Source organism: Balaenoptera acutorostrata, chromosome 2 (assembly GCF_949987535.1).
Source record: "Balaenoptera acutorostrata chromosome 2, mBalAcu1.1, whole genome shotgun sequence".
In the NCBI taxonomy this organism is placed as follows: domain Eukaryota; kingdom Metazoa; phylum Chordata; class Mammalia; order Artiodactyla; family Balaenopteridae; genus Balaenoptera; species Balaenoptera acutorostrata.
This window is the reverse complement of record NC_080065.1, coordinates 168,494,439-168,560,940: the sequence shown is the minus strand read 5'-3', so window position 1 is coordinate 168,560,940 and position 66,502 is coordinate 168,494,439. Positions and strand designations below refer to the sequence as shown.

General features: G+C 42.2%; 1 protein-coding gene across 1 annotated transcript; it reads right to left on the bottom strand.

The window, feature by feature from the left end:
* Positions 1-20,151: 20,151 nt before the first annotated feature.
* On the bottom strand, positions 20,152-31,313 carry GRM6 (glutamate metabotropic receptor 6). Its single transcript, XM_007169940.2, has 10 exons — positions 30,831-31,313; positions 29,669-29,885; positions 29,305-29,440; positions 28,498-28,652; positions 26,836-26,976; positions 26,533-26,733; positions 24,596-24,741; positions 23,880-24,503; positions 21,099-21,410; positions 20,152-20,349 (listed from the first exon to the last, which is right to left on the bottom strand). Exons 1-10 carry the CDS (start codon positions 31,311-31,313, stop codon positions 20,152-20,154), a joined length of 2,613 nt encoding a protein of 870 aa, XP_007170002.2.
* Positions 31,314-66,502: the final 35,189 nt, after the last annotated feature.

Here is a 66,502-nt window from a genome sequence, read left to right as displayed (position 1 = left end):
CTAAGACATGGCCAGAAATCGGCTTCTGAGTGTGTTTACCTTTTTATGGCCAATCTGGTCCTAGCTCCCCACAATGACTATCCAAACCTACCTGACCCCAGAAACCATAGCGTTCAGGCTGTGGAATATAAAGAGCTGTGTCCCCAGTCGCTGGGGATAACAGTTAACATTTGAGGGCATACCCTGTGCCAGGTAGTGTCGTAAGCACTCTGCATATATTAACTCACTTAATCCTCATAATTATGTGAGACCATTTCTACCATCTCCACTTGAATGTTGAAGAGAGAGGACTGAAAACTTGTCAGAAGTCACACAACAACTGGTAAATGGTGAATCTAGGACTTGACCCAGGCCTGTGTAGCTCCAGGACACACATGCTTGCTTACTGCACTGGGCCACCTCCTTGATGGCACGTTCTAGGCCACCCTAGAGAGCCACTTGGCTTGAGGTGTCAGGGTGGGACTGATGTGGCCGTAGGTGGGAGGCGGTGTGGCATAACAACATGGCTTTGGGACATCTCATGAGGGCAGCCTGTGATAACCATAGCAGGTCTTCCACCCAGGCCAAATGAGAGAGTTATTACTAGGAATGCCCATTCTAGAGGTGTTCCAAAAGGAGAATGCTGAGGTGGCCAAAAAAACAGAAGGGGGGCAATAATCATTCATTTACTAATTTCTGCCAAGCATAGTATACAATGTCTATACATGCATATAGTTACCACTTTCATGAACATTAAATGGTGAAGATGGGTATTATAAAAATAAATATAAATATTTAGCAAGTAATTATAATATGTGGAATGAGTAAATAGCTTGGGATACTATGAAAAATAGTGTCAGGGGCCCAGCTTTAGATTGTGTGGTTGCAGCAGACCTCAGTGAAGAATTAATTTATGACAAGAGCCGCAAAGGATAGATGAGTAAGACAGGCAAAGGGGTTTGGGTGTTCTAGATAGAGTGAATGTATGAGCAAATGGGAAAGCTCAGAGGCAGAAACTATCATGGGCTGGTTAGGAGCCTTTAAAAAGGTGTGGGTAGGGACTTAACTGGTGGCGCAGTGGTTAAGAATCCACCTGCCAATGCAAGGGACACGGATTCGAGCCCTAGTCCAGGAAGATCCCACATGCCTTGGAGCAACTAAGCTCGTGTGCCACAACTACTGAGCCCATGTGCCACAACTACTGAGTCCGCACGCCTAGAGCCCGTGCTCTGCAACAAGAGAAGCCACCGCAATGAGGAGCCCGTGCACTGCAAGGAAGAGTAGCCCCTGCTTGCCGCAACTAGAGAAAGCCCACGCAGCAACGAAGACCCAATGCAGCCAAAAATAAATAAAAAATAAATAATTTTTTTTTAAAAGGGGTGGTGTGAGTAGAGAGAGTTGGGAACCATGTGAGCAAGATGAGGTTGGATGGGAAGAGGCGAGACCACACAGCGGGACCAGCCTGTGCAATGAGCTTTGGCAGTTTAACACAAAGGAAGCTACTGCCAGGTTTTAGCTTTTGCATTTCAAACTTCTAAGCTACAGAGAGTTGCCACTGATATATAAATTTTACTGGAGCATAAAAGATTGTAAATTTTTCTGATTTTTTTTTCTTTCCCAATTAATTTTCCTTGTAATGAATAAGAAATTCCGAAGTTGGAAAAACTATGTAACCACCTAAAGTTCAGTTGCTAATTTATTTCAACAGTATACCTTAACCAACGTACAGGGTTGCTCTCTGACACAACCCTGATTATTACCTGATGTTATTTTATAATTTCTAGCTCTTGGATACAACAAAATAAAGGAATTATAAATATATTTTCAGGCAGGCATATGCCGGATTCCCCCTGATAAGTTGCCCCAGCCTCCTGACCAATCTTTCTGGTGTGCTCCAGTCCATCTTCCACTCCAGCAACCAGTGACGTGTCCCCCCTACAGATGGTGAGGTCTCACCTGCTTAAAAGCAAGACCTTCAAGACCCTTCACAACCAGATCCATGTAGACTCTCCAGCCTCATCTCCCCAACTTACCCTGCAAAAATGGAACTGCCAGTAGCTCCTGGCATGCCAGATTAGGTTATCATCATCTCTTTGTCTAGTTCCCCAAGAAGGCTGTGAGCTAATGTTAAGAACTTGGCCCAGCATCCAACTCAAGTTGAGCACATAGTGGTGTCAACAGATGTGTATTAAATTAGTAAACAGGTGATCCTCACTATTTCCAACAAATAATTCGCTGAGGTCTGTAGGGTTTATGACACATCTCTTTAAAGTAAAATGCCTTTAGTTGGCTTATGGGTTATAAAATGCACTTCTATTCCCAGGGCTACATTATAAGGGAAAATTCTGTACTCAGCCAGTTACCCTGTGTATAAATGTTGGGGAGGAGAAAGGAAGTGGGAGGAGTGGCTGCATTATCCTCTGAGTGTTATTCAGTAGATATATCACTGTTTTTTAAGTGATTTAATGTGGTTTCTTTTTTTCCTTTTTGATAGCACGTGGTACAAATTCAAAACTTGTACAGTGAAAAGCAACTGCCTCTCTCCCATTCCTCTACCTTCCCAGTTTCCCTCCCTAGAGGCAACAGCAGTTACCAGATTCTATGTGTCCTTCCAGAGATAGTCTATACATATACAACCCCCAACTTTTTTATAACACAGATACAAGATATGTTGTCCTGTGTTTTGCTTTTATTTAACAACATATCTCAAAGATCTTTTCGTTGCAGTACATATAGAACTTCCTCATTCTTTCTGGTGGCTGCAAAATATTCCATTTCTTGTGATAAAGGAAATATTCACATATTGAAGTATGGGGAAGTCATTCTGGCTTATACATGTGTTAACTTGAATTTGATGCTAACTAAAACAGCCTGTTTGTGGCCTATCAAACATACATTGTACATCTGCTTTAATTATTAAAGAAAAGGACACATTGGCCAACAGTAATGTCCATATTAAAAATAAAGATTAAATGCCTCCCTTCCTGGGACATCAATGCTGGTACTCCTTCTATGATAAGCCTGCTTCCCAGGTGCCAAGGCCATACTGACTTACTGTGTATGTGCTGATATGTTTTTTGAAAACTTGAAGGAATGTATCCCTGACTTGTTTAACGTTCTTTGTTCTAACAAGATATAAAACTGTGCTGAAAGCCATGCTTCTCCGGAGCAGTTCCTCAGAGTTATCTGAGAAGCTGTCTTCTGGGCTATGGTCCTCAGTTTGGCTCAAATAAAACTGTTTTCTATTCCTATTATAGATTATTTATTGGTTGGCCTCATCGACACATGGATGCACCATAATACACTTAAATCAGTGCTCAGAACTGAGGTGCAATGAGGTTGTTTTCAATCTTTCATTATTGCAAACAATGCTGCAATTAATGTTCTTAGATATGTGCCATTTCATGGCTTGGCAAATATTTCTGGTGGAAAAACTCCCTGAAGTGGGCTGCTAGGTTCAAAGGGTGTGTGCATTTTTAAATTTAGCAAAACAGTGCCATCTAGCCCCCCTTAGAGGCTGTACTGTGTGTATTCCACTGGCCATGGGAGGTGGGGGCCATGCCCCACAACTTGCCAGCACAGAACATTAGCTAACTCTTTGATCTTTGCCAATCTGATAAAAAGGTGTCTCAAGGTGGGTTTTTGTTCCAGCTTGATTGAGATATAATCAATATACAGCATTGTGTAAGTTTATGATGTACAATGTGATGATTTTTTTGTTGGTGGTGTATAATTGCTTTACAATGTTGTGTTAGTTTCTGCTGTACAGTGAAGTGAATCAGCTATGCGTATACCTATATCTCCTCCCTCTTGGACCTCCCTCCTACCCCGCCCCCAATCCCACCCATATAGGTCATCACAGAGCACTGAGCTGAGCTTCCTGTGCTTTATAGCATGTTCCCACTAGCTATTTTACGCATGGTAGTGTATATATGTCAATCTTAATCTCCCAATTCACCCCACCCTCCCCTTCCCCCCCGTGTCCACATGTCCATTCTCTACGTCTACATCTCTATTCCTGCCCTGCAAATAGGTTCATCTGTACCATTTTTCTAGATTCTACATATATATGCATTAACATGCAATATTTTTTTTCTCTTTCTGGCTTACTTCACTCTGTATGACAGACACTAGGTCTATCCACATCTCTACAAATGACCCAATTTCCTTCCTTTTTATGGCTGAGTAATATTCCATTGTATATATGTACCACAACTTCTTTATCCATTCGTCTGTCATTGGACATTTAGGTTGTTTCCATGTCATGGCTATTGTAAATAGTGCTGCAATGAACATTGGGGTACATGTGTCCTTTTGAATTATGGTTTTCTCAGGGTATATGCCCAGTAGTGGGATTGCTGAGTCATATGGTAGCTCTATTTTTAGTTTTTTAAGGAACCTCTATACTGTTCTCCATAGTGGCTGTATCAATTTACATTCCCATCAACAGTGCAAAAGGGTTCCTTTTTCTCCACACCCTCTCCAACATTTATTGTTTGTAGATTTTTTGATGATGGTCATTCTTACTGGTGTGAGGTGATACCTCATTGTAGTTTTGATTTGCATTTCTCTAATAATTAGTGATGTTGAGCATCTTTTTATGTGCCTCTTGGCCATCTGTACCAATGACATTCTTCACAGAATTAGAACAAAAATTTTTGTTCTAATTTTCTAATTCCATACAATTTGTATGGAAAAGATCCTGAGTAGCCAAAGCAATCTTGAGAAAGAAAAACGAAGCTGGAGGAATCAGGCTCCCTGACTTCAAACTATATTACAAAGCTATAGTAATCAAGACAGTATGGTACTGGCACAAAAACAGAAATATAGATCAATGGAACAGGACAGAAAGCCCAGAGATAAACCCACACACATATGGTCACCTAATTTATGACAAAGGAAGCAAGAATATACAATAGTGAAAAGACAGCCTCTTCAATAAGTGGTGCTGGGAAAACTGGACAGCTACATGTTAAAGAATGAAATTAGAACACTCCGTAACACCATACACAAAAATAAGCTCAGAATGGATTAAAGATCTAATGTGCTTTTGGCACATTTAAGGGTGTCCATGTGTCTTTGTTTCTATGTGGTTTTAGCCCTTTATCTTTTCTTGCTTTATTTTTAACTTGAGTCATTGGACAAAAAGTCAGTATGATACAAAAAATCATGGTTAACAAACTTGACCTTATGGGACTATATACAGAATGCATCATTGATCCCTGCAGAAAACTGATGGTAACGAAATGTTACATATCAAAATTAATGTAGATATTTTATTCTACTCAAAATGCTAGATTGTGTGTGATCCCCTTCATGGATGATATTTTCAAGCTTGTCTTCATAGTAAGCAGGTTATTTTATTATTTTTTCTTGAAAATGCAGTCTTTTTTTTTCATGTGAATACTTCAAGGGAAGTCATCACTAGCTTTTGTTTAGTATAAAAAAGGAAAAAAGAAAGCTACAAAAAATAACCTTGGACTTAAAGGAAACCTAAGTCTGTCACTAGGAGCCTGGTTGAAGAATTCATATTTTTATAAAGGAAATAGAGTTCAGATTTCTCTACATAGCAGTTTTTAAAGAAGCAATGCTAGTGGAGGGGTTGACGGGCTTATTTCCCAGGCTCAAAGTGATTTTGGGAAGGTGTAGCAGGTTATTTTTTAATTTGTGTCTGATAATTTCAATATCTGGAGTCTGCTCCAGATAGTTTTCTGCTGATTGCTTATCATGGTGCTTTATTTCCCTCTTTGATTGATTACTTTTTGAAGCTATGCTATTCCTTGTCTTTGAATAACTATATTGGAGGAATTCTGAAGCCTAGTTGAAGGTGCATTCTTCCAGAGAAGATTTGCATTTGCCTATGTGAAGCACCTCATGATCTGGGATATTTTAGAACACTCAAGGGAGGTAATGGCTCTCTTCACTAATTCCTTGGATTGGATCCATTGTTTCTTGGATCCCATGTATCCTTCTCTCTTGGTTTACCCCGTAGGTTTTGTTTGTTTGGTTTTTTTTTTATACATTTATTTATTTATTTTTGGCCACATTGGGTCTTTGTTGCCATGTGCGGACTTTCTCTAGTTGGGGTGAGCAGGGGCTACTCTTTGTTGCAGTGCACAGGCTTCTCATTGCAGTGGCTTCTCTTGTTGCAGAGCATGGGCTCTAGGTGCTAGGGCTTCAGTAGTTGTGGCATGTGGTCTCAGTAGTTGTGTCTCACGGGCTCTAGAGTGCAGGCTCAGTAGTTGTGGCGCACGGGCTTAGTTTCTCTGTGGCATGTAGGATCTTCCCGGACCAGGGCTCGAACCCGTGTCCCCTGCATTGGCAGGTGGATTCTTAACCACTGCGCCACCAGGGAAGTCCCTACTCTGTAGTTTTTGTTGGAGGATATCCTCCAAAAGCATTATAAGGAAGCATGAGAGATGAACTTCATGTCCTTGCATGTCTGAATATGTCTTCATTCTGCCTTTGTTTCAGATTGGTAGTTGATTGATTATCGAATTCTAAGGGTGGGTGAGGGGCAGATGAATTTTTCTGTAATTAGGTTTGTAAATAATACCCTTGTTTCTAGTCCCATGCCTCACCCCTGTACCCTGCCATGCCCTGCCCCTGTATCTAAGACCTCAGTCTTTCCCAGTCAATGTGTCTAAGAAAAAAACTATCTTCTCCTCTCATCCCTGGTGGGTAGGTGTCTGCTGATGGCTCTCTGCATCTGGTGTGAGTGTAGAGGTGTATTGTGTCATAGATGGACTTTCAAAATAACTTCTTGTTTTCTCTGCCCCTGCCGAGGCGCACTTCCCCTCTTTTCTTTACCTACTACTTTTAAGCATTCAGTCTTTATGGGAGACTCCTGTGCAAATTAGCCCTCTCTGCTTTCCATTTTCCATACTACTGTTGCCTACTTTGTCCCTTTTTATACTCTCTTTGTTCATCTGAATTTATATAATTTTTATACTTGTCATTTGAGTGGGGCCTTAAGTAGGTGAGAAGACAGGTGTGTGTTTAATTGGCCACTTAAACCAAAAGGCTATATATCAGTTTATTGAGGTGAAGACAAAAGAAAAGTAGGCCTTTGGCATAGCTTTGTGTTATGCTATTTAGAACTGAAATTTGTTCTGTATGCACATGTCCACCCTCATTCTTTTCATGACATTATGTTAAAAGTTGAAATGGGCATTAATATCCAGGGATCAACATTGAAACCTAACAGTATAGCAAATCAGAAGCTTTCCATAGGTCAATACATTACATGGAAATTATCTTTTAGGCAAAGAATGTCTAAAGTTGGAGTAGAATAGTTGTAAGTAGAGTCTGGCTTTCATGTAAACAAGGATATTCAGTAACCTGTTTCTGGAAAATATGTGTTTCCAGAAAACTAAGGTACATCATTTGGGAGAAATTGTGTAATAAGGTTTGAACATAAGGTGAAGTTAAATTTCGAGCAATTCTAACGGGGCCAACCTTGATTAGTTAATCATATTGTCTCTGATGTTACTGTATTATTATGAAGCGTTTGTATGAAAAAAATTCTGAGACGAATAAATACTGAATGAAAATTACTGGGCCTTAGTGTCAGCAGAAGTAAGTCCTCCACCTTAATGTTATTGTTCACACAGTTCTGTTATTTGTCCTAATACTAAGTTTTACACACTTTGTTTTTTAGAGATGAGAATTGTTAAAAAATTAAGGGTTTAAATTTAATATATTTGCAAGTATTTTTCCCCTGAGATTTGATTATGAATGTTCAGAATCACGGGGGTTAAAAAAGATGAATGAGCCATGAACTATTAGAAGTCATTTGGTTTGATGGTCACAAGCAGCCACAATGCATGAGGTGCCATGAGGAGATAAGAACAAATTGTTGTTGGAATTCACAGAAATGACAGAAGTCTTGGCAAAGCCTTCATGAAACTTGGTTACATATAGTAAGATCTTTAAAACTGAAATCAAGTGGTAAGCAATGTGGAAGAAGCTATGTGTGGGTACTTTTGAAAGAGTCATGCTGTTTTTGTAGGGGTGATGCACTCAGAGACACAGACTTGCCTTTCATTTCTGGCATTTCCCAGGTGTGTTACTTGGGGCAAATCTTATATCTTCTAGTATTTAGTTTCTTGACTGATTTAAAAAAAGGAGCAAACCAGAAAATTTTAAATATCCTATCCACTTATATTATTTCTGCCATTCTTTGTCAATGAGGATGTAGTCTGAGAATGGATCTTAAAGGGCTTTTGTTACCAATGTTATGTGTTTGATCTTATTAAGTAGGCAGTGGGGATGGACTGGGATGATAAGAAAAGAGAAGGTCATGATTACACATTTTCATTAGGAAAGTGATTTGTTAGCAAGGATGGGTATCAGGATTACCTGTGGAGGTGTTAAAAAATGCAGCTATTTATATCTTTGGTCCTACTCCAACAGATTCTGTGGTAGGAAAATATTGTGGATACCTGAAGTTAGGGGGAGACTGGATCTTGAGAGTCCAGTTATGCAGCTGTTACAATAATTTGTGTGAGTTAAATGATAATATCAGTAAAGAAAGTGTCTATGGCTATTCTTTGAGAAGTAAGTTGTGATCCTCATCTTCATCCTCATCTTTTAGGTTTTCTTTAAGCATCAACTTTTCTTACCCTTTCTAGTTGATTTTATTCATACCATCATAGAGTCATAGATATGTTCACATCATAGGTAATATTCACTAAGCACGTACTATCGGTCAGGCTCTGTACACTTTACCTACATTATGCCAAGAAATTTATACAAAACCCCCAGGTTTGTGGGGGCAGATGATTATCTATCAGCTAGATATGATTATCGTACTCACTTTATAGATGAGGCATCTGTGAGTTGTCCAAACTCACAGTGTTAGAGTAACAGAAGTGTTTAAACGTGAAGTCTTTTTGAGTCTAGAAACCAAACCCTTAAACATTAAGCTGCACTGCCATGAATTGGAGACTTTGTCACTCTGGTTGCCAGAGTCCTCCACTCACCTCTTCTCTCTCTTCCTTTCTATACCCTTCCCAAAATATAAGGCGACATCAAAAGGTGTTTCTAAGAATGCTAGTGCATACATGATTGAGAACAGTGTTATTTCAATGAAGGAATGTGTCCACCACACTAGTCTGCATGTAATATACTCTGAAAAGACACATGCACAGAAGATGTTTCTCTCTCTCTCTTTTTTTAAAAATATCTTTATTGGAGTATAATTGCTTTACAATGGTGTGTTAGTTTCTGTTTTATAACAAAGTGAATCAGCTGTACATATACATATATCCCCATATCTCTTCCCTCTTGCATCTCCCTCCCTCTCATCCTCCCTATCCCACCCCTCTAGGTGGTCACAAAGCACCGAGCTGATCTCCCTGTGCTTTGCGGCTGCTTCCCACTGGCTATCGGTTTTACCTTTGGTAGTGTATACATGTCCATGCCACTCTCTCACTTTGTCCCAGCTTACCTTCTCCCTCCCCGTGTCCTCAAGTCCATTCTCTACTAGGTCTTTATTCCCTTCCTGCCCCTACATCTTCATGTCCTTTTTTTTTTTTTTTTTTTTTAGATTCCATATATATGTGTTAGCATGCAGTATTTGTTTTTCTCTTTTTGACTTACTTCACTCTGTATGACAGTCTCTAGGTCCATCCACGTCTCAACAAATGACCCAATTTCATTCCTTTTTATGGCTGAGTAATATTCCATTGTATATATGTACCACAACTTCTTTATCCATTCATCTGTCGATGGGCATTTAGGTTGCTTCCATGACCTGGCTATTGTAAATAGTGCTGAAATGACATTGGGGTGCATGTGTCTTTTTGAATTATGGTTTTCTCAGGGTATATGCCCAGTAGTGGGATTGCTGGATCAAATGGTAATTCTATTTTAAGTTTTTTAAGGAAACTCCATACTGTTCTCCATAGTGGCTGTATCAGTTTACATTCCCACCAACAGTGCAAGAGGGTTCCCTTTTCTCCACACCCTCCCCAGCATTTATTGTTTGTAGATTTTTTGATGATGGCCATTCTGATTGGTGTGAGATGATATCTCATTGTAGTTTTGATTTGCATTTCTCTAATGTTTAATGATGTTGAGCATTCTTTCATGTGTTTGTTGGCAATCTGTATATCTTCTTTGGAGAAATGTCTCTTTAGGTCTTCTGCCCATTTTTGGATTGGGTTGTTTGTTTTTTTGATATTCAGCTGCATGAGCTGCATGACCTGCCTGTAAATTTTGGAGATTAGTCCTTTGTCAGTTGCTTCATTGGCAAATATTTTCTCCCATTCTGAGGGTTGTGTTTTCATCTTGTTTATGGTTTCCTTTGCTGTGCAAAAGCTTTGAAGTTTCATTAGGTCCCATTTGTTTATTTTTGATATTATTTCCATTTCTCTAGGAGGTGGGTCAAAAAGGATCTTGCTGTGATTTATGTCATAGAGCGTTCTGCCTATGTTTACCTCTAAGAGTCTTATAGTGCCTTGCCTTACATTTAGGTCTTTTTTTTTTTTAAAGATTTATTTATTGATTGATTGATTCATTGATTGCTATGTTGGGTCTTCGTTTCCGTGCTAGGGCTTTCTCTAGTTGCGGCAAGCGGGGGCCACTCTTCATCGCGGTGCGAGGGCCTCTCACTATCGTGGCCTCTCTTGTTGCGGAGCACAGGCTCCAGACGCGCATGCTCAGTTGTGGCTCACGGGCCCAGCCGCTCCGTGGCATGCGGGATCTTCCCAGACCAGGGCTCGAACCCGTGTCCCCTGCATTAGCAGGCAGACTCTCAACCACTGCGCCACCAGGGAAGCCCTACATTTAGGTCTTTAATCCATTTTGCGTTTATTTTTGTGTATGGTGTTAGGGAGTGTTCTAATTTCATTCTTTTACATGTAGCTGTCCAGTTTTCCCAGCACCACTTATTGAACAAGCTGTCTTTTCTCCATTGTATATTCCTGCCTCCTTTATCAAAAATAAGGTGACCATATGTGCATGGGTTTATCTCTGGGCTTTCTACCCTGTTCCATTGATCTATATTTCTGCTTTTCTGCCAGTACCATACTGTCTTGATTTCCGTAGCTTTGTAGTATAGTCTGAAGTCAGGGAGTCTGATTCCCCCAGCTCCGTTTTTTTTCCCTCAAGACTGCTTTGGTTATTCGGGGTCTTTTGTGTCTCCATACAAATTTTAATATTTTTTTGTTCTAGTTGCATAAAAAATGCCATTGGTAATTTGATAGGGATTGCATTGAATCTGTAGATTGCTTTGGGTAATATAGTCATTTTCACAATATTGATTCTTCCAATCCAAGAACGTGGTATATCTCTCCATCTGTTGGTAATCTTTAATTTCTTTCATCAGTGTCTTATAGTTTTCTGCATACAGGTCTTTTATCTCCCTAGGTAGGTTTATTCCTAGGTATTTTATTCTTTTTGTTGCAATGGTAAATGGGAGTGTTTCCATAATTTCTCTTTCAGATTGTTCATCATTAGTGTGTAGGAATGCAAGAGATTTCTGTGCATTAATTTTATATCCTGAAACTTTACCAAATTCATTGATTAGCTCTAGTAGTTTTCTGGTGGCATCTTTAGGATTCTCTAGGTATAGTATCATGTCATCTGCAAACAGTGACAGCTTTACTTCTTCTTTTCCAATTTGTATTCCTTTTATTTCTTTTTCTTCTCTGATTGCCGTGGCTAGGACTTCCAAAACTATGTGGAATAATAGTGGTGAGAGTGGACATCCTTGTCTTGTTCCTGATCTTAGAGGAAATGCTTTCAATTTTTCACCATTGAGAACAATATTTGCTGTGCGTTTGTTGTATATGACCTTCATTATGTTGAGGTAGGTTCCCTCTCTGCCCACTTTCTGGAGAGTTTTTATCATAAATGGGTGTTGAATTTTGTCAAAAGCTTTTCCTGCATCTATTAAGATGATCATATTGTTTTCTTCTTCAATTTGTTAATATGGTGTATCACACTGATTGATTTGTGTATATTGAAGAATCCATGCATCCCTGGGATAAATCCCACTTGACTATGGTGTATGAACCTTTTAATGTGTTGTTGGATTCTGTTTGCTAGTATTTCGTTGAGGATTTTTGCATCTATATTCATCAGTGATATTGGTCTGTAATTTTCTTTTTTTGTAGTATCTTAGTCTGGTTTTGGTATCAGGGTGATGGTGGCTTCATAGAATGAGTTTGGGAGTGTTCCTTCCTCTGCAATTTTTTGGAAGAGTTTGAGAAGGATGGGTGTTAGCTCGTCTCTAAATGTTTGTTAGAATTCACCTGTGAAGCCATCTGGTCCTGGACTTTGTTTGTTGGAAGATTTTCATTGCAGTTTCAATTTCATTACTTGTGATTTGTCTGTTCATATTTTCTATTTCTTCCTGGTTCAGTCTGGGAAGGTTATACCTTTCTAAGAATTTGTCCATTTCTTCCAGGTTGTCCATTTTATTGGCATAGGGTTGCTTGTAGTAGTCTCTTAGGATGCTTTGTATTTCTGCAGTGTCTGTTGTAACTTCTCCTTTTTCATTTCTAATTTTATTGATTTGAGTCCTCTCCCTCTTTTTTTTGATGAGTCTGGCTAAAGGTTTATCAATTTTGTTTATCTTCTCAACGAACCAGCTTTTAGTTTTATTGATCCTTGCTATTGTTTTCTTTGTTTCTATTTCATTTGTTTCTGTTCTGATCTTTATGTTTTCTTTCCTCCTGCTATCTTTGGGTTTTGTTTGTTCTTCTTTCTCTAGTTGCTTTAGGTGTACGGTTAGATTGTTTATTTGAGATTTTTCTTGTTTCCTGAGTTAGACTTGTATAGCTATAAACTTCCCTCTTAGAACTGCTTTTGCTGCATCCCATAGGTTACGGATCATGGTGTTTTCATTGTCATGTGTCTCTAGGTATTTTTTGATTTCCTCTTTGATTTCATCAGTGATCTCTTGGTTATTTAGTAATGTATTGTTTAGCCTCCATGTGTTTGTGTTTTTTATTCCCTGTAATTGATTTCTAATCTCATAGTGTTGTGGTCAGAAAAGATGCTTGATATGATTTCAATTTTCTTAAATTTACTGAAGTTTGATTTGTGACCCAAGATGTGATCAATCCTGGAGAATGTTCCATGTGCACTTGAGAAGAAAGTGTAATCTGCTGTTTTTGGACAGAATGTCCTATAAATATCAATTAAATCTATCTGGTCTATTGTGTCATTTAAAGCTTGTGTTTCCTTATTAATTTTCTGTTTGGATGATCTGTCCATTGGTGTAAGTGAGGTGTTAATGTCCCCAACTATATTTGTGTTACTGTTGATTTCCTCTTTTATAGCTGTTAGCAGTTGCCTTATGTATTGAGGTGCTCCTATGTTGGGTGCATATATATTTATAATTGTTATATCTTTCTTGGATTGATCCCTTGATCATTATGTAGTGTCCTCCTTTGTCTCTTGTAATATTCTTTATTTTAAAGTCTATTTTTTCTGATATGAGTATAGCTACTCCAGCTTTCTTTTGATTTCCATTTGCATGGAATATCTTTTTCCATCCCCTCACTTTCAGTCTGTATGTGTCCCTAGGTCTGAAGTGGGTCTCTTATAGACAGCATATATATGGGTCTTGTGTTTGTATCCATTCTGCAAGCCTGTGTCTTTTGGTTGGAGCATTTAATCCATTCACGTTTAAGGTAATTATCAATATGTATGTTCCTATTACCATTTTCTTAATTGTTTTGGGTTTGTTTTTGTAGGTCCTTTTCTTCTCTTGTGTTTCCTGCTTAGAGAAGTTCCTTTAGCATTTGTTGTAGAGCTGGTTTGGTGGTGCTGAATTCTCTTAGCTTTTGCTTGTCTGTAAAGCTTTTGATTTCTCTGTCAAATCTGAATGAGATCCTTGCCAGGTAGAGTAATCTTGGTTGTAGGTTCTTCCCTTTCATCACTTTAAATATATCATACCACTCCCTTATGGCTTGCAGGGTTTCTGCTGAGAAATCAGCTGTTAACCTTATGGGAGTTCCCTTGTATGTTATTTGTCATTTTTCCCTTGTTGCTTTCAATAATTTTTCTTTGTGTTTATTTTTTGCCAGTTTGATTACTATGTGTCTCGGTGTGGTTCTCCTTGGGTTTATCCTGACTGGAACTCTCTGTGCTTCCTAGATTTGGGTGGCTATTTTCTTTCCCATGTTAGGGACGTTTTCGACTATATTCTCTTCAAATATTTCCTCTGGTCCCATCTCTCTCTCTTCTCCTTCTGGGACCCCTATAATGTGAATGTTGTTGCATTTAATGTTGTCCCAGAGGTCTCTTAGGCGGTCTTCATTTCTTTTCATTCTTTTTTCTTTATTCTGTTCCACAACAGTGAATTCCACCATTCTGTCTTCCAGGTCACTTATCCGTTCTTCTGCCTCAGTTATTCTGCTATTGATTCCTTCTAGTGTAGTTTTCATTTAAGTTATTGTATTGTTCATCTCTGTTTGTTTGTTCTTTAATTATTCTAGGTCTTTGTTAAACATTTCTTGTAGATTCTCGATCTTTGCCTCCATTCTTTTTCTGAGGTCCTGGATCATCTTCACTGTCATTATTTTGAATTCTTTTTCTGGAAGTTTGCCTATCTCCACTTCATTTAGTTGTTTTTCTGGGGTTTCATCTTGTTCCTTCATCTGGTACATAGCCCTCTGCCTTTTCATCTTGTCTATCTTTCTGTGAATGTGGTTTTTGTTCCACAGGCTGCAGGATTGTAGTTCTTCTTGATTCTGCTGTCTGCCCTCTGGCAGATGAGGCTATCTAAGAGGCTTGTGAAAGTTTCCTGATTGGAGGGACTGGTGGTGGGTAGAGCTGGGTGTTGCTTTGATGAGCAGAGCTCAGTAAAACTTTAATCTGCTTGTCTGCTGATGTGTGGGGCTGGGTTCCCTTCCTGTTAGTTGTTTGGCCTGAGGTGACCCAACATTGGAGCCTACCCAGCACTTTGGTGGGGCTAATGGCGGACTCTGGGAGGGCTTATGCCAAGGAGCACTTCCCAGAACTTCTGCCAGTCTCCTTGTCCTCATGATGAGCCACAGCGCACCACCCCCCCCGCCTCTGCAGGAGACCCTACAACAGTAGCAGTTAGGTCTGCTTCAGTCTTCTATGGGGTCACTGCTTCTTCCCCCTGGGTCCCAATGTGCACACTACTTTGTGTGTGCCCTCCAAGTGTGGAGTCTCTGTTTCCCCCAGTCCTGTCAAAATCCTGCAATCAAATCCTGCTAGCCTTCAAAGTCTGATTCTCTAGGAATTCCTCCTCCCGTTGCCGGACCCCCAGGTTGGGAAGCCTGTCGTGGGGCTCAGAACCTTCACTCCAGTGGGTGGACTTCTGTGGTATAAGTGTTCTCCAGTTTGTGAGTCACCCACCCAGCAGTTATGGGAATTGATTTTATTGTGATTGTGCCCCTCCTACCATCTCATTGTGGATTCTCCTTTGTCTTTGGATGTGGGGTATCTTTTTTGGTGAGTTCCAGTGTTTTTCTGTCGATGATTGTTCTGCAGTCACGTGATTCCAGTGCTCTCACAAGAGGGAGTAAGCACACATCCTTCTACTCTGCCATCTTGAACCAATCTGGGAGCCATTTCTTAAAATATATGTCTTGACTTTATGCATACACACACACACACACACACACACACACACACACACACACACACACACACATACCTGTCCTATTGGGTATAAGTTAGACAGATAGATAGAAAGATGATAAGATAGATAGATAGATAGATAGATCTATCCATCTATTTGTTAGCCTTTCTATATCTATACATACTATATATTCTCTATATCTCTCTTTATCTAATCTACCTATGAGCGTTCTCCAGAGAAACCAATATGTTCTATTGGTTCTGCTTCTCTGGAGAACTCTGACTGATATACCTCACCTACCTTTCTCACATTGTTTCCTCCACTCGCTCTGCTGCAATCACACCAGCCTCTTGACTGGGTCTTCAGACACACATGCATGCCCTTGCCCTAGGGCTTCTGCACTGGCCGCTCCATCCACTAGACCCTTCTTACCCCAGATAATTCCATGGCTCACTCCCCACTTCCTTCAAGTTCCACCTTCTCAAGGAAGCTTACACTAACCACTTTATTTAAATTGCAGCCCATCCCCTCTAGTCTTTCTCTTTCTCCCTACTCTTCTATATTTCCTTTTTTCCACAGCACTTTACCACCTCCTAACATATTTCATAATTTATTTGTCTTATATATTGTTTATTGTTTGTCTCCACAACTAGGCTGTAAGTTCCATGAAGGAGACAATCCTTGTCTATTTTATAGACTGATGTATCCCAGGTGCTTAGCACAGAGGAAACATCCAATGTTAATTGTTGGAGCAACAATGAATGAGCAGTCTGTCGAGATCAGTGAATCAGAGAGCCAGTCGGTCTGAGATGGGGTGTTGGGACTTGTCAGCTGAGGACTTCACTTAATGAATGGGGTCTGCATGGACAGTGATTGGTAGGACTAGGAGGGTCAGTAGTAGGTAAATGGGGTCAATGATTTGGGCATCTCTGTGGAGATCATTAAGGAGACTGGCTATGGGAGAGGCTAATTATCTTGCCCAAAGTCACCCATCTAGTAAGTGGCAGAGCTGGAATTGATCTCAAGATGTCTTAACTTCAGTGCTGTACAAGTCAAGATGTGAAAGCTGACTGAAGGAAGTATACAGTGGCAGGGGCAAGACAAGGTCTGTGGATCCTGGAAATTTTCCCTGTGTAGCAAATCAGAATGGGGAAAAAACTAGAAAGTTGATACTACAGGTAAATTCAGTACGCAAGAGCTCTGGTAGAATAACCTAATGATGCTTAATCTTTCAGATTATATCAGTGAACAGTGCATGAGGCCATGATTCTCTAGACTAATGCACACTTCCTGCGATTTCTGCCTCTGAGTCTGCAGGTAAATATGAGAATGAATCACAGCCTGATGCAGGTGTTGGGAGAGGGAAGAACCCACAGCAATGTTCCTATAAATGTGGGGAGCTGGTGCCCTGGCATGATGATTTTGATACTGGTGTGTAGGATGAAAAGGGGGAAAAAACGGAAAGCAGAAAGACTAGTTAAAGTCTTGCAATAGTAATCCATGAATGAAGTGATGAGGCTAAAAACGTCCAAACCCAGTCCCATCACCATTAGTGCCTCTCTACACCTTTCTTTGCCTTTTCCATCCAATCCTCCCACTCAGTCTTCCCCTTTCAGACCTGCAGCCCATCTTGATTCCTACTTCTTGCTCCACAGATTAAAATGCCATCTCTGAAACTCCCAACCTACTTGTCATAGCTTTTAGTACTCTGCTCTTTCCACACTTGAGCAGATTTCCCCCCTCAAAGCCCAAGAGGTGGGAAATGTTTACGCTTAGGAATTTTTCATATTTAGCGGCAAAGACGTCAATATAACAGAGTATTCCTGAAGAGGTTTCCTTCTATAAAATGATGGTGAAAAGATTCACTTGGAATTATCATTTTATTCCATTTTAGAGGGAGTCCTGCAAATCAATAACTATATACAAAAGGAACAGAAAACCCAAATCAAACGTTTGGGAAAAGTTACATTTATTTACGGAGAGATTACTGAATAAAGTGAGAGACAATGAATGTAATGAATTTGGGAGAAATTTCCAAAGATCACAAAATGTAATAAATGTGACAAAGTTGTAATAAATGTTATAAATGTGTCCAAAAAAAACACACTAGTGAAAATGCATAAGAATATAAGTAATATTAAAAAATCCCTCCTGCACAAGTCTCAACACATTGAACATGGTGAATAAAAGCTTATAACAAAATGTAATCTTACTCTGCTTTAGAGAACTCATACTGGAGAGAAATACTGTGATTGTAATATGGAAAAGCCTCCAACCAGAACCCGGTTTTCACTGGAATATATAATCCATACTGATGAGAAATCATTCAAGGACAATGAATGTGAGAAAGCCTATAGGTATAGCCTGGCTCTTATTCAACAGAAAATGAAACACACAGGCAGAATGCCTTATAAATTCCACAAATTTGGGGGAAAAACTTTTTTCAGGGGTTCAAATGGATTGATTGGACATTGGAGAAGGCAAACTATGCATGCAAAGAGCATGGAAAAACCTTCAAGGATTTGTCAACCCCCACTGAACATCAAAGAAATGATCCAAGGTAGAGATCTTATGTACACACTGAATGTGGAAAAGCCCTCTTCCAGGAGTCAGAACTTTGTACACATTAGAGAATTCAGAGAGGAGAGAAATCTCACAAATGTACTAAATATGACAATGCCTTTAGCAATAGAGGATGCCCCCACTGCACACAAAATGGTGCATGCATCTTCTACAAGTGGACTGAATGTGAGAAGACCCAGAAGAAGACGACAGAACTCACTGTGCATCAAAGAATCCACATCAGAGAGACCAGTCTGAATGAATGTGTGGGTGTATGAAAGTCTTCAGCAGGAAGCCAGGGCTCTAAGTCTGAAACTTCACATGGGGAGAAAACCTCTAAATGTGGAAAAGCTTTTACTAAGAAATCATCCAAAATCTAAGTCACAGAGTTCAGAGTGGGGAAAACCACAAAATGTAAAAACTGGAAAAGTTTTCAACTAGAAGTCAAGACTCACTGTACATCAGAGAATTCATACTGAGAGAAACACCAAGAAAATAATAAATACAGGAAAACCTTCATTTGGAGATCAGAGCTCATTGCTCTCTAAGAGTTAATATAGGAGAAAAACCCTATCAAAGCACTAATGTGGGAAAGCCATCAGCAAGAAAACATACCTCATTGTACATCAGGAAACCCACACAGGAGAGAAGCTGTATGAAATAATGAATTTTGGTAAGCATCCAGCAATATATGAAACGTCATAATTCACACTGTGGAGATTTCCTAAGAATGCAACAAATGTGAGGAAGGAGAATCTGTACACCAAAAATGTTATTCTGAAGAGAAGCCCTATTAAAGAATGCAGAAACACCTAGTCCCAAGGTCAAAATTCTTACGCAGAGACTGTCTAGGGAAGAGTCTCCATGTTGTATGAAGTGTGCTTGATCTTCAAAATCAGTTCCAGACATTAGATACTACAGAATTCATACTGATAAATAAAAAGAGTCAATTTAACAAATTTAAATTCTACCCTAGGGAAATAAAATTCCATTAACTTAAACTGAACTTTTTGTTAAAAAAAGATTATTGAAAAATGCATTTGAAGTCCAAGCATCTTCCTTCCCATGCCTCATGCTTGACTTTCAAAGGGGACCTCCCCAGGAAATATTGGAAGAGAACAGTTTTGATGTTCATCCTAAGTTATCCACTTGGAATTAATCTTTGCCATGGACACAACTCTCTCTGTCACTGGTCCCAACCTACAACTTGTGAACACCATCTCTTACAGGCATCAGAGGAGGGCAAACACCACCCTTGCTAGTTTATTCTCACACCCCTACCACCACACAAGTGTATCTGATTTTCTTAAAGTTCAGGGTTCATTTAAGGGAATACACATGGGAAAGGAAAAAAAAGCAGTTCTCTAAGAGTGACATCCCCCAGATCCCAGGAGAAAAGATCTCGAGGAAAAGACCCTGCCACAAATAATCTCACAGGAGCATTCCAGTTCCTTCTGCTCATCCCCCTGTCCTGTGCAGGCCCATCTTCTCTCACAGGGCTCTCACCCAAGGCTCAATCCCTCTGTACCAGCAAAATATTTACCCAAGCCCAAGTACTCAGTCCAAAATACAGACCCACAGAGCTCTTGTGGAAACTGCTCCTCCCTGACTCCAACCCTGAATTTCATTCTGGGGTCTACATATTCTCACATGCTGCCCAATCTCCAAATTCTGGTGGTTAATCAAAGGGTGGAAATCCACTCACACTGGACCAAGCCCAGGGCTTCATCATGATCTCTGAACTTCAAACCAGTGAGTGTAAGTTTAGTCCCTCTCCAGAGTAGGATTCTCTTGGTGGCTGTTTCCCACCAGGAGTAGAAATTCTGGTCTGCAGCGAGGAAGTATGAAGCCATCATGCACAGAAAAACAGAAAAATGTGTCATGTGGGTCCAGGCCAGCTCCATCTTGCTGGGCGTAGCCTTTGTGGACTCCCCACCCTGATTGCTCACTGCAGATCTGGACTCTTCACAGCTTCCACCATGAAGCGAGGGAAAGAAAAGAACAGAGGACGGGGAGCAATTGTCCCATTCATCCCCTACTTGCTACTTGGGGGCCTCTGTGTCCTCGCCCTTGGGTGGGGCTGCCACTGTGGAGGTTGTCTTGAGGCTCCGTTTCCGCTTCTGCACGTTCTGCTCCGGGTGGAACAGGATGACGTAGGTTTTGGGTACATAGAGCATGCCGAGGGACACCGACGCACTCAGGCTTAAGGACACAGTCAGTGTGGTGGTTTGGATGTAGATCTAAGCCACGGAGGAAGGGACCAGGTGGGACTCAGCCCAGGTCTCTCCCGCCCTCCACCCCCACACAGCCTGGAGGTGAGTCTATTTCAGTCAAGTGACTGGGAATGAGCACTCAATAAAGGAGAGCAGTGTAAGCAAAGGCCTCATGGCATGAAGAATTGGTAGTCACAGTGTGGCTCTGGTATAGGCAGGAAGAAGTGTAAACGACACAGCACTGAGTGGACAAGTGACCAAGGGAAGTGAGAGGTTCATTCACAGAGAGCGACACCTGGGGAAATGGTCCATATGCCTAAATAGTGCTAGAGCATGTTAATGAATGAATGAACATGTTTTCAAATGTACAAATGAATGGATGAACCAAACCTGAATAAAGGAGCAAGTAGGCAAACAAAGGGAGGACGGAGGTGAATAAACAAATGCTCCACTGTACACATGAATAAATGACTGTCAAACAAATACACTGACAGATGAATGGATTGGCAGATATAAAGTATATGAAAAGATAATTGAATAAAAGAAAGTTAATTGATGGTTGGAAGAAGCATGGATGAAAAAATGAATGAATGAACAATGGAAAGGGGACTGAGAGAACAACTGGAGGGAGACTGGAAAGACAAATGAGTACACGAATGAATCAGCCAACCAAGCAATCATTCATATGGGTGGCCCAGCTCTTGGAATAATCGAGCCCTTCCGTGGACAGGCAGGAAACAAACGAGGTCATGAAACTGATGGGGGACCTGGATTACCTTTTCAGCTGACTGGGCAGTGCCAAAGAAGATAGGCACAAAAGCCAGCCAGATGATGCAGGTGGTGTACATGGTGAAGCCAATGGGCTTGGCCTCATTGAAGGTCTCAGGCACGCCACGGGCCTTGATGGCGTACACCGTGCATGTGACCATGAGCAAGAGGCTGTAGCCCAGGCAGCCGACGAGGGACAGATCCGACATGTCGCACTTGAGCACCCCTTTGGCCTGCTCTGGTTCTACCGTCCGCTGCTCTTCGTAGTCAATCACACTGTGTGGGGGCTGGGCCCCCAGCCAGGCCATCACTCCCACCACCTGCAGGAGCCAACATGGTATCAAGGACACACTCAGCCTCACCTTCGCCTGAGAACTCTGGCAGGTTAGGGTCGCTTTTAGGCTCCTGGCCTATTGAGTGGGATGCTCAGGCCTGAGAGCCACTGTGGAGAGGGGAGGGTTGTCCAGGAGGGGACTGCCTGGGCAAACGCCTGTGACACAGGCAGTGGAGAGAAGGGGCTGCAGTGGAAGTATGTGCTGGGGACATCTGGGCTGATTTGGGAAGGGGCCCTGGATGTCTTCTTCCTGTATTTCAGCCATTACCAGCACCATTTACTGAGGCCAGCAAGGTGCACTGACTGCAGGCAGAGGCTCTGGAACGGTGACCCTAATCACATCTCCTCTATCTACTGAATGGGAACCCTCATAATCTGTTGTGATGCCAGCTTGGGGGGAAGAGTCAGTGCATGTCCCACTGATTAGGAACCAGGCCCAGCAGAGATGTTCCTCTTCACAACCCTCCAGGGAGGCAGTATCATGTATTCTGTAGGTGGGAAAACACTAGCTTGATCCAATCTAGCAATATGGCAAACCACGTTCCTGAGGACCCCCTTCCTTCTCCAGATCCAGAGAACTGTTGAACAAGATATAATGAAATTGTGTGTGAATGCATAGTGTGGCTCAAAATATAGAGGCACTGGATGGAGAGCAGTAAGAATGTGAACTGATGCCGGGTGGCCAGGGAGGTCAGAGTCAGACACAGGCCCTAACAAGGAGAAGATGGAGTATGAATTCCATCACACTGAGGGGAGACATGACCTCGAGCCAAGGGAAGCTGGGGAGTAGGAACTAAGACACCTGCATAAAGGTGGGACCCTGGAAGGGCCGTCCCCTACATTTGTGCAGGTCGTTCACTGCACAAGATGCTTGACTTGGGAGGAGCGGGGCTGAAACCTAGCCAACACTTCAGTGCCATACTGTGCACCTGGAGTAGGGCTATGTGATCCTAGAGGAAAGGATGCTTTTTAAATAATTTGTACACCCAGAAGGAGCACCTTTATGTGATTCTCCCAAAGGCAGCAGCACCATGAACAAGGGACTAATAAAATAAAACTCCACCCACTGTCCAGGAAGGAAGCATGGAGGCTCTTCTTAGAACTCCTCTAGATGGGGGGAAAAGTTGCCCAAGAGAAACTAAAACCCAAGGCCTATGATACACGGGAGTAGCAACCAAAATGCGCCCCACTGAATTTGCAACCCACGTACTTGGTAAAAGAACGAGCATCCAGTACAGGTAATAAACGCCTACAAAATAATAGAAAGTGAGCAAAGCACAGGAACAGGCACAGGCACATCACAGAAGAGGAAAGTACAAAGGCTAGCTGCACAAGTAGAGACAAATGAAAACAATGAGGTACCATTTCACATCCATCATATTGCTGAATAACCTTGTAAAGCTGAAGGTGTGCATCTTTGAAAAGATTTGGGATTTCTAGAAAGGGAGGTGTCATGTGGGGAGTCCATAGGTGAGCCGGAGGCGGGCACTGAATGCAGTCTGAACATCTCTATCCTGAGGCAAGAGGTGCCACGGGGGTTTCAGGCAGGAAGCAGTGAGGTGCTTTCTGAGGATGGGCTGCGCACTGAGATTCCGGCCCTGACAGAGGACGCTCAGACCCTGCTATGTACCAGAAAATGGCAGCACCTTCCAGTTGTGAAGAATTGGATGGACTGAGGCCTATGAGTGGGAATGACCATGTTATATGCAGAGCTGGGTAGGAAGAAGGGCTCTCCTGGGGTGGAGAGTGAGCCATGTCCAAATGAGCTGAGCATGGGCCATCCACCTGGCCCTGAGAACTGGGCTGGCTCTGCAATGTCATACAATGTCACACACACTTGTCTCTTAGCACCCTTTACATAGAAAACATCCAGTGCTTTCCAGACCACAGGAGCCATTTCCAATGTTGTAATATTACCATCTCAGAGAAAACCCTAAAGGAACTCTGCTTTTGCTGCACATACAGCATGAAATTCTGGCCATCTATGGAATTGGATGCTTCACTCCACATAATATCATTAGACCCTGTGCCTCTTATCCAAGTTACCCAGTGACTGGGCAGCAGGAACTCCCTTTATGGAAACAGATTCTCTGCTTGGGGGAAATTCATCAGATTCTCTTTGCTCTGGGAGCCAAACTATGGAAAAGCATGTTCACTTTCTGAAAATAATTTCACTGTTTCACAGAAAAATAACTGGATGCTTGCACTCCCCACCTTACTGATCCATTTTCCTCCAAGGATGAAGCAGGAGGAAACAGCTGCTCCTAAATGAGTTCTTCTAGTTACAGAAACAGTAGTGCCCTATCTCCTGGGACTTTTTTTTTTTTTTTTTTTTTTAACATAGAGGCCAAAATAGAAGAGGGACTCTGATTTTTTAAGGTGGAGGTCAGTGCCCGTACCCCCAGCCCCGACCCCGTCTGCCCACCCCGTCACCCTGGGGACCCCGAGGACCCACCTGCACGGAGGTGAAGCTGAAGGTGATGACGAGCTGCGAAGTGGGGCTGATGAAGGGCGGGGGCGTGACCGAGCGCTTCCCTTGCTCAAAGATGCGGTAGATGCGGTTGGTCTTGGTGAGCAAGGCAGAGTAGCTGAGGGTGGTTCCCAGGCCGAGGAAGAGCCTGCGGGCAGCGCAGACAGCCGCCCCGGGCTCGGCCACCATGAGGAAGGTGACCGTGTAGATGAGGAAGATGCCGGTGAGCAGGACGTAACTGAGCTCGCGGCCGGAGGCCCGGACGATGGGCGTGTTGTTGTGCCGCACGAAGGTGGCCACAACTGTGGTGGTGGCCATGATACCCAGCACGGCCAAGAGGAGGGGCGGGGCCGCCCAGGGCGAGGACCAGGACAGGCGGACCACTGGCGTGGGGCGGCAGCCCGTGTGGTTGCGCGTGGGCCTCATGTCCCGGGGGCAGGCCTCGCAAGTGAACTCGTCCACCTGGAAGCGGTACCCGTCGCAGGCCTCACAGTGCCAACAGCAGGGGACGCCCTTCACCATCTTTTTCCGCTCCCCCGGCCCACAGGGGAGGCTGCACTGAGACTCGGGCACCTCTCGGGGGTCTCCCGACCACTGCAGGGCTTCCACCTGGGACACAGGGAACACCGGGACCTGCGACTCCCGCCTCCAGGAAGGTGAGTCCGCCTCCCTGTGCCCAGAGCTCATCCTGTGCCACTCACATCCAGCCTGAGGGTCTCTGCCCACTGGCCCACAGCCTGGTAGCTGCCACTGCCCGCACTGCCATTGGTCACCTGGTACTGGAAGATGTCGTATCGCCCGGGTGCATCCCCGTTCTCATTGAACATCACAGGGGTTCCTGCGCTGCCTGGAAGGAGAGCCTGTCATCCTCAGCTGGTTCTCGAGCCCATCAAAGGCCCAGCCGGGACAAAGGAAGAGCTTAGCAAGCACGTGAAAACGTGCTCAGCATCGCCTATCATCAGGGAAATCTGGATCAAAACCTCAGTGAGATACCACCTCACACCCATTTAGGATAGCCACTGTCAAAACAACAGAAAGTAAGTGTTGGCAAGTGTACGGAGACATTGAAACCCTATACTTCACTGGTGGGAATGCGAAATGATGCAGTCACTGTGGAAAACAATATGGTGGTTCCTCAAGAAATTAAACATAGAATTACCACACAATCCAGCAATTCCTTTTCTAGCTATATACCCAAAATAATGGAAAGCAGGGACTCAAAGAGATATTTGTACACTTATGTTCACAGCAGCATTATTCACAGTAGCTAAAACGTGGAATAAACGCAAGTGTCCATCAACGGATGAATGGGTAAGCAAATTGTGGTCTATACATACAATGGAATATTATTCAGCCTTAGAAAGGATGGAAATTCTGACACATTCTACAACATGGATGAACCTTGAGAACATTATGATAAGTGAAATAAGCCAGTCACAAAAGGACAAATACTGTGTGATTCCACTCATATGAGGTACTTAGAGCAGTCAAATTCATAGACAAAATGTAGAATGCTGGGGGAGGGGGAAATGGGGAGTTAGTGTTTAATGGGTACAGAGTTTCAGTTCTGTACAATAAAAAGAGTTCTAGAGATTGACTGCACAACAATGTACACCACTAAACTGTACACTTAAAAATGGTTAAGATAGTAAATATTATGCTATGTGCATGTTACCACAATTTAAAAAGAATAAGAAAGAGCTTAACTGTGCAGGCGAGAGGATGAGTTCAGACTTAACAAAGGTACTGATTTGAACAATCAGCTTTATTTCTTTTAGAAGCTTGTTCTACCAGCTTGCAGAGCTGTTCTGGAGTGCTATTAAGTCATGCTCTTTATTTATTTATTTATAACTTTTTGGCCACTCGGCATGAGGGATCTTAGTTCCCTGACCAGGGATCGAACCTGTGTCCCCTGCGGTGGAAGCACAGAGTCTTAACCACTGGACCGCCAGGAAAATCCCTAAGTCATGCTCTTTAACAGAGAGCTTGGCAGAGAAAAGGTGCTCAACATTTGGTGGAAGAAGAGAGTTCTTAATTTACTAAAGGATTGTAATTGAACACAATGTGAAGCCCCCCCCCCCCCCAGCAAACCATAAGCACGGCTGAGTCCATCTGGGCCTTTTCAGAAACCCTTATTCTGCGCCCTGACCATGTGCCAGGGCCTCCACTCGTACTGGGGGGACACAGACTCATGCCTTGTGCTCAGGCAGCACAGGGCCTGGCTGGGGAGGCATTCGGAGGCCTGAGACTCGGAGTGGGCCACTGTGCAAGCAGTGCCTTTGCACAGTCTGCACTGTGCCCCACGCGTGCCCTCAGAGACCAGACGACTCCAAACTCTGTGCAATGGAGAGGAGAGTTGTGTGTGACCCTCTGAGGGATCCAGGCAGAAGGGGTCACAGAGAAGTTCCCCAACACCTGGAATTTGCAGCCTGGGGCAGGAGGTACTGAAGGCTGGAGAAGGAGGAGTGTTAAAAACTGTTCCCCAGAACTTGGCTTGAGCCTCCAGCTCTCAGGCCCAGATGCTCCCACTATACCCTTCTGCTCTCCCATTCCTTCCATCCTGAGTCGTCCCAGGTCCTGAGAACTCCATCCCAGCAGGTTTCCCCTCATTCACGTAGGGGCTCTGGCGCCCACTCACCATTGAAACGTACAGCTCGAATATACTGCAGCAGCGTCCGCCCGTCGGTTGGCTCCATTGCTGGGCACAGGCCTGTGTGCCCGGGGCAGAGAGCCTGGTGCATGCTGTGGAGGGCGTGGGCAATGGCGTACACAGCATCGATCACAAACTGCACCTTCCCTTCCTGCTCGTAGGCAGAGTCCCGGCCAATGCGTTCCTCACCTGTCCTAGGGATGCCCAGAGGAAGTGTGCCTGGCTCCCAGATGCCCAACCGGGCCTCCCACCTTCTCCCTCACCACCCTCGCCACCCTGGGCAGCTCTCACCTGTGCATTTGCGGGTGGAATCGTCTGACTGGGTACCTGAGCTGGTCAGTTTGCAGTTAAAATTCTCTTCCCAGAACTCAGCAAACCAGATGTTCCGGCGGTTGTTCTCCAGGGAGCGAGTCATGAAGTACTGGTCAAATCCTGAGAGACAGGGAAGGAGGGAGGGGGCTGGCAACAGTCTGAGCCAGCCACAGCTCACTACTTGTGTCCCTTCACCGCTTGCTTACTTTGCAGCTGGGGATACCCATGTGACCAATTTCTGGCCTGGCCAATGAGTTCAAAGCCATCTAGGGACTCCACGGTAAATTTGCAACCTGATACAAGCTCAGAGCCTCACCACATGAGAGAATTTTTTGCTGCCTTTTCTTTCCTGGTTAGGATGCTGCTATGAAGATGTAATGGGTGGAGCTTCAGCAGCCACTTTGTGAATAAAACACCACAATCAAGAAGGCACATGGGACTTCCCTGGTGGTGCAGTGGTTAAGAATCTGCCTGCCAGTGCAGGGAACACGAGTTCGAGCCCTGGTCCAGGAAGATCCCACATGCCACGGGGCAACTAAGCCCGTGTGCCACAAATGCTGAGCCTGAGCTCTACAGCCTGCAAGCCACAACTACTGAGCCCATGTGCCACAGCTACTGAAGCCCACATGCCTAGAGCCTGTGCTCCGCAACAAGAGAAGCCACTGCAATGGGAGGCCCGTGCACCACAATGAAGAGTAGCCCCCGCTCACCACAACTAGAGAAAGCCCGCACGCAGTAACAAAGACCAACCGCAGCCAAAAATAAATAAATAAATAAATTCATTAAAAAAAACAAAAACAAAAACAGGTTGACTTTAAAAAAAAAAAGAAGGCATATGGCAACTACAGAGGATGGTGGAACAGAAGGGGAGACAGAGCTCAGGGCTCTGAGAACATCATTGACTCACTGCCCCAAACATGAAGTTGCCCCTACTTTGAAACCTCTTGTCTTGTAATGAAACGCCTTTATTGCTAAAACCACTCTCAGTCTAGTCTGTTGCTTGCAGCTGAATGCATTCTATGGGAAAGAAAGAGTGTAAGGGTGGGTGTACACCTCCAAAAGGCTGGGAGCCCCTGGAGTCAGGGCTCAGCATTTACAAGGGTCTGTGTTTCACAAAATAGCCCCAAAGTGCCTCATCAAAGCATCTTCAGTTTAGCCTTTGGGGAAATGAGCAATCCGAGTGTAAAGTGGCCATCTTTCCTGCATTCTTCCAGATATTCACAGGCGGGATGGTGGAGGAGGGGTGAAGAGGAAGGCCTCATTAATTGATCAGCAGGACAGTATGACCCACATCCTTGGTCTCTATCCCTCCCACAGTCACCCTCAAATTAGAGTGCCTTTGGCAGAACCAGGAATACAGGCATTGAATTAACACAAAACTAAACAAACAAACAAAACCTAACAATTCTTCACCCTGTAGAGTGGGATGTGCATTTCCTCATTTGCCAATTCATTCAAACACTGCTTGGAGGGATGTATTCACAGAATCTCAGAATTCTAGAATCTGGGAATCCTAGAAGGGACCCTGGATCACGGTACAATTTTATAGAAGGGGAAAATGAGCACCCCCCCAAGAGGGGATCGTGGGGAAGGATAAATATGGGTGGGAGATGCAGTGGGGAAGGGCGTACCCCCACTCACCATCTATAGAGGCCCTTTTGGGCAGGATGGTGATGGCTCCCACGGCCACGTCCTCCAGGTTCAGGATGGGTGAGATCTTGGCTCCCCAGCTGTCTGAGCCAACCCACAGGAAGTAGCTGGTCAGGTTGGCCTGGCGTGCAGCCTCCAGGACCCTCCTGGTAAGGATAGGGTAGGGGTGAGTGAGGGCCGGAGAGCCTCCTCCAACTTAACTCTGGTCACCTTCCATTCTTCTCTCTCCATCTATCCCATTCTGCATCATTCATCAGACCCTTTGTTTATCAGGAAAAGTAGAATGTAGGGAGTTTAGGACACTTGCCCTGGGTTTCTCAGGTAGTAAAGGGTCCAGCCAGGCTCTGACCCCAGGCCTGCCCTCTTGTTCTACGCACCATAGTCCACTGCATGCTGCTTTTAAGAAGGGCCTACCTTCTCTTGCTGGGGCTCAGGCCGGGGTCCATGGCCTTCTGCTGATACCCTCCTACCCCTGGGAGTCCTTCCCTGACAGCTCATTTTCTGCACTTACATGTGCCCACCAGTCTCTCCCCCACTGTTAATTATAGAAACAGACATATATTCTTGTGTTTCCCTGGCAAGGTTTGGAGCATCTTCACCCAGACCAGGCCTGGTTCATTTCTGGGGGCACCAGACAGAGAGGTGGCAGTAGAAAAGGTATGTGGGGGCAGGAAGGTAAGGGAAGGCGAGAAAGAGGGAAAGGAGGATGTACGTGGCTGGGATATGTGAGAAGAGGTGGCAGGGTCTTCAAGGAGAGCCTCTGAAGAACACAGTGATTGAACATGCCATCTGTCCCACCTGATGTCATCCTCGTTGGCAAAGATGATGATGCCCCGGGCATTTGGTGTCTCCATGAGTCTCCTGATCACCTTATTGAATTCTCCTGGCTTTGGTTCCCTGGGAATCTTGATGGACTGGGCAATACAGACGCCCCCTGGGTGTCGGAGATGCCAAAGTCAGCTGCGGTCCCACCCACTCACCCACCAGGGCCACCACCACTCATGACTGTGGCAGGGGCTAAGTCTTTCAAAGGACCCCCACAGGGGGCACCATCCAGGCTCCCCATCATGAACCCAGTGCCCTACCTCACTGCTTATGCCCTGTCCAACGGACCCTCTATAGGCTCCTTCATGCCTCAGACCCCCCCCTGCCCCAAGCTCACCAGCCTCTCGGGAGATCTGCACAAAGGCGTCAACCCCACTCTCGCCATAGTTGCCCTCGGAGGCCAGCGTGGACACGTAGTTCCATCCCAATGCCCGCACGATGTCCACCATGGCCTGGGCCTGGTAGGAGTCAGGTGGCACGACACGGGAGAAGAAGTCATAGCGTGTGGAGTCGCTGAGCTCAGGGGCCGTGGAAGCGTAGCTTATCTGGGGGATCTGGAGTGGGGAAGGACACCGGGGCTGTGGATGGAGGGTCAGTGACCCTAGGGAGGGAGGGCAATGAGGACCCAGGACATGGACATTTGGGGTTAGAGTGCTGGGGGCAAGCTGGAACAGCCACACAGAGAGGCCAGGAGGGGCAGACCAGGCAGGAGAGCTGGGGAGGGGTTATTTGATTGAAGGCTGTGTCTGGCCTAATGGAGGGGCCTGTTTGGAACTGGGTTTATCTGTGTGCATTAGAGGGATTAATAGCAGGGATTACAGCTGAGCTGATCCAGGAGAAGGAGTGGGGGCAGTAAGTGTGAAAGCAGAGTGGAGAATGGTGGCTGGGGAGGCTGGGAAGAGGGCGGCTAGCAGAGAAGAGGGTGTATCCCTCATGTTAAAGAAAGACTCATGAGCAAAAAAAAAAAAAAACACACACAGAAAGGAAAAGAAAACAAAAACACACACAGAAGGGAGCAGGTGGGAGCCGGTATGAAGGTCAGCAGAGAGGGGGAGGTTCTGGAAGAAGCGGGCTGGAGCTGGTCTAGGGAAGACAGAGATGTTTGAAGCTAAAACAGAAAGGAAGGGTGGAGTGTGAAGACGTTATGGAAAGGAGAGGAGAAAGAGAAGGAAAGATGGAAGGAGGAAGGGGGAAGAGAGAGACAGGGAGATGGAAAGAGAAAATCAAGAAGAAAGACAAAGAAAGAGGGAAAATGAGAGAAAACGAGGCAGAGAAACACTCATGGGCTACGGTGCAATTAATGGACGCCGTAGTTACCTCGGGCACTCTAGACGCTTTAATGTCCCGAACAACCTTCCCAGACAGGCTTGCGTCTGGCCCCGGGGACAAGGTTTCTTTGCGAACTATAGTGATTCTCGCAAGGAGACCAGACCTCAGCCACGCCCAGGGAAAGGACGAGGGAGAGATGCTGCAACCCGGGGGCTCCCCCGGGCCCTCACCGCAAACAGGCGCAGCACGTTGGCGACCATGATGGAGACGGAGCTGGCCGAGGCGCCCACGACAGCCACCACGCGCTCAGGGGGCGCGGCGCGCATCGGGGGGACGCCGCCTGGGCAGCGCACGGCCGCCTCGTCACCGTCGCTGCGGCCGCGGATCAGCGCCTGCACGAAGCTCAGCGCCTGCTCCAGCGCGTACGTGTCCCGCGAACAGGTGTCGAGCAGCCGCGCGCCCAGGCGCACCCCGGGCAGCAGCTCGGGGTCGGCGTTCACGCGGTCCAGCGCGTACAGCATGGCCTCGAGCCGGTGCACGCCCTGCTCCTTCTTCAGCGGCCCGCACGCTCTGCCCGCCGCGCCCCGTGCGTGCACCGGGAACAGGCCGCCCAGCGTGAGGCCGCCCGCCAGGCGCACCGAGCCCGCGGCGCCCGCCACGCCCGCCTGCGCCAGCGCCAGCAGCAGCGGCAGCGGCGCCAGGACCCCGGCCATCGGCTCGGGGGCTGCGGGAGGAAGACGGGGTGGGGACGGGAACAGAACGGGAGAACGCTCTGAGCGGCCGGCAGAGGAAGGACCCGGATTGGCGGAAAGGCGAGGGAGCTCCAAGCCTTGGGGAGAGGGGAGGCGCGCAATACATAAATATTGGCCGAGCCAGCTGGAGAAGATATGAAGCATCAACTCGGCCAGCTTTCCCGGGCCACCTGGCTCTCACACCCTCTGAACCTCATCACCTGGGTCCCCCCTGCCCGACCACTGTCTCCACCGCTCCAGTCCTACCCCTGCCCTCCCCGACAGCCCTGGGCCGCTCTTTCTGGGAGTCCATCCCCAGCGCACACCCAGGCCCCCTCTGTAGCCGCACTCGCCTGCGCCAGCCGCTGTCGGTTCAGGACGGGACAGTGACAGATGCCGAGGGCCCTGAGGGAGAGAGGATTTAAGGATTCTGGGGAAGGGATGGGAGGCCGCCCTGAGGGCGGAGACCCGTCCTGAGCAAGGCGTGTGCGCAGGACTGGCTCTCTCCACATCTCCTTTCCCTCCCTCTCCTACTCCCTGGGTCTGTTTCTTTCCGTCTTTGTATATGTGTCTGACACACACACTCTGTTCTTTTCTGTCTTCTGGTCTCTCTATTTCTCATCTCTGTCTCCGGCTTTCTCTACCCAACCCTCTCCCTTCTCTCTTTCTTCTCTTTCTGCCTCAGTCTCATTCTATCTCTCTCTGTCAGTGTTTTCTGTTTTCTGTTGCTGTGTTTCACCCGTTTTCTGTTACTCTTCCTCTCTCTTCTGGCCTCCAGTGTCTTGGCTCAGGCTGCTTAAGGCACTTCCCAGGTTTCTTCTTGCAAATCCCTGCAATAAACCCGTGAGTGGAGTGAGAAAGGAACACGGGCTGAGCAAACAGGATTGCACCTGAACAGGAGGAGGGAGAACAGGGCTGAGTTGGAAGAAGGCAGGAGCAAGCAGACTTTTAATGGTAGCAAGGTCTCTGCTTATCACACACACACAACCCTACAAAGAAGAGACTTCTACCATCAGACCCATTTTGCAGTTGGGGAAGTAGAGACCTCAAGGAGTTAAGTGACTCGCCCAAGGTCACACAGTGGACATGTGTCAGCATCAGGATTTGTACTCAGGTTGGTGTGAAACGAGCAGCCCTCACTGCCTTTGATGGAGGGAGGGGACAGGGCAGGCTTGCCCTGCAGTTCCCACCCCTGCCTCTTGCATCTGATGATGGAACCCTAAGGAGTTGCTCTTCTGGTGGTTCATAAAGCCTTCCTGGCTCTGGGGTCTGAAGCAGTGACACACTGTGTGAGGCTCTTGGTACCTGAGTTTCCTCATCTCAGGTTTTGGGCCAAGGTGATGGACACTTTTACCACCATCCCCATCTGAGGCCCTGGATTTGCCTTTCTGACACAGAGCAAAGTACGTCCTGGAGACAGGTGGTGAGCTCTGAGCCCCAGGGATTAGCAAGTTTGTGCTAAGGGGGGCTGAGCTGGCTTGGGCTCCATTAGAGAGGGTGGATTAGGGTGGTCACAGGGATTTGGGCAAAGCTGGCAGAGGGAGCAAGCAAAAGCTGTGTCACCCTTCTCCCTTCCCTCACCACATCCAAGGTCCCTGATTGTCTCTGTTTTCAGAGCTGTCCAGACACCTGTCCTTGGCAGAGTTGGGAGGTCCAGCTTGGCCTTCACCCATTTTACAGGTTGGGAAGGATGGGGCACTTAGCTGGTGCTAGGCCCCAAGCTTGACGTTGCAGAAGTCTGTACAAACTGGGCATTTGAGGTAGTAGGTTCCTGCCGCTGGGCTCACACAGCCCCCCACAGCCCTCCCCTGCTCAGGACAGGTTAGACAGGGCCACAGCTGACTTCACAAAACAGGTTCCTGACTCACAGGATGAGAGCATCTCACTGGTTCCCTGAGTATAGGATGGACCACCAGGGAGCCGGGGCAATAGCCCTCACTGTGGTGCAGGAGGGAGGTGAGTGTCTGACCAGAGTGCGGGAGGTGGAAGGGGAGAGAAGTAGGTGAGTTCCTGGCAAGGGGAAGAACCAGCTCTGAGGATGAAGAGGGAGACATCATGGCTGGGGCACCTGGGAGGAGGAAGTAGCCACCCGTGAGCATGTGAGGACCAGGACCAGGGCAGAGCAGGTCAGAGGAGGGCAGAAACCAAGACTTTGGTTTTGGACACAGGAAAGCCAAGAATTTCATTTGAGATTTGAGAGGATAGGTCAAGCTCCTGGTTAGATTCAGTAAAGGGGGAAATTTAATACAGCAGATTCCACAGTTTAAAAATTTCAGTTCAATGTTTTGAGTACCAATGTCTAGACTCCATAATGTTCTCTTCTGGGGCTTATAGGAAGTGTTGAGAGTAGTAATTAAATAATTACAATGGGTGTTAAAAGTTTACACTTACTGTGTGAAATATATATATAAATCTCCTTAATTCTCACAACACTCTCTGTGAAGTCAGTGTCAGTATCATCCCCATATTACCGATGAGAAAACTGAGGTACTGAGGAGCACAGAGAGGTAAGGAACTAATTTACCCAGGATTGCACAAACATTAAGTAACAGAGTTGGGATAGTGAAGCCAAGTCAGGCTGACTCTGAACTAGGCTATTACTCACTGGGCTATACAGATGACATCAGTGCATATACATCTTTCTAACTATACATTTCTCTTTGCACCTCCCACCACGCCCCTGCTTGTTGTAGATGTAATCTTGACAGAAAGGGAAGAGAGTGTTACAGAAATTACAATTTGTTTATTTTGAACGTGTGGTTTTTTGGTTCCTGGGGAATTCCAACTCTGGAATTCCTTTGGAAGCAAGAATCTCTCACCACATATATTAAGTTGATAGAGCTGCCATAACAGAGTACCACACACAACAGATGTTTATTGTCTTATGGTTCTGGAACCTGGAAATCTGAAGTCAAGGTGTCAGCAGGGTTGGTTCCTTCTGGAGGCTGTGAGGGAAGAATCTGTTCCAGGCCTCTCTTCTTGGCTTGTCTTCTCCCTGTGTCTCCACATTGTTTCCCTCTGTACATCCAAATCCACTTCTTATAAAGACACCAATCATATGGGAACAGGGTCCACCCTAAAGACCTCATTTCACCTTGGTTACCTCTGTAACAACTCTATCTCCAAATAAGGTCACATTCTGAGGTACCGGAGGTTAGGACTTCAACATACGAATTTGGGTGCAGAGGGGCAGGGGGTGACACACACAGATCAGCCCATAACACCTCGAAAAACTTTGCAAATGAGCTTTCTTCGTAGTCTGCCAGTCCTTTGCTTTGGGACAATAATAACTGATAACATGAGTTGTGAGGTGAGTAGGGGCAGCTTGAGTCAAGGATTTGACACTGTGGACTCAGTGATATTACTCAGGTGTGAAATATACTTGAGAAACTGTTCATTTTAAGGGAACTATTTGCTAAATAGCAGGGTATTCATTGGGAGATACTGCCTAATTGTTGTTGTTGTTGTTTATGATGGCAAACCTTTAACCAGAGTATACATTTTCTTCAAAATTAGAGAAATCAAAGTGAGGAAAGCCATAGAATGAATCTCAGAGAAGTTATCCCTGATATAGTGTAGAACAGCAGTCAGAAAAAATTTTTTTTAATTAATGGAACTTAGATTTAATGGAATTTTCTCCATAATACACAGTGTCAAGGTATGATGATCACAGCAAAACACTTTTTTAAAAAGGGCCATATGGTAGGCCGAATAATGCATCCCCCCATCTCAATCTGTCCAAGTCCTAATCCCCAGGACCTGTGAATGTTACCTTATATGGCAAAGGGGATTTTGCAGATGTGATTTAATTAAGGATTTGTGATGGAGAGATGATCCTCGATTATCCTGGTGGGCCCCATGTATTCGTAAGGGTCCTTATAAGAGAGAAGGTGATGTGAAGATGGAAGCAGAGAGAGATTTGAAGATGCTAAATGCTGGCTTTGAAGATGCAGAAAGGAGCCACAAGCTGAGGAATACAGCCCTAAAACCTGGAACAGACAAAGAAATGGTTTGTCCCCTAGAATCTCCTGAGGGAGCACAGTTCTGCTGGCACCTTGATTTTGACCCAGTGATATTGATTTTACAGCTTTGTAGGAGGATAAATTTGTGTTGTTTTAAATAACTAAGTTTGTGGCAATTTGTTACAGCAGCAATAGAAAACTAGTGCAGGCCAGGTAGTAAATATTTTAGGCTTTGCAGACCATACAGTTTCTGTTATAAGTATTCAACTCTGCTGATGTGGTGTGAAAACAGTCACAGACAGTTCCCAGAGTCAGCCTCAGGGTCATGGCCAGGAATGCAAACAAGGCACTAGCTGGTTGTGTGAATGGGATTCCCCTTCTCTGTATGAACTTGGGTCAGGAACCCCAACTAGTAGGCCTGATTTGGGTTCTGGAGGGCCAGCTGGAGGCTGAGAGAAAGAGGGAGAAAGAGAGACAGAGAGTGAGGAAAGTGGCACTGCAGAGATTTGGATAAAAGACAATCTTTTCAGTAAATAATGTGGAAAAATCATGTGTCCATATGAAAATAAATGGAACCTGAACCGTACCTCATTCCAGACACCAGAATCAATTCCAGATGCATTATTGACCTAAATAGGAAATGGAAACTGATAAAGCAGGTAAAAGATTATATATGAGCGTGTTTCATGACCTTAGGGAAAGATATCATAAAATGAACATGAAAAGTACTAACCATAATAACTATAACTATAGCTCGACAACTTTAAAATTAAGAACTCTATCAAAAGATATAAGGATAAAATGTTGATAATTATAGAAGATAAGTGATAGGTTTATGAGAGTTTATTACACTATTCTCTCTATAAAACAAAACAAGAGAAAAAGACAACAAAACGAGAGTGAAAAAGAAAGCCACAGAGTGGGAGAATATATTTAAAACTCATATAACCAACAAATAACTGTATCCAGAAGGTAATAAAAAGACAAATTACACATGAGAAAAATGGGCAAAAGATTTGAGCAGTCACTTCACAAAAGAAGATATCAAAATATGAAAAACCAAATGAAAAGATATTCAACCTCATTAAAAATTAGGAAAATTTAACTTAAAATTACAATAAGCAGGGCAGACCAACTAGCAACTGAAAACTCCATGTGTTAATGTGGATGGGGAGTAATAGGAATTCTTAGACACTGCTAGTAGGAGGATAAATTGATATAATCCTAAGGAACACAGTTTTTCATTATAACTAAAGTTGAAGATATACATGCCCTATTTCTTAGCAATTTTACTGCTAGGTATATTCTCTGGAGAAATGAATGCATAGATGCATACAAAAGAATATTCAAAGTATTATTATTCATTAGAGAAAAAAAATAAAAATAAATCAAAATTGCTTTAACAGTAAAGTGAATAAATAACTTGTGGTATATTCATGCAATGGACTGGAATATTACATAGAAAAATGAGTGAGCCAAAATTATGCATAACAACACATCTTACATATTGTTGAATACATACACTGTGATTCCATTTTACATAGTATACATAAGTAGGCAAAGTAAATCATAGTGTTTAGAGATACATACTTCAGTGGTAAAACCACAAATAAATGCAAGGAAGGATTGTAATAGGGAATGCAACTTTAAAATTGCATTTTAAAAATTTATGTGTTATTTTTCACAATTAAAAGATATTAAAACATGGAAAATGTAGGACAATTAGATAGGAAAAGTAAGATGTGAGAACTAAATTGAAATATATCAGTAATTAAAATAAGTGTAATTGGACTAAGTGCTTCCTTTAAAAGAAAAAATTTTGAGGTTGGGTAAAACAAAATCCAGTTTGGGTTGCTTTTAAGGGACACACCTAAAACATAAGAGTACAAAGTTGTGTTCCCAAAGTTGTGTACCTGTCTGACCTATCTGATGGTTCCCTGGAAGACCCTACTTGAAAGACTTGTCTTTATTTTACCTGATTTGGTGCTCAACCAGTGCTAAACGTCTTTCCCTAGGGAACACTTGTGAAAAAAATTTGCAAGCAAATGTCATAATATTGTGGCTAAGGTGATGGATAACAGTTGGAGCAAAAAGTAGACAAGCCAAATAAGGATTTTTCTAAAAACTGACAAATGAGATGACTACTGGAGCTTTGAAAGGCTCTGACATATTCCTGGGAATCTAGAAGTCCACACACATGTGTAGCCTGTGCACATAACTGAGGAAAGACATGAGAAAGCCCTAAGCCCTCAACTCTGGCTGACCTTGAGGCTCTGGAGAAGCAGGAAGCAAAGGTAAGGCAGATTTGTCAACTGCCTGAGTGATGAAGGCGTGCGCCAACATGTACCCAGAGCCTCTTGGCAAGGACTGGGAGATTATTTGTTCTAGGTGTTTGAAGAAATCTCCATCCAGTCATTAACTGATCACTAAGCTCACCAACAGGCAACAAAGAATACAGACTTTACAGAACTAGTTCAAAATAGTCACTAAACAAGAACAACAAACAAATGAAAACAACAAATCCTGGGGAAGGGGAAACTCTGATTCTAAGAGCTATCACATTTTAATATTTTAATATCCAGTTTTCAACAAAAAAAATAGGCATGCAAAGACAAGAAAGTATGGCCCATTCATGGGGGAAAGAAAAATAAATCAACTGAAACTGTTTCTGAGGAAGAACAGATATTGAAATTTCTAGACAAAGCCTTTAAATCATCTTTTAAAAATGTTCAAAGAGCTAAAACAAACCACATCTAAAGAACTAAAAGAAAGCATGAGAACAATGCCTCACCAAATAGAAGATATCAATATTGAGATAGAAATTATAAAAAGGAAACAAATAGAAAATCTAAAGCTGAAAAGTATAATACCTAAAATGAAAAAGTCACTAGAAAAGCTCAGTAACAGATTTGAGAGAGCAGAAGAAAGAATCAGTGAACTTGCAGATAGGACAATTGAGATTATCCAGTGTAAGGAAGAAGGGGCAGAAAAGGAATGAAGAATAATGAACAGAGCCCCAGAAGTCTGTGGGATACCACCAAGGATACCAACATGAGAGAGAAATGAAAATGAAAACACAACATAACCAAACTTATGGAATGCAGCATAAACAGAGCTCAGGGGGAGATTTATCATTGTAAATGCCTACATTAAAAAAGAAGACAATCTCAAATTAATAACCTAATTTTACACACTAAGGAACTAGAAAAAGAATAGCAAACTAAATTGAAAGAAGAAAGAAAATAATAAAGATTAGAGCAGGCATCATTGAAATGGAAAATAGGAAAAAAATGATAAAAATCAGTAAAACCACAAGTTGGTTCTTGGAAAAGATCAATAAAATTCAAAAACCTTTAGCTAGACTAAGAAAAAAAGGAAGAAGATGCAAACAATTAAGATGAAATAGGTGCGTGCACACATGCATGCACGTGTCCTGTTGGTTCCGTTTCTCTGGAAAACCTTGATTAATACAAGCAGTATTGGAGGAAGTTTTTGGGAAAATGCAACATCTGAAAAATGTATGAGACATGAGCAGGATTTATATGCAAGGGGAAATATTTGGTTAAAAACTGTTCTCCCGAAGTATGGGGAGATTCAAGATGGTGGAGGAGTAGGTGGACGTGGAGTTCATCTCTCTCCATGGATGCATAAGGAATACATCTATAGATGCAACAATTCTCACAGAACACTGGCTGAAAACTAGCAGAAGACCTTGGACACTGGAAAGGACTATAAAGATCCCTGCATAACTGGGTAGGATGGAAAAAAAGAAGGGAGAAGGAGGAGGAGAGGACGCGGGACGGGACCTGCACCCCCGGACAGGGTTGCTGAAGCAGAGGAGAGATTCCCGAATTCGCGGAAACCCCCTCTCTGACAGGGAAACCACCTCTCCGATGGGGAAATGGATTGGGACAGAAGGGAAGCATTTGAGGCTGTCATAAGTGGGTGAATCGGCTGATCTGTAGCAGCCGGGACAGATTGAGAAATACACAGATGGTCCGTACCTCAGCCCTATGTGCCACGGACTAGGACATGTGTTCACAAGTGTTCAAGGGGGCTGGGAGCTGGTGTGTGGGGATTGGAGAACAGGGGCCGAGTGAGAACTGCTGTTGGCTGTGGCGAGACGGACTGATGGGATGGGAGGGAGGAAATCTGCAGCAGGGAATGCCTATGGAGGAAGACTGGACTGCCATGGAAGCAGGGCACTACTGCTGAGTCACACGCAGGGGGAGGAACCACTATTGTAACCTCTTTCTCCCCACATGCCGTTGCCTGCTGATGATAATAAAAGAAGCCTGCTCAGGGCTGGCTCTTGTGCACCGGCTGCTGAGCAATAAAAATAGCCCCCTCAGAGCTGGCCCTCACGTGCCAGCTGCAGGGCAATAAAAAAAAAAAAAAAAAAAAAAAAGAGCCCTCTCAGGGCTGGCCCTTGCATGTCTGCCGCTGGGTGCCAGAAAAATCCTGGCTTGGGTTGGCCCTCATGTGCCTTATGCCGGGCACCAGAAAAGTCTCTCACTAGGGTCGTATCTCTTGTGCCTGTGGCCGCTGGCTTCCCTGTGCATTTGGTGCCACTGGGGCTCCTGCGATCCAAGCAGTCATACCACCTCTGTGTCTGGTCCTCACAGGGGCAGACCCAAGAGCTACAAGGCAGCCTCAGGACCAGACTCCTGTGGGTGGACCACATGCAAAGGTGGGGATAAAACCAAAGCTGAACCCCAGGGACAGGGTGACTAAGGAAGAAGATTGAAAATCTTTCCATCAGCTGTACAAGCTGCAGATTAACCTGCTGTGATCAGCTAGGTAGACCCTGTGTCTATGGAATATCTGAGTAGACAATGAGTGTTCCCACAAGTGAAAACGGTCTAGCTCTGGCAGCTGTGGACTTTGGGGTCAAGCACACACAGGAATTGGGCCCGATCAGAGTCTGAATGGTGCCCACAGGGCCCACAGCAGGTCCAGAGACTAGCCCAGAGGCAGAGGAGAGCCTCTAGGGGAGATGGAGGTGGGCTGTGTCTTGTGGTGTGTGCAAGGACACTTACAGCAGAGACCCCAGGGAAGCATAATTATTACTATTAATTTTTGTATGGTTTGATTCATTCTCTTGCTTGTTCTAGCTTTTTTTTTTTTTTTTTGGTTTCTTTTTTTGTTTGTTGTTGTTTAGTGGTTTTTTTTTTTTTTTTACTCTTTTCGGATCTCCGTGTTTTATAACATTTTTTTCCAAACATTTCTATTTTTACTTTCCTCTTCTGTTGTTCTGTGTTTTTTCCTTTATTGTTTTCTTCCTCTTTTTCTTTCATATATATATATATATATTTATGTTTATATTTCTAGTTTGCTTTTCTGTTGTCCTGTGTTTTTCCCTTTTTATTTTATTATTTTTTTAAAATCATTTTTATCTGTTTGTTCTGTTTCCTTGCTTTATTCTTCAGTTGGCACACTGCTTTGGTTTTGTTTTTAAGTTATGTGTTTTTGTTAGTTTTAGTTCAGTAAATTCAGTAAAGTTTCAGGATACAAAATTAATACACAGAAATCTGTTGTATTTCTATACGCTAACAACAAAAGAACAGAAAGAGAAATTAAGGAAACAATCTCATTTACCATCACATCAAAAAGAATAAAATTCCTAGGAATAAACCTACCTAAGGAGGGAAAAGACCTATACTCCAAGAACTACAAGACACTGATGAAAGAAACCAGATGACACAAACAGATGGAAAGATATACCATGTTCTTGGACTGGAAGAATGAATATTGTCAAAATGACTATACTACCCAAGGTAATCTACAGATTCAATGCAATCCCTATCAAATTACCATGGCATTTTCCACAGTACTAGTACAAAAAAATTTTTAATTTGTATGGAAACACAAAAGACCCCAAATAGCCAAAGCAATCCTAAGAGAGAAAAACAGAGCTGGAAGAATCAGTCATCTGGTGACTTTGAGTTGAAGCCAGAGCTTATTTACTATCCCCAAAATCCTAGGGCCCTTAAAAATTACACTAAATCTACTCTTCTTATGCTCTATAAATGGAACAACAAAGCCTGGATGGCAACACATCTATTTACCCCATGGTTTACTGAATATTTTAAGCCCATGGTTGAAACCTACCACTCAGAAAGAAAAGATTCTTCTCAAAATATTATTGCTCATTGACAATGCATCTGGTCACTCCTGAGCTCTAATGGAGATGTACAATGAGATTAATGTTGTTTTCATCCCTTTAACACAACATCCATTCTGCAGCCCATGGAACAAGGAGTAATTTCAACTTTCAAGTCTTATTATTTAATAAGTACACCTTGCAAGTCTATAGTTGCCATAAATAGTGATTCCTCTGATGGATTTGGGCAAAGTAAGTTGAAAACCTTCTGAAAAGTATTCACCATTCTAGATGCTATTAAGAATATTTGTGATTCGTGGGAAGATGTCAAAATATCAACATTAACAATAGTTTAGAAGAAGTTGATTCCAACCCTATGGTTGACTTGGAGAGGTTCAAGACTTTAGTGGAGGAAGTCACTGCAGATGTGGCAGAAATAGGAAGAGAACTAAAATTAGAAGTGGAGGCTGAATATGTGATTGAATCGTTGCAATCTCATGGTATAACTTTAATGGAGGAAGAGTTGTTTCATATAGATGAGCAAGGAAAGTGGTTTCTTGAGATGGAATCTATTCCTGGTAAAGATGCTGTGAAGATTGTTGAAATGACAACAGAGGATTAAGAATATTACATATTACATAAACTTAGTTGATAAGGCAGTGTCAGGGTTTGAGAGGATTGACTCCAATTTTTAAAGAATTTCTACTGCAAGTAAAATGCTATCATTGCATTATCATTGCATGCTACAGATAAATCATTTATGAAAGGAAGTCAATGAATGTGGCAAACTTCATCATTGCCTTATTTTAAGAAATTACCACAGCCATCCTCAACCTTCGGCAAACACCACCCTGATTGGTCAGCAGCCATCAACATCAAGGCAAGAGCCTCCACCAGCAAAACGATTATGACTTGCTGAAGGCTGATGATGTTTAGCATTTTTTAGCAATAAGGTCTTTTTTAATGAAGGTATGTACATTGTCTTGACATAATGCTATTGCACACTTAATAGATTACAATATGGTGTGAACAAAACTTTTATATGTACTGGGAAACCAAAAAACTTGTGTGACTTGCTTTCCTGCAATATTCACTTTACTGAAGTGGTCTGGAACCAAACCTGTGATATCTCTGAGGTATGCCTCAGAGGTGTGGCAGAGGTCCAACTTCAGTTTTTTGCAAGTGGATATCCAGTTTGATATGTAGATCTCTATGGCAGGTGATACTTGGGCAGAAACTGAATGAAAAGTGTGAGAAAGCAATGTTGATATCTACCAGGCAGAGGAGACAGCAATTGGAGACTCCAGGTACAGACAGGTGGCACAAATTAATCAAGGAATGAATATAGGTGCTTCTGCTGGAGTACAGTATATATATCTCTGAAAAATCTTCTGTTGAGTAAAAATGCAGACAAAAAAATAACTGGAGTTATGGGAAGAATAGGATTTGAACAGAACATTCAAACCTTAGCAGGTTTGGAACAATCCTAATAAAAAATAACAGCATAATTTAAAAGACATGATTAGTTATTAGATACTATATATGCACACGCATGAGAAAGAGAGAGAATGTGTGAGAGAGAGAGAGAAAACTTCTCCTATTAAGAAAGGTGAAAGTGGGAGTTCCCTGGTGGTCTAGTGGTTAGGATTCAGTGCTTTCACTGCTGTGGCCGGGGTTCAATTCCTGGTCAGGGAACTGAGATCCTGCAAGCCACGTGGTGCGACCAAAAAAAAAAAAAAAAAAAAAAAAAGGGTGAAAGTACGTTGGATAAAGAGAAATTGATGAAGGGTTGATGCCACTGAGTCATGAAGACTCAGAAGTGTTTCTGAGAGAGAAAGCAGGTGGCCACACTGAGTTAGGAGAGAGATTGTGAGAGTTAAAGGCGTATCAGGAACAGTCCTATTTTCTCCAATTGTACTGCTCTCTGCTGTGTTGGTTTACCTGCACTCAGAATCCTCTTAGTTGAATACTAACATATTAATGTGCTAGAGGAAAAAATCTCCTATGAACCAAGAAACCTTCCACATCACACTAAACTGATCCATAATACAGAAGCACCTGTTGCAGCAGAACATATTCTTCACAAAAAATTCATAATAGACAAAAGAAAACATCTTGCAATATATTTTATGTGACTAATACTTAACTAGGACAAGAAATAAAATTTACAGCCAAACCAAGGAGCACAAATACAAAAATCCTTGTCAAACATTTACAAGCTGAAGAACATAAAAACATCATAATCAAGTCTGGTTTGTCCCAGAAATGCACTTTAGCAGATTAACGACTTAGGAAATTATTAATGTAATTCACGGCATTAACAGATTAAAGGAAAAAACATTATCTAAATGGATGTGAAAAAACATTTGAGATCATCCAATATTCACTCATAATTTTAAAAACTTAGTAATCTAGGGATCTTCTTTAACCTGATAAAATTATCTACCAACATCCTCCAGAAAATATTGTATTCAGTGATGAGTCATTTCAAGTATTCATTCCTTTAAAACCAGAAGAAGACAATACACTTGATCCTTAACAATACAGGGTTTAGGGATGCTGACCCCCTTCACATGTATAACTTTATGTTTAACCACTGATCTGCATCCACAGATCGAACCAACCACAGACTGTGTAGTTCTGTAGTATGAATTCACTGAAAAAAAAAATCTGTGTATAAGTGGACCCATGATTTCAAACCTGTGTTATTCAACGGTCAACTGTAATTCCAATTATCACCCCCTCTGGGGGGCACTAGTCAGTGCAAGAAAAATAAGCATAATAATCAAATTAAAAAATATACAACTCTTGGGGAGCATCCGGGCACTTCCGCAGCCGAGTGGTGATCCTGGTGGTGGCAGCAGTTATGGCGGTGGCAGTCAAGGAGCTCCCATGTCTGGGACCAGGCTGGGGGAAGGCAAAAGGGGGGCGAGGCCTTAAGCCCAAGCCACAGTGGGGTGGGTCCTGAGGGAGGCAGTGCGGGAAGCACCCTCGTGGGCAGAACCCAAAAGCGGGGCTCGTTGAGTCTCTAGTGCATTCGCCTGGCCGGCCGGGGCTCTGGAGATGCATCTGCATCAGGTCCTCACCAGAGGTGTCATCCCTATTCCATGGGCAGTGTCGAGGCTGTCCCCTTCACGGAGAGAGGAGCCTGAACCAAGATGGCGGAGTAGAAGCAAGTGCTCTCACTCCCTCTTGTGAGAACACCAGAATCACAAATAGCTGCTGAACAATCATAGACAAGAAGACACTGGAACTCACCAAAAAAGATACCCCACATTCAAAGACAAAGGAGAAGCCACAATGAGACGGTAGGAGGGGCGCAATCACAGTAAAATCAAATCCCATAACTGCTGGGTGGGTGACTCACAGACTGGAGAACACTTATACCACAGAAGTCCACCCACTGGAGTGAAGGTTCTGAGCCCCACGTCAGGCTTCCCAACCTGGGGGTCCAGCAACGGGAGGAGGAATTCCTAGAGAATCAGACATTGAAGCCTACTGGGATTTGATTGCAGGACTCTGACAGGACTGGGGGAAACAGAGACTCCACTCTTGCAGGGCACACACAAAGCAGTGTGTGCATCGGGACCCAGGAGAAGGAGCAGTGACCCCAGGGGAGACTGAACCAGACCTACCTGCTAGTGTTGGAGTGTCTCCTGCAGAGGTGGGGAGTGGCTGTGGCTCACCGTGGGGACAAGGACACTGACAGCAGAAGTTCTGGGAAGTACTCCTTGGCATGAGCCCTCCCAGAGACTACCATTAGCCCCACCAAAGAGCCCAGGTAGTCTCCAGTGTTGGGTTGCCTCAGGCTAAACAACCAACAGGGAAGGAACCCAGCCCCATCCATCAGCAGTCAAGCAGATTAAACTTTTACTGAGCTCTGCCCACCAGAGCAACAGTCAGCTCTACCCACTGCCAGTCCCTCCAATCAGGAAACTTGCACAAGCATCTTAGATAGCCTCATCCACCAGAGGGCAGACAGCAGAATCAAGAAGAACTACAATCCTGCAGCCTGTGGAACAAAAACCACATTCACAGAAAGATAGACAAGATGAAAAGGCAGAGGGCTATGTACCAGATGAAGGAACAAGATGAAACCCCAGAAAAACAACTAAATGAAGTGGAGATAGGCAAACTTCCAGAAAAAGAATTCAAAATAATGACAGTGAAGATGATCCAGGACCTCGGAAAAAGAATGGAGGCAAAGGTCGAGAAGCTGCAAGAAATGTTTAACAAAGACCTAGAAGCATTAAAGAACAAACAAACAGAGATGAACAATACAATAACTGAAATGAAAACTACACTAGAAGGAATCAATAGCAGAATAACTGAGGCAGAAGAACGGATAAGTGACCTGGAAGACAGAATGCTGGAATTCACTGTTGTGGAATAGAATAAGGAAAAAAGAATGAAAAGAAATGAAGACCGCCTAAGAGACCTCTGGGACAATATTAAATGCAACAACATTCACATTATAGGGATCCCAGAAGGAGAAGAGAGAGAGAAAGGACCAGAGAAAATATTTGAAGAGAATATAGTCAAAAACTTCCCTAAATGGGAAAGGAAATAGCCACCCAAGTCCAGGAAATGCAGCAAGTCCCATACAAGATAAACACAAGGAGAAACACGCTGAGACACATAGTAATCAAATTGGCAAAAATTAAAGACAAAGAAAAATTATTGAAAGCAGCAAGGGAAAAATGACAAATAACATACAAGGGAACTCCCATAAGGTTAACAGCTGATTTCTCAGCAGAAACTCTACAAGCCATAAGGGAGTGACATGATATACTTAAAGTGATGAAGGGGAAGAACCTACAACCAAGATTACTCTACCCAGCAAGAGTCTCATTCAGGTTCGATGGAGAAATCAAAAGCTTTACAGACAAGCAAAAGCTAAGAGAATTCAGCACCACCAAACCAGCTCTACAATAAATGCTAAAGGAACTTCTCTAAGCAGGAAACACAAGAGAAGACAAGGACCTACAAAAACAAACCCAAAACAATTAAGAAAATGGTCATAGGAACATACATGTCGATAATTACCTTAAACATGAGTGGATTAAATGCTCCAACCAAAAGACACAGGCTTGTGGAATGGATACAAACACAAGACCCATATATATGCTTTCTACAAGAGACCCACTTTAGACCTAGGGACACATACAGACTGAAAGTGAGGGGATGGAAAAAGATATTCCATGCAAATGGAAATCAAAAGAAAGCTGGAGTAGCTATACTCATATCAGATCAAATAGACTTTAAAATAAGAATGTTACAAGAGACAAGGAAGGACACTACATAATGATCAAGGGATCCATGCAAGAAGAAGATATAACAATTATAAATATATATGCACCCAACATAGGAGCACCTCAATATATAAGGCAACTGCTAACAGCTATAAAAGAGGAAATCGACAGTAACACAATAATAGTGGGGGACTTTAACACCTCACTTACACCAATGGACAGATCATCCAAAGTGAAAATAAATAAGGAAACAGAAGCTTTAAATGACACAATAGACCAGATAGATTTAATTGATATTTATAGGACATTCCATCCAAAAACGGTAGATTACACTTTCTTCTGAAGTGCACACAGAACATTCTCCAGGATAGATCATATTGTTGGTCACAAATCAAGCCTCAGTAAATTTAAGAAAATTGAAATCATAGCAAGCATCTTTTCTGACCACAACGCTATGAGATTAGAAATGAATTACAGGGAAAAATGTAAAAAACACAAACACATGAGGCTAAACAATACGTTACAAAATGACAAAGAGATCACTGAAGAAATCAAAGAGGAAATCCAAAAATACCTAGAGACACACGACAATGAAAACACAATGATCCATAACCTATGGGATGCAGCAAAAGCAGTTCTAAGAGGGAAGTTTATAGCTATACAAGCCTACCTCAAGAAACAAGAAAAATCGCAAATAAACAATCTAACCTCACACCTAAAGGAACTAGAGAAAGAGGAACAAACAAAACCCAAAGTTAGCAGAAGGAAAGAAATCATAAAGATCAGGCCAAAAATAAATGAAATAGAAGCAAAGAAAACAATAGCAAAGACCAATAAAATTAAAAGCTGGTTCGTTGAGAAGGTAAGCAAAATTGATAAACCATTAGCCAGACTCATCAACAAAAAGAGGGAGAGGACTCAAATCAATAAAATTAGAAATGAAAAAGGAGAAGTTACAACAGACACCGCAGAAATACAAAGCATCCTAAGAGACTACTACAAGCAACTCTATGCCAATAAAATGGACAACCTGGAAGAAATGGACAAATTCTTAGAAAGGTATAACCTTCCCAGACTGAACAAGGAAGAAACAGAAAATATGAACAGACCAATCACAAGTAATGAAATTGAAACTGTGATTAAAAATCTCCCAACAAACAAAAGTCCAGGACCAGATGGCTTCACAGGTGAATTCTATCAAACATTTAGAGAAGAGCTAACACCCATCCTTCTCAAACTCTTCCAAAAAATTGCAGAGGAAGGAACACTCCGAAACTCATTCTGTGAGGCCACCATCACCCTGATACCAAAACCAGACAAAGATACTACAAGAAAAGAAACTTACAGACCAATATCACTGATGAATATAGATGCAAAAATCCTCAACAAAATACTAGCAAACAGAATCCAACAACACATTAAAAGGATCATACACCATGATCAAGTGGGATTTATCCCAGGGATGCAAGGATTCTTCAATATATGCAAATCAATCAGTGTGATACACCATATTAACAAATTGAAGAAGAAAAACCATATAATCATCTCAGTAGATGCAGGAAAATCTTTTGATCAAATTCAACACCCATTTATGATAAAAACTCTCCAGAAAGTGGGCAGAGAGGGAACCTACCTCAACATAATAAAGGCCATATACGACAAACCCACAGCAAACATCATTCTCAATGGTGAAAAACTGAAAGCATTTCCTCTAAGATCAGGAATAAGACAAGGATGTCCACTCTCACCACTATTATTCCACATAGTTTTGGAAGTCCTAGCCACGGCAGTCAGAGAAGAAAAAGAAATAAAAGGAATACAAATTGGAAAAGAAGAACTAAAACTGTCACTGTTTGCAGATGACATGATACTATACATAGAGAATCCTAAAGATGCCACCAGAAAACTACTAGAGTTAATCAATGAATTTCATAAAGTTGCAGGATACAACATTAATGCACAGAAATCTCTTGCATTCCTATACACTAATGATGAACAATCTGAAAGAGAAATTAAGGAAACACTCCCATTTACCATTGCAACAAAAAGAATAAAATACCTAGGAATCAACCTACCTAGGGAGACAAAAGACCTGTATGCAGAAAACTATAAGACACTGATGAAAGAAATTAAAGATGATACCAACAGATGGAGAGACATACCATGTTCTTGGATTGGAAGAATCAATACTGTGAAAATGACTATACTACCCAAAGCAATCTACAGAGTCAATGCAATCCGTATCAAATTACCAATGGCATTTTTTACAGAACTAGAACAAAAAATCTTAAAATTTGTATGGAGACAAAAAAGACCCTGAATAGCCAAAGCAGTCTTGAGGGAAAAAAAAAGAGGTGGAGGAATCAGACTCCCTGACTTCAGACTATACTGCAAAGCTACAGTAATCAAGAGAATATGGTACTGGCACAAAAACAGAAACATAGATCAATGGAAAAAGATAGAAAGCCCAGAGGTAAACCCACGCACCTATGGTCAACTAATCTATGACAAAGGAGGCAAGGATAGACAATGGAGAAAAGACAGTCTCTTCAATAAGTAGTGCTGGGAAAACTGGACAGCTACATGTAAAAGAATGAAATCAGAACACTCCCTAACACCGTACACAAAAATAAACTCAAAATGGATTAGAGACCTAAATGTAAGACCGGACACTATAAAACTCTTAGAGGAAAACATAGGAAGAACACTCTTTGACATAAATCACAGCAAGATCTTTTTTTATACACCTCCTAGAGTAAGCGAAATAAAAACAAAAATAAACAAATGGGACCTAATGAAACTTCAAAGCTTTTGCACAACAAAGGAAACCACAAACAAGACGAAAAGACAACCCTCAGAATGGGAGAAAATATTTGCAAACGAATCAACGGACAAAGGATTAATCTCCAAAATATATAAACAGCTCATGCAGCTCAATATTAAGAAAACAAAAAACCCAATCCAAAAATGGGCAGAAGACCTAAATAGACATTTCTCCAAAGAAGACATACAGATGGCCAACAAACACATGAAAACCTGCTCAACATCACTAATTATTAGAGAAATGCAAATCAAAACTACAATGAGGTATCACCTCACACCAGTTAGAATGGGCATCATCAGATACGCTACAAACAATAAATGTTGGAGAGGGTGTGGAGAAAAGGGAACCCTCTTCTTGCACTGTTGGTGGGAATGTAAATTGATACAGCCACTATGGAGAACAGTATGGCGGTTCCTTAAAAAACTAAAAATAGAATTACCGTATGATCCAGCACTCCCACTACTGGGCATATACCCAGAGAAAACCATAATTCAAAAAGACACATGCACCCCAATGTTCATTGCAGCACTATTTATAATAGCCAGGTCATGGAAGCAACCTAAATGCCCATCGACAGATGAATGGATAAAGAAGATGTGGTACATATATACAATGGAATATTATTCAGCCATAAAAAGGAACAAAACTGGGTCAATTGTTGAGACGTGGATGGATCTAGAGACTGTCATACAGAGTGAAGTAAGTCAGAAAGAGAAAAACCAATATCGTACATTAACACATGTATGTGGAACCTAGAAAAATGATACAGATGAACTGGTTTGCAGGGCAGAAATTGAGACACAGATGTAGAGAACAAACATATGGACACCAAGGGGGGAAAGCCGTGGTGGGGTGGGGGTGGGGGTGTGCTGAATTGGGCGATTGGGATTGACATGTATACACTGATGTTTATAAAACTGATGACTAATAAGAACCTGTTATACAAAAAAATTAATTAAATAAAATTCAAAAATTAAAAAAAAATACAACTCTCATCATTTATAGATATGATTGTCTACTGTATTATTCGGGGTTCTCCAGAGAAACAGAACATGACTATATTAGGAGGAATTGGCTCATGTGATTATGGAGGCTGAGAAGTCTCAAGCTCTACAACTGACAAGCTGGAGGACCGGGAGAGATGATGGTGTAGTTTCAGTTCGATTCCAAAGGTTTGAGAACTATGAGAGCCCATGGTAAAAATTCCAGAACAAAAACCAGGAGCCTCAAGATCCAAAAAGAGCCAATGTTTCAGTCTGAATCTGACGGCAGGGAAAGACCAATGTTCCATCTTAAGATAGTCAGGCAGAAGTTCCTTGTTCATCATGGGAGAATCAGCCTTTTTCTTCTATTCTGGCCTTCAATTGATTGGATGAGGCCCACTTACATAATGCAGGGTAATCTGCTTTACTCAGTCTGCCAATTCAAATGTTCATCTCATCTAGAAACACCTTCACAGACACACCCAGAATAATGTTTGACCAAAAATCAGGGCGATCTATGGCCTATTCAAACTGAAACAATAAATTAACCACACTTTGTCAACTTGGCCTCCATATGCATCTCTTTAAACCATACTCAATCTCTAAATAAAGATAGTAACAAGGTCATACTTCTACCCAAAATGATACAAGTATCCTGTCTACAATCAAAAACTCACTAAGCCCTTCCACAGAAGAGTAGGTAATGTCCTTGAGGAATGTTTACTCTTCCTGATATCTTGTAACTTAAATACTATGATATAAAATCAATACATCTTATGTTACATGATAAGAGCATAAGATAAGGAAGAAAACATATTCATAACCAAAAAATGAACTCATAATATTACAGTCCTCATTTCTGTAACTCTTCACTTGGTCATAGTTGGTATTTATAACAATCTTCTACTACCCATTTTGTATTCCCTTTGCTTTCAACAAGCACCTCAGCTGATATCAGTTTCTGACGTGGTTGGGTGACCTAAACCTTCATTCCTAAAGGGTCTGGGCCATTAGTAATCCCGCCTGGATTTGCTTGTTGTAGTTTTCCACCGACCTTAATTGCAGGACATGGTAATACTAAAGACATCCTAAGGGATCTCCTGTATTCCAGACATACTCTTCTTTATGTCTATTGGGAGTAACTGTTTAATTTCCCCTTGGTAGTCAGGATCAATCACCCAGCCAACATCATAACTCTTCTTTGCCTGATGATACAGAGGCATGAGGAGCTCAAAGTGGCCATCTTAACTTCCAGTTCAATGGAATCATTGTTGTGTCTCCCGGTGGAAGTTTTCCTCCCTCTGGAACAAAGACCTCTAGTCCAGTAGAATGTAAGTTTGCAGGAACAGGAAGCAAAAATTTTGCTAGTGGGTTACTAGGGGTAATAGTGTGTGGTGTCACTATTTCCCATTTCCTCCCCTTGATTCCTGGACCTGTGAATTTTGGCTATGGGAAAAACCGAACTGTATATTGGATGCTGATTCAGAGCATATACAGCCTTAGGGAGAAACTTGCCTCAGCCCTGCTAGGTATTCACCTAGTTGGCAATGTAACTAGATCTTCAAAAGGCCATTCTATCAATCTGGCTACTTCAGGATTGTGAGAAATATGGTAAGACCAACAAATTCCATGAGCATGGGCCCATAGCCACACTTCATTTGCTGTGAAGTGAGTTCTTTGATCACAAACAATGCTGTGTGGAATACTATAATGGTGGATAAGGCATCAAACTGCCTGATCACCATGGGAATGGTGCTATATCAAGGACTCAGTGTTGGCCTATACTGCTGACAGATTGGGCGTTCAACAATGGCCATAGCCAGGTCGGCCTTGGTGAGTGGAAGTCCATGCTGCTGAGCCCACATGTAACCCCCATCTTTACTACCATGACAACTTTGTTCATGAGCCCATTGGTTGATGACAGAGGTGGCTAGAGAAAGATACTGACTGGTTTCCACAGAACAGGTTATCTTATCCACTTGATTAGTGAAATTCTCCTCTGCTGAGGTCACCCTTTGGTGAGCATTCACATGGACACAAATGTGAACTCCCTATGAAGCCATGGGTGCAGGCTGTGAGAGAAAAGGCAGTGTAGTAGGAGTGGGGACCATAGGACAACTGACAGAATAATGGATAAATAAATTGTAGTAAAGTCACACAATGGCATCCCAAAGAACAATGAAAATTAAGAACTTCAGTCACATGTATTAAGATAGATGAAGCTTCCAAACAAGGTGATGAGCAAAACATCTAACTATGGGAGACTAGGCAGATATTTTAGGGATATGTATTTGTAATATTTGTTTTTAAAAAGCAATGGAATAATAAAAATGAATCCAGGAGAATGGTATCACTGGTGTGGGGGAAGGGGAAGAGGAGTGTTGAGGGTTGGATTGAGAATGGAGATTAAAAAAGTAATGACAATAATAGTATAATAATGTCTAATACTTGTATAGTGTTTACAGTTTGCCAGTGTTCTAAGTGCTTTTTATTCTTTAGCTCTTTTAATCCTCACAAGTCCATAGGTAGTTACTAGTACTTTCTGCATTCTTCAAAGAAGGAGACCAAGTTATGCTTCCTAACCATTGTACCAAATATTTCCTAAATTAAAAACAAATAAACAAATGAAACCTTGGATAAAACATTGTCAATATCTAATATCTTAAAGTAGAAAAATAGCAGCATAAATTTGCTTTTGCTTTTGTTTCATTTAATTTGGAAATGTAAAGGTAAATTCCAGGAGAAACAAGGGAACTTGAAAGAGGGTTCCTCTAGATGTGGTACTCCATTTTAGGGAGGAGTTGTATAGGGCCCTGCCTTTTGATGATAAAACTTGCCTCTCCCATTTGGCATATATACTATATGCATGCATTTTTTTGATAGAAAGAATTTACTGAAAAATATAATTAGAATAAAAATATGTGAGATCTAGCTGGTCTCTGAATGGTAAAGGTTTTTTTATGTTTTCCGCAATGGCATAAATGACACAGAAAATATTGTGATACTTGAGTTACAAAAGTATTTTAAATTTCAGAATATCATGAAAAATTATAAGAAAAATTAAAAGCCTAATAAAATATTTGAATGATTCAAAAAATGAAAGAAACACAAAGGCCTTGTTAAGGAATAAAGAAAACAGGTAAGACCATGGCTCTCATAGAAATATAAAATGAATGCATGCCAAGGATTTTATTTAACTTATTAACTAATGAGGGAACAAGTAAGATTTTAAAATAAACTCACAGGAAAATTCAAAGAACCACACATATATAAGCAAATCCAGAATGCGGAAATCTGGATCTACAAATAGATGCACAAAGTTTCTATTCATAGGAATGCAGAATCAATTGCATTCCCCAGACGCAATTTATTTGCATTTCTGTAAATAAGAACAGCTTGCATTATTAACAATTTTTTACAACTTTCAGAACTGTGAAATGGCTGAAAGACAATGAAAGGCTTAAATAACCCAGAAGGACATTCAGTAAACTTTTTGGTCCATTTCAAAGTCTGTCTCATTTTTTTCCTATAGCTTACAGAGATAAGCAGGAAAAGAAAGGAGTAATTTTTTTTTTTTTTTTTACAAAAAGGAAATATAAATGAAAATAAGAATATGAGAAAATGTTTTATAAATCAAAGAAATCCTAACTGTTCTATGAAAATATTTAAACACATATAATGCTCTTCTGCCTAAAATTAAAGCTAACTCCTTATATTGGGCCAAGCCTCATTTTTAAAATAAACTTTTATTTTAGAATAGTTTAGATTTATAGAAAAGTTGCAAAAATAGTACAGTTGTCATACAACTCAACTCAATAGTATGAACATCTTGCATTTCACACAATTAATGAACCAATATTGATAAATTATTTTTAACTAAAGTTCATACTTTATTCAGAATAATTTCTTAAGTTTTTGCTTTTTTCCATTCCAGGATCCCATCCATGACACATTACACTTAGTTGTCATGTCCTCCTTAGGCTCCTTTTGGCTGTGACACTCTCAGACTTTCCTTATTTTTGATGACCTTGATAGTTTTGAGGAATACTGGTCAGGCATTTTGTAGAATCTCCCTTTATTGTAAATTTTTTGATGTTTTTCTCATTACTAGGCTGGGGTTATGGGGTTTTGGGAGGAAGACCACAGAGGTAAAGTGCTGTTTTCATCACGTTGTTTCAAGGGTACATACTATCAACATAATTTACAACTATTGATGTTGACCTGAATCACCTGGCTGACGTGTGTTGTCATGTTTCTTCACTGTCAAGTTATTCTTTTTTTTTTTAAACCTTCCTGTACTGTCCTCTTTGGAAGGAAGTTATGTTCCACTTCCTTGAAGACAGAGTTTCTGTATTAACTGCATGAGTGATTTATCTATTCTCACCCATTTACTTATTTATTCAAACATTTTTTTGTGTCTCTGTGGGTGAGGCCAAGAAATGTGTTTCAATTAGTCCTCCAGATGATTCCTATGTGAGCTAAAGTTTGAGAACAACTGAGATATTGGGGTTGTTAACTATAGCATAACTTCATCTAAACAGACTGATGCAGGATCCAGTTTCATTTTTTTCTTTTCCATATGGTATCCAACTATCCAAATTCCATTCATTGACTAGTTCATGCTTTCCTCAGTGATCTGCCATGCTAAAACTGTCATATATTAAGTGGCCAATTACACATAGGTATGTGTTTGGGCTCTTCAATTCATTTCACTCATCTGTTTATCTAATCTTGCAACAACGCATGTCATAACTATTCTATCTTTATCATAAGGCTTGGTATCTTAGAGAGCAATTCCTCTCATATACTTCTATTTCATTATTGTCCTCGCTATTCTTGACCCTACGCATGCTGATAAAAATTTTAGTATCAACCTGTTAACTTCAGCAAACAACCTGTTGGGATTGCACTGAATTGGTAAATCTTTTGGGGGTAATTGAACATACTTACAATTTTTAGGTTTCTAATTTGTGAACATGGTCTCTCTCTCCATTTGTTTAAATTTTTTAAACATCTGCTGATAAAGTTTTATAATTTTCTTCATCGAGGCCTTGAACATCTTTGTTAGATTTATTCTTAAGGACTGCATATTTTTGATGCTATTGTAAATGGTGTCTCTTTAATTTCACTTTTTGATAGTTTGTGGCTGATATATAGGAAAACAAATTATTTTATATCAGTTTTATAGCTATCAATTTCACTAACTCATTAATTCTAATAATTATCAGTAGAATATGCTGGATTGTGTATCTACAGAAGCATGTCACCTACAAATAATGTGATTCCTTTCATTAAATCCTTATGCCTTTAAATTATTTTTTTAACCACTCTTGATTGTTTATGATCTCTTAAAAAACTCAAATAGAAGGAATGATACCAGAACCATCGTCCTATTCATGATCTCAAAAGGAAAATTTTTTTCACTATTTCATCATTTGGAATGGTGGTAAGCTGGAGGTATTTGATAGAACTCCAGTATCAGATTGAGTTCCCTTCTATCCTAATTTGCTGCAAATTTTTATTATGAATGGATGTTGAATTTCATGAAACTTCTGCATCTATTTAGATGACCATGTGATTTTTCTCCTTTCATTTTTTTTAAAGTGTGGGGCCCCTTAGGTAAGACTGGGCCCCCCTTAATTTTTTTTAAAAATACTTATTAATTTATTTGGCTGCGCTGGGTCCTAGTCGTGGCATGTGGGATCCCCATTGCAGCATGAAGGATCTTTTAGTTGTGGCATGTGAGATCTAGTTCCCTGACCAGGGATCAAACCCGGGCCCCCTGCACTGGGAGCGCAGAGTTTTAACCACTGGACCACCAAGGAAGTCCCTTTCTCCTTTCATTTTTTAATATGAGTGATTATATTAATTGCTTTTTTTCAAGGATGTACTCATTTTTAAAATTCAGGTTTATTGAAGCATAATTTACTTACAGTAGAATACACCCGTTTTCAATGTAGTTTGTTGAATCTTGGCCTATAGTCATGTAACTGCCAGAAAAATCAAGATGTAGAACATTTACATCACCACAAAAAGTTCCTTTGTGCCCCTTGGCAGTCAATCCCTTCTTCCTCCTTCTACTCCCTGCACCAGGGAACCACTGATTTGATTTCTGTCCATATAGTTTTGCATTTTCTTGTTTGTTGTATAAAGGGAATTATATACTATGTATCCTTTTTCTGCCTTGCTTATTTCACTTAGCATAATGCTTTTGAGATTCATGTACATTATTGCATGTAACGGTAGTGGGTTTTTTTAAGAAAAATGTGTACCAAAGTTTGTTTATTCATTTATCAGTGGCTGGACATTTATGTTTCCAATTACGGGTTATTATGAATAAAGCTGCTGTAAAATTTTCATACAGATTTTTGTATGGACATATATTTTCATTTCTATTGAGTAACCTAGAAGTGAGATTTCTGAGTCATATGATAACTGTATGTTCAACTTTATAAGAAAATGACAAACTGCTTTCCAAAGTATGAGAGTTCTAGTTGCCTCACATTTCACCAGCATTTTGTATTATCTTTTTAAAAATTATTTAAATAATTGTAATAGGTGTATTGCTGCTGAAATTCAGTGACTTAAAAAAAAATAAATTTGTTCTCATAGTTCTGTAGGCCAGAAGTCCAAAAAATTTGTTTCACTGAGCCGAACTCTCGCTGACTCTAGATTAGAATCCATTTCCTTGCCTTTTCCGAATTACAGTGGCTGACTGCAACCTAGTGGTATACTGCAATCTTGCTAAGCTTACTTTCTAGTTCTAGTAACCTTTTTGTAGATTCCATCAGATTTTCCTATAAAGAATATGTGCTGGTTGCAAATAAAGGTAGTTTTACTTTTTCCTTACCAATCTTGATGCCTTTTCTCTCTTTTTCTTGCCCTATTGCACTGACTAGAACCTCCACTAAAATGACGAATAGAAGTGATGAGAGTGACATCCCTGTGTTGTTCCTGATTGTAGAGCATTTTGTCTTTTATCATCAAGCATGATGGTAGCTGTAAAACCTACTGTTAACATTGCAGATGAGGAAGCTCCTTTCTATTTCCAGTTTGGTGAGTGTTTTTAATCAGAAATGGACGTTGGGTTTTGCAAATGCTTTTATTGTGCCTTGACCTGAAAACTCTGTCAAAGAAGTAAGCTTGGACAGTTTTGTAGGGCTCTTCTCCTTTGTTTCTTGTGTCTCAGGAACCAATGTCCTTTGTCACCTGATGTCTTGTGTCTAGAAAATATTATTTCATATATTTCATCTGTGTTTGTTGTTATTGCTGTTGTTTAAGGTGGGAAGATAACTCTAGCTCCTTTTACTCTGTCTTAGCCAGAAGCACAAGTAAACAGATTTTTCTGGCATCAGATGCATTTCAATCCATTGCAGTTAATATTCTTTTTTGATGCCCAAATTGTTCCATCTTTGTCCAACAGAAACTCTTCAAGTTGGTTCCTATGTCCTTTTGACATGACCCAGTAGTCATGGATAGCTTTCCAGCTTCCAAGCATCGGACTTATTTTGTGAACTCCCTATCTTGGATTTGTAATCAGCCATTTCTCTATGGAAACTTTTTTTTATTAAATGCTACTTAGAGACCATAATTTGTTATTGCTATTGGATTGTCATTCTTTCTAGGCCTTTACAGTAGATAGAGACAGGAAAAACCTTTTTTTGAGAACCAAACTTTGATTTCTGATATTTCCCCGTTCACATGTTAGACAAAAGCCTTTTCCACTTAAGTTCTTTGAAGTAACATTTTAAAAAATCTCAATAAGATAATTGAGAGCCGGCCCTGGAGGTCTCCACCTTCCCCACAAGTCTTGCCTGGGCCCTGAGCCTCTGCACAGAATCTGGGTGGGGGTGTGGCACCAGGGCTGCCTAGCTGCTCCAGGTGGGGAGAAGAGCTGGGCTTTAGGGAGCCCCAGTTCTGAGTGCCCACCCACTGCCCTGGGACATCCCAGCCCACCCAAGGTTTCTGCGTTTGGAGGCATGGACCTGAGACCTTGGGAGGTAATGCTGACTAGGCTTTGAGTGGGCTTGGGGAGAGTGAGGCAACACCCTAAAGGAGAACTTTTCTACCAGGACCCAAAGCACCAGTGGCTTGGACTACAGGCCTCTGCCGAGAAACCTCAGCCAAGGAACAAATTAACACTTTAGTGGTTGGCAGCTTAACATCCTTATTGATTCTAGCTCATCAGTGCTTTTGTTTCCCCTCAACTACCTCCAAAATCCTGGAATGTATTTTTTGCTGTCTGCATCTCGTGGAGTAGTATTACTGATACCAGCCTGGGTTGTTGAACTCTTTAATCAATAGAAATTTATGAGGCCAGATGAGAAATTCAGGCAAGGCTTTATTGGGACTGGTGGGACATGAGGGAGCAAAAACAAGTAACAGATTCCCTTGCTCACCCCCCAAGGGGTAGCAGGAGCAAGTTGGTTCCTTAAATGGAGTGAGGGTGGGGCAGACCAGTGGGTCCAGCCAGAGGGGTGGCTTAGGTGGTCTGCCCACCCATTTGGTGGTGTTGTGTGCGGGGATCATGCACAGTATCCTGCTTTTGCTCAGGGAACCTCAGAAGTGGCTGTTAGTTTGTGCCCTTTTTATAGTTTATTGTTCATAATTGCCCCAATTGCACATGAGTGTTGTTATTTTTAGTCCCATTTAGTTTCTTTGTATTTTGTTGCTGGAGGAGACCTTTGTCCAGGTGCAAGTGCAAGCACTCTGGTAAAGGGTCCCAGGTCCAAGTCTATCTTATTACGGCCTGCATACGTACGTACTAGTATCAACAAGGAGACTTAGAACTGAAATTTAGAGTGCTAACTTAGTGTATTCTATTTTCTATCACCATGTGTACGTGGGAACCTGTACTCCCATATGTGGGAAAGTGAGGTTGGCAAGATATGTACCATGTATAGGACTATGAATATGCTAGATAAGGTATGCTGAAGAATCTCCCACTGAAGTCTGATACAAGATTTTCATGTTAATTGTAAATCTAAATACTCTCTTGCAGGGGAGACATAGATCACTTTTCTTTTTCTTTAAGGAGCTGATGTTGTACTTAACATTCCAACCCTTAAAGCTCAAATAGCACAAGTAATTGTCACTTTGAAATTGAACTTTTTTATACTGTAATTGCAAGGCCAAAGGCTATGTAACAAACAATCTTGCATTTTCAGACACGAATTCTTTTATTTCTGTTAAACTGAATATACAATTATTGTTTCCTAGGCAACCAAATTTGCTTATAACTACCATTTAATTTCATGTTAACAGAACATAGTGATAAGACAACTTTGATTGTAAAGATATAATTACTATAATAAATAAAGTAATTTATATTAAAAAAGAATGTTGAATGTAGTTTAAGATTACTCAGAGGAGTCAAGATAGTGGAGGAGTAGGAGGATGGGGAGTTCACCTCTCCTCACATATGCATCAAGAATACATCCACAGGGACTTCTCTGGTGGCTCAGTGGATAAGAATCCACCTGCCAATGTGGGGGACACAGGTTCAATCCCTGGTCTGGGAAGATCCCACATGCCGCAGAGCAACTAAGCCCGTGTGCCACAACTACTGAGCCTGAGCTCTAGAGCCCGTGTGCCACAACTAATGAGCCCTCGTGCTGCAACTACTGAAGCCTGCGCGCCTAGAGCCAATGCTTCGCAACAAGAGAAGCCACCGTAATGAGAAGCCTGCACACCACAACGAAGAGTAGCCCCCACTTGCCATACTAGAGAAAGTCTGCACGCAGCAACAAAGACCCAACGCAGCCAAAAAAATAAAAATAAAATTAAATCTTTAAAAAAAAAAGAATACATGTGGAAAAATACAGAGCACCTGCTGAATACTAGCAGAGGAACTTAGACACCTAAAAGGACAAGAAAGATCCCCGTGTAACTGGGTAGGATGAAAAAAAGAAGAAGGGAAAAGGAAGACGAGAGGAAGCAGGACGGAACCTCAACCCCTGGGAAGGGGCTGAAGGAGAGGAGAGGTTCCTGCATCTGGGGAAGCCCCCTCAGCAGCAGGGAGATCAGCTAGAACAGAAGAGGGGCTTCTGGGGCTCGGAGGAGAGCGCAGCAACCAATCTGTGGCAGGCAGGACAGAGTGAGACCTACACAGATGGTCTGTGCCACAGCCATGTGTGCCCCAGTCTGAGACATGTGTCTGCTGGTGTGGACGGGGTCTGGGTGATGGAACACAGGGATTGGAGAGCAGACCCAGGGAGAGGGCTGCTGTTGGCTGTACAGAGGTAGATTGAGGGGACAGGAGTGAGGAGCTCTGCAACCAGGAATGCTCGTGGAGGAAGTCCAGACTCTCATAGAAGTGAAGTGCCATTGCTGAATGATGTGCAAAGGGCAGGGCTGCCATTGCAGCCTCTATCTCCATGCACTGGCCCCTGCCTCCCTGGGCACTAGAAAGGGCTCCCACCAGGGCAGGCTCTCATGGCCCTGGCTGCTGCCTCCTCCTCCGCACCCCGTCCCCCCTAGGGTGGGCTTTTGTGCTCCAGGGAATCCTTGGGAGTAGATGTCTGTGGGTGGCCCACATGCTGAGGTGGGGCTGAAACCACAGCTGAACCTCAGGGGCCATGCAACTAAGGAAGAAGAGCTGAAATCTCTCACGGCTGTGCAAATTGCAGATTTACACCCCTGCTACCGACTTTGTAAACTCAGCGCCTGCAGAACATCTGAACAGACAATGAGTGCTCCCACAGCCAAGACAGGTCTAGCTTTAGCAGCTATGGACTTTGTGGGCATGTACATGCAAGGGTTGGGCCAGGCTAGAGTCTGAGTTGCCCCCACTCACCCAGAGCAGGTCTAGATCCATGATTACTGCAATCCAGGGACCTGACTTCAGTGGGTCTCTACTGGTGGTCTGCTGAAAACAACACCTGAGAGACACCAGGACCAATTGCTGGCATACTCACAGCTAAGATGGGGCCGAGAGCAGTGCTAACAACAGTGTAATCAGAGTTCACACAACAGGTGAAAGGTGACACAACAGAGCACATCCACAGGTGAACATCTCCAGAGGAGGAATACTCAGGTGTCTTCTCTCCCAGTGGGAGTGCTTCAATCCCACCTACCTCATACTGCTGATCAGAAACACAGCTATGAAACAGATCTGGGGACCTCTACTCCAACAACTAGGGAACAGACCCAGCCCCTGACAGGGCAGTGACAACCACAGAGCAAAAGGGAGGCCCTGCTCAATATCCAGTGCAGGCTCTGGTCACCACAACATCAGTCGCACCTTCTATCAAGGGGATAATGGCAGCATAAACTGAGGAAAGAGGTAGCAGACTTCTATACTAAAAACAGCCCTTGCACCAAAAAATATTAAACCCACACAGGCTACACAGGGACATTCTCACATAAAAATAGCCCTCCGAGAGTGTCTGATGGTCTGGCATTGGGGGGAAGAGCCCCCAGAGTATTTAGCCTTGATGGTCAGTGGGGCTTTAGTGTAGGAGCCCCACAGGGCTGGGGGAAACAAAGACTCCACTCTTGGAGGGCATACACAAGGTCTCATGTGCACTGGGACACAGCACAAAGCTGTACCTCCATAAGAACCTGGGCTAGACCTACCTAGGGGTTTTGGAGGGTCGCCCAGGGAGGCAAGGGTCAGCTGTAGCTCACTGTGGGGGCAAGTACACTAGTAGTAGAGGCCCCCAGGAATACTGATCAGCCTGAGCTCTCCTGGAGTCTCCAATTCAGCACCAAGACCTGGCCCCACCCTACAACCTGCAGACTCCAAGTGCTGGAATGCCTCAGGCCATACAACCAATAAGATAGGAACACAGCCCCACCCAGCAACAGACAGGCTGCCTAAAGTCGTGCTGAGCTCAAAGCCACCTCAAAACACACTCCTTGACATGGTCCCGCTCACCAGAGGGGAAAGACCCAGCTCCACCCACCAGAGGGCAGGCACCAGTACCTCCCACCAGGATGCCTAAACAAGCCTCTGGACCAACCTCACCCACCAGGGGGCAGACACAAGAAGCAAGAAGAACTACAATCCTGCAGCCTGTGGAAAGGAAACCACAAACACAGAAAGTTAGACAAAATGAGACAACGGAGAAATATGTTGCAGACAGTGGAACAAGAAAAAAACCACAAGAACAACTAAATGAAGAGGAGATAGGCAATCTACCTGAAAAAGAATTCAGAATAATGATAGTAAAGACGATTCAAAATCTCAGATAAAGAATGTAGGCACAGACTAAGAAGATACAAGAAATGCTTAACAAATACATAGAAGATTTAAAGAAAAAACAAACAGAGATGAACAATACAATAACTGAAATGAAGAATGCACTAGAAGGAATCAACAGCAGAATAACTGAGGCAGAACATATAAGTGACATGGAAGAAAGAGCAGTGGAAACCACTGCCACAGAACAGAAAAAAGAAAAAAGAATGAAAAGAAATGAGGACAGTCTCAGGGACTTCTGGGACAACGTTAAACACACCAACATGAATCCAGGAGAATGGTTACCACTGGTGGTGGGTGGGGTGGGGTGGAGGGAGTGTTGAGGATTGGATTGAGAATGGAGATAAAAAAATAATGACAATAATAGTATAATAATGTCTAATACTTGTATAGTGGTTACATTTGTCACTGCTCTAAGTGCTTTTTGTAATTTAGCTCATTTAATCCTCACAAGTCAATAGGTAGTTACTAGTACTTTCTGCATTCTAAAAAGAAGGAGACCAAGTTATACTTCCTAACCATTGTACCAAATATTTCCTAAATTAAAAAAAAATAAACAAATGAAACCATGGATAAAACATTGTCAATATTTAATATCTTAAAGTAGAAAAATAGCAACATGTTTGCTTTTGCTTTTGTTTTATTTAATTTGGAAATGTAGAGGTAAATTCCAGGAGAAACAAGGGAACTTGAACTTATAGGGGTCCCAGGAGAAGAAGAGAAAGGAAAAGGGCCTGAGAAAATATTTGAAGAGATTATAGCCAAAAAATTCCCTAACATGGGAGAGGAAACGGTCACCCAAGTCCAGGAAGCACAGAGAGTCTCATACAGGATAAACCCAAGGAGGAACACACTGAGACACATATTAATCAAACTTACAAAAATTAAATACAAAGAAAAATTATTAAAAGCAACAAAGGAAAAGCAACATACAAGGGAATCCCCATAAAGTTATTGGCTGATTTTTCAGCAGAAACTACAGGCCGGAAGGGAGTGGCATGATATATTTAAAGTGATGAAAGTGAAAAACCTACAACCAAGAATACTCTACCCAGCAAGGTTCTCATTCAGATTTGAAGGAGAAATCAAAAGCTTTACAAACAAGCAAAAGCTAAGAGAATTCAGCACCACCAAACCAGCCTTACAACAAATGCTAAAAGAACTTCTCTAAGCAAGAGGGAAAAAAAGGAGGCCACAACTAGAAAAAAGAAAATCACAAATGGGAAAGCTCATGAGTAAAGGCAAACATAAAGTAATAGTAGGGGATTATCATACACATATATGACATCAAAACAAGCAACCATGTAAAGAGGAGAGTACAAATGCAGGAAATGGGAAATGCATTTGAAATTAAGAGACCAGCAACTCAAAACAGCCTTGTACATATACAGACTGCTATATCAAAACTTCATGGGAACTGCAAACCAAAAAACAACAATAGATACCCAAACAAAAAGAAAAAGCAACCCAAACACAACACTAAAGATGGTCATCAAATCACAAGAGAAGAGAACAAAAGAAGACCAACAAAAAAAAAATCCAAAACAATTGAGAAAATGGCAATAGGAACATACATACTGATAATTACCTTAAATATAAATGGATTAAATGCTCTAACCAAAAGACATAGATTGGCTGAATGGATACAAAAACAAGACCCATATATATGCTATCTACAAGAGACCCACTTCAGACCTAGGAACACATACAGACTGAAAGTGAGGGGATAGAAAAAGATATTCCTTGCAAATGAAAATCAAAAGAAAGCTGGAGTAGCAATACTCATATCAGAAAAAAATAGACTTTAAAATAGAGACTGTTACAAGAGACAAGGAAGGACACTACATAAAGATGATTGGATCAATCCAAGAAGAAAATATAACAATTGTAAATATATTTGCACCCAACATAGGAGTACCTCAATATATAAGGCAAATGCTAACAGCCATAAACGGGGAAATGGACAGCAACACAATAATAGCAGGGAACTTTAACACCCCACTTACACCAATGGACAGATCATCCAGACAGAAAATCAGTAAGGAAACACAAGCCTTAAATAACACATTAGACCAGATGGACTTAATTGCTATTTATAGAGCATCCATCTGAAAGCAGCAGAATACACATTCTTCTCAAGTGCACATGGAATATTCTCCAGGATAGTTCACATCTTGGGCCACAAAGCAAGCCTCAGTAAATTTAAGAAAATTGAAATCTTATAAAGCATCTTTTCCAACCAAAATGCTATGAGATGAGAAATAAATTATAAGAAAAAACTGTTAAAAAACACAAACACATGGAGGCTAAACAATATGCTACTAAACAATCAATGGATCACTGAAGAAATCAAAGAGGAAATCAAAAAATACCTAGAGGCAATTGAAAATGAAAACACGACAATCCAAAACCTATGGGGCACAGCAAAAGCAGTTCTAAGATGGGCGTTTATAGAAATACAATCTTACCTCAGGAAACAAGAAAAATCCCAAATAAACAGCCTAACCTTATACCTAATGTAACTAGAGAAAGAAGAGCAAACAAAATCTAAAGTTAGTAGAAGGAAAGAAATCATAAAAATCAAAGCATAAATAGATGAAATAGAGATGGAGAAAACAATAGAAAAGATCAATGAAACTACAAGCTGGTTCTTTGAAAAGATAAACAAAATTGATAAACCTTTAGCTAGACTCATAAGGAAATAAAGGAAGAGAGCTCAAATCAATAAAATTAGAAATGAAAAAGGAGAAGTTACAACTGACACCATAGAAATACAAGGATTATAAGAGACTACTACAAGCAACTATACACCAATAAAATGGACAACCTAGAAGAAATGGACAAATTCTTAGAAAGGTACAAGCTTCCAAGATTGAACCAAAAAGAAACAGAAAATATGAACTGACAAATCACATGTACTAAAATCAAAACTGTGACTTTAAAACTTCCAACAAACAAAAGTCCAGGACCAGATTGCTTCACAGGTGAATTCTCTCAAACATTTAGAGAAGAGTTAATACCTATCCTCCTGATACTCCAAAAAATTTCAGAGGAAGGAATACTCCCAAGCTCATTCTATGAGCTTGAGAAACCACCCAGATACCAAAACCAGACAAAGATACCACAAAAGAAGAAAATTACAGGCCAACATCACTGATGAACATAAATGCAAAAATCCTCAAAAAAATACAGGCAACCTGAATCCAACAACAAATTAAAAGGATCATATACCATGATCAAGTGGGATTTATCTCAGGGATGCAAGTATTCTTCAATATAGGCAAATCAATCAATGAGATACACCACATTAACAAAGAATAAAAACCATATGATCATTTCAATAGGTGCAGAAAAAGCTTTTGACAAAATTCAAAACCCATTTATGATAAAAACTATCCAGAAAGCTGGCACAGAGGGAATATACCTCAACATAATAAAGGCCACATACAACAAACTCACAGCTCACATCATTCTCAGTGGTGAAAACTGAAACCATTTCCTCTAAGATCAGGAATAAGACAAAGATGTCCACTCTCACCACTTTTATTCAACATAGTTTTGGAGGTTCTAGCCACAGCAATCAGAAAAGAAAAAGAAATAAAAGGAGTCCAAGCTGGAAAAGAAGAAGTAAAACTATCACTGTTTGCAGATGACATGATACTATACATAGAAAATCCTACAGACACTACCAGAAAACTACTAGAGCTCATCAATGAATTTGGTAAAGTTGCAGGATACAAAATTAATACACAGAAATCTGCTGCATTTCTATACACTGACAACAAAAGATCAGAAATAGAAATTAAGGAAACAATCCCATTTACCATCACATCAAAAAGAATAAA

Excerpts from the sequence above, each read along its gene's own strand:
- GRM6 (XM_007169940.2), bottom strand. The coding sequence starts at position 31,313 with ATGGCCGGGGTCCTGGCGCCGCTGCCGCTGCTGCTGGCGCTGGCGCAG. Across the intron at positions 28,653-29,304 it reads GCCAACGAGGATGACATCAG|GAGGGTCCTGGAGGCTGCAC; the intron begins GTGGGACAGATG and ends TATCCTTACCAG. Across the intron at positions 21,411-23,879 it reads TCAGCTTCACCTCCGTGCAG|GTGGTGGGAGTGATGGCCTG; the intron begins GTGGGTCCTCGG and ends TGGCTCCTGCAG.